We start from the raw sequence: 72089 nt of genomic DNA, 5'->3' as shown, positions 1-72089 counted from the left end.
AAACTCAAAAAACCGGCTTCTGAAAGTAACAATTTTACCCAAACCATATTTCTGAACAATCAGACTACTTTAACCGAATATCAATTATATCAAGCCTCGGATGAAAAAGAAATCCAAAGGTATTAAATTAGCAACCTACTGTATATGAACCGGCTCTTGGCTGCGGACGTGACGACATGGAGTGTGATCAGCTTAGCATATGATATGGCCCCAAGAAAGACGTGGATCACTCCTCTACATGTCTCGTCATCACCTCGGTTCCTCTTCAGATATTCATGATACTGCTAATACCGGCAATTCGCCGGACACAAATAACACTCAGACAAATTTTTTAAAAATTGAGAAACCCACGAACTCTGTCGCCTGCTTACCACTTCCCCTTGCTTATCCTGAACGTTGTGAAGGATTGTCGAGAAAAAACGGATCTAGTTTTTTTTTTTCACTACACTCATTAACGTATAATTATTATTAAAGATAAGAAACATTAAAAATAAAACTCTCAAGTGTTACGAACTAAAATCAAATCAAATGAGCCTCTGATGTCGGAGCAGTGAAATCCAAACAACAGAAATCAATATTTCACCCTAACTTTATTCAAAACAAATCAGCAATGACACCTTGCGCAAGGGACTGTTCACAAATATTTTACAAATACTACACGCAGCCAACTGTCTTGCCAGATTAGCCTACCCTGTATAATTCACACTTCAAGTTTACACACAGTGTCAACAAATGTACTTCAATTAGCACTATAATTAGATGAAATTCTACTATTAAGAACATCCATTGAGGGCATTCCGCATTTAAAGCATTTTACTAACTTTATCCAAAAACCAATAATGATAAACAACCGACTCAAAATACATGCTTCCAGCAGCCTTATTTAGCCTCTGGTTACCTGGGTCTTTTTGAAGCTCTTTGTACAAGTTTTTTTAAACAAATCAAACAAGGCCAAACGTCATTTACTCTGTACGTACAGCGGCTTCTAATTCACATCCGTAGAGAGAGAGAGAGAGAGAGAGAGAGAGAGAGAGAGAGAGAGAGAGAGAGAGAGAGAGAGAGAGAGAGAGAGAGATTATTACGAAGTTGAACATCCATTCTGCAAAGAATGCCAATTTCATGAACAGCAGTAATTTGTCATGAATAACGTTACGTGCATAAAATTACCATGAAGGTGGTAATTAACTATATGCCTAAAGCTATATAAAGAACATTAAACTGAAAAGAATATGAATTGTAAGTGTTCAGAATACTGGGAAAATCAATAAATTCTCAAGAACCAAAGAGACATTACATTGCCTAGAACTGTGTTATAATAATCATATGAAAACTATGAATAACTTTTTTTTTCACTCGCTCACTAGAAATATAAACTTTTTTTTGTTGGCAATTCTGGTATTGGTATTTACTGACTTTTTTTCAATACACATTAATACGGTATCTTCAAAAAGTTATATGGTTAATTACGAACACTTGGCAATTGCAGACTAGGTTAATTATGAAAACTATTAGCAATTACAGGAGGGTGACACTATTATCTGTTTTTCACAGTCGACTGTATATATCCACTGCTGATATCATGATAACCATAAAAATGGTACAGAGCACGAGTTTCTGCAACCCACAATTTGATTCAATATCAGTTCAAGATATTTACCGACAAATGGCGGGAACCAGGACACGGTAGTAACTTCAGTTCTACCCAACATAGGCTACAAACTAAAGACAACATTTTTTAAATAACAAAAATACATTGTTCTGGTGTATTATGTTTCAAATATGATAATCCTCCTATTTAAAAATATTTTCGTGTGACGAAACACGATAACTGCTAAACAGAGAGCGACAGACAGGCTACGATGTTCAAATTCACCTCTCATTCCTAAGTCCACCTCCCCGTGAACTAACCTAATCCAGCTTTACCTACGGTTCGTAACTAGGCTATCCAGGTATTTCATTCCAGAATAACACTTCAAATGCATACACACACAAATGAAAACCAAAAAAAACTCCCTTACCTTTCAAAATTAATGACGTAACTCCCTCGGGCCCGGAGCATAATTGGAAAGCCATTCACTTGCCTTGTGGCTCTGCTGCTTCGCCCCATACAAAATATAACCGGAACATACCCTATGAACCTTAGTAAACTTGACAGTATATTATCCAGAATATTAATATTTGTTATGGTCACATGGGAATCTTTAATTTATTTGGCAGCCTAATATCTGATGCACGATTGACTGACCATGAGAGAGACATGAAGTTACTGTGAATTACACAGAGGCCTAGTCCAGAACTTCCTGTTGGTACATTAATTATTTCCAAAATGACGAATTTGTTTCCTGAGCGTTGCCATATTATTGGTAATTCATTAGTTATATCCATATCCCTTAAGGAATTTCAAGTCATACGCACAAAAAAAAAATCTTTCAAACACGCCTAGGCCTATGTGGCTAAATGCTGAACATCTTTTGTTACTGTACATCAATATATTTTCCATAATTCAGTAACAGCAGTACCACTCAACCTCCAAGGAGACCATAGGCCTATGGATGTACAGAGTCCCCTAAAAGCCTGACCTATGGTACTTGGAGCATCCTAAGTGAGTCAAAAGTTCACTCGGGTATGGGGGTCAATGAACATGAGAACCCATGACTATGGGCTAAGGCTTAGGGTAAGTCGCTTGTCTTCATGGTCTTGACTAACAATCTGCTGCGTAGGCTACTAATATCACACACAACACAACACTCAAATCCCATATTTCAATTTTTCTAAGAATAAATTCCACAACTTTGGACTTATAACTCTGTCCACACAACGAAAGTATCAATATGCGCACTGAGTAAAGCGTCAAGCTGTTGACACATCGAAGAACGAGCAAAATCTAATAAACATTGTCGGTGGGATTTCTTTGTGCGTTCGGGAAACATTTACAGTCTACCTCATGTAGATATCTTTCAAATTCTTTCTCAACAAATATTTCCAAAGATAGACCCAGCGAAATATCAGCCGCAAAGCTTATGCATTAATATGGTGTCTGGGATAAGCTTTCGCGTAAAAAAAATAAAAATAAAAATTTTAAAAATGCAATTTATCAGTGATGAGAACACTCCAATACAGTCCTTGGAATATTTCATAGCCTACCGGTAAGAAATAAACGTGAAACTTCAAAATCATTAAGTCTGCTTTCAGCTATATCAGACGGAAAGGAAGTTTCTATGAGATAGTAGGCACAGCTGATGAGGTAATTCATCTCTCAATGGAAAAGGAAATTGAATCATTCTGACTAGAGGTGGAGAGTCTTCCAAAATTCCCACAAGCAAAGATGACAGCATTTGAGCTTCTTACTTACAGTGGCGTCATTTCGGATTTTTTTCCGTAGGGGTGGGGGCCGAAGGTTTAGAACTTATTGTATGGGCGGGGGGAGGGTGTCGAGCAAAGCAAGCCCTATCAGCTGGGGGTAGGTGGGGTGCTGTATGGGCCGCCCCCATGATATTTTTGGAAATTTGTGCACATTTTGGAGCATTTTGAAGCCATATAAGAGCTGTATTGAGTAAATAAAACAGCAATGAGATGTGCCAGACCCACTCACATAATATATACTGTATATATATATATATATATATATATATATATATATATATATATATATATATATATATATATGATTATTATTATTTCAAAGGCTAGGGGGTCAAACCAAGTCTTGGGGGTGCCATCAGTGTCTTGAGGGGGCAAGTGCCCCCAGCCCTCCCACAAGTGACACCCCTGCTTACTTACCTCTCGCAAAATGACATTTGTGAGTTGTACCCAAATCTTTGGAAAGCTCTTAAGATCGCCTGCACGCTCCCTGTAACAGTTGCCTCAGCCCAAAGAAGCTTTTCTAAGCTCAAATTGATTAAAACCTACTGGATATCTACCATGGCACAGGAAAGACTGAGGGGACTTGCAATTACCAGTGTCAACGACAAAACTGGCAGCGAGATCACATACAATGATGTCATAAATGGCTTAGTCTCCAGAAAAGGCGAGAAACAAAGACGGTTACTAGTTTATTTATGCAGACTCACCCTTGAACCTTAAAAACAGCCATTTACTCGCCTTGCGCTCTGTCACAAAAACACCTGGAAATATTTTTATACAAATAAGAACTGCATATATATATATATATATATATATATATATATATATATATATATATATATATATATATATATATATATATATATATTATATATATATATATATATATATATTGTTACGTGTGAAGGGTCTTGGTTGATCATGTATTATTCAATTTACGTAATTTTTACGGCCCTGCAAACCAAGATTACACGTAACCTGTCACTTGAAGCCAAAAGTTAACCTCAAAGACAGACGTTAATTAGCCAAAGGTCGCCAGTTAAGGGTTATTAACCTTAACAAAGAATATTTGAGATGAATTTGATTTTAAACGCAACGGTTCTTCCAAACATTCGGACGCCGAGGCAATCAAAGCATCGAGATTTAACCTGATTTTGCTTACCCTAAATCCTAGGTATTTTACTGGAATAATGGGGTTGAAGCTAACAATAAAATAATTAGGCTTAATCTAGACTTTGTAAACACATATACCCTAAGTGGTGGCTGAAGGAAGAAAACAAAGAAAAATGTGAAATACAGAAAAGTACTAGTCAATCGACGAAGCTTCAACAAGAATCGGACTTACCGTGAACGCCGATTAAGCTGCGCAAACGAGGACCTCAGGAGTCGTATTCTGGCAGTCTTCCCAATTCACTAATTAAGATAGACGTAGGAGAGAAAGTAATAAAGAATAACGTTCGGGCACGCACGCAGGCGTCACCCTGGTTCCGTGACCGCTGGGATCTCTCTCACTGACCCGACCTCGCCGTTCTTCCAGAGGAGGACTTATACCGCCCGGCAATCCGACCTTGACAAAGGCATCGTCGAATGCATAGAATAAAGCTTAAGGGCCACCATAACTAGGGGTCATTGAGCGTAAACCCTCTCTGAGGCTTAGGTCCCTAATGCCCTAACATATTTTGTTTACAAACTTTCCAGCCTATGGGGTTAAATGCCTAAATGCTACCTATCGTGGGACAAAGCAATTTCCCTGTCTCAGTCAGGCTGATATTTCTATCCCTAAATGTTCGAGGGCTTAACAGCGTAAATATTTATAAAAGCTCCCCCTTTAAGAGGGCCTTCACTCCCTTTTCGGGCGTGAAGGTCTATACTAAGCAAGCTGTTCGCCTCTCGTAGGTTACTCTCCTTCCCTGAGCAGATTAGTCCTGGTTAGCCTACCTAGCTACAGAACTACCTAACCCTAGATAGGATATGAGCTATAATCACTACTTAACCTAATTCTAATAGTACTAGAAGGTGCTCACGGTTTTTATAGGCTACCTCCTACAATCAAGATGTGTTTTAGACCTAGCCTAGTGGTACATTCTATGATATTCCCTAGCCTAACCTATCCTAACCCGACCGTAGCACCAACATAAGAGTTAATATTCTAACTAAATTACAACATGGTTTATGTTTAATACAATTAAAATTTACTAGTTAATTCATGAGGGTTGCCTCATATGATAAATGGGTGCCTCACTGAGGTCTTAGGCCATGCGTGTCACGAGCATCGTGGCTCGTTTCACAATAGTTAAGATTACTGAAATTAGTTAGGCTACTTACATGATTACTGCGGCTCGGTGGTAAGTGGAAAGAACAAGGTTACTAAATTGATGTACCGTACTTTAAGGTGGCCTAGGCTATGCACAATGAAAGGAAGAGATCACACTGGCTACCTCCTCTGGGCAAGGGCCAGGATCACTCTTAGATGTTAGGGCACTGTGCCAAGAGGGCACTAGTGCCAGGAGGAGCTTATAGCTCGGCAACTACTGGGCTCTCTTCCGCCCCTTCTTCTTCTTCTTCGGTTTCCTCCAAGGCCTATCAGTAGCTGGCCTAGCAGGTGATGAGAGCACCAACTCCGGGACAGGCCAGAAGGGCTAGCGGGCGCGAAGTCAGGGGCAACTGCAAAGCTGCGGGAGGACTCCCTACTCCGGCTGCTGCGACAACCGGAGCGAGAGCGATCTCGACTTCTGCGTCCGAGGATGCCAGTTCCTGGTCTTCCAAGGGAGGGGTACCATTTCGATCCTCCAGGGTTCATCCTGGATTCAAATTCTTGCCCAGAAGAAGTTTCGGTGCTGGAGGCTCTCCAGTCGCGATGATCAACTGCATGGGGAATCCTAAATCTCCCGGAGGAGGATTCGCCTCATGATTTAGACCCGGCAGAGGGGCCTTTTCCATTGGTAGCTCAACGTCCGTGGCGGACGGAGTCTGGCACTGCTCAGTGCTCGCAAGTGGCACTGGCAGCAGTTGAGGTCAGGCATGCCTGATGAGGGGTCCGGAGGTGCACTACCTCGCGGGACGACTTGTGGTTGGCTGCGGCAGAGATTCCTGCCCCAGCAGGAGATCGTAGCCTCTCCTAGAGTTTTGTTCGGGGGCGTCCGCTGGGCGTTGCTTGGTTGGGCAGCCCTCCCAATTTGTGGAGTGGTCTGCCCGCTTGCACGTCCTGCAGCGGTACTGCTCCTCCTGAATCTCTCTTCGCGGAGGGGGAGGACCTCTTGGTGGGCCAGCCCTTCGCGATTGGAGAGGGCTAGGCCTGGAATAGGTTGGGTGGCGCCCCTTCCGCGGACCACTTTGGTGGGCGGAAGGTGGAGGTTTGTCATTTTTGGGAGTTACAACTGGGGCCTCCGTGGAGGAGGTAACGTGGCTGCGGAGTGGCGTTGGTGACGGGCTTCCGCAGAGAAGATCCCGACCCAACAAGAAGACCACTCCGGGCCGAATTCCACCTACCACGCCAAGGCGGTGGGGTATCGTGCCCCAAGGCGTCATAACCTGGAGTTGGACCGTGGGAACGGTGATGGTGTGGCCCTCTATCCACTTCATTTCCCACCGCGTTTCTTCGTCAACCACAGCACCGACTGGCACTTGGGCCCTAGTGATCAGGCTAATGTCTGCCGCAGTGTCTACTGTGACCGGAAGGGTCACGGGCAGGCTAGTGCTCTGAAGAGGGGCCACCGAGATGAACTGGGTTTCCAGTCTCTCGGGGTAAAGGATCCGGTGCGGACCAGCAGCAGAAAATGAAGTGCTGATTAGGTTGACAAATTTGGTGGTGGGGACATGATGTGGACAGGCCGGAGATCCAGCATTGTAGTGGCTAGCAGCCCCACAGGATCTGCACGGGCCTTTTGGATGGGCTCGGTGGCCTGCAGTAACTGTTGGAGGCGAGGGCTGAGCGGGTGAATCGGGAGCGGAGTTCTGGCTGGTAGGGTTAGGCTGCTTATTAGTGCCGAGTTTGTATCGGCACTCAGCTTCAGCATGGCCCCCCTTCTTGCAATAGTTGCATATGGTCTTGCTAGGCAGTCCATTCTTCGGGCGAGTGGAGTTCGAGAGGTAGGCCGGAGGGATGATTCGCTTCTGAGAGGTGCTATGCGACTGATTGAAGGTTTCCCACGAATCAGCCATGCGACAAGCTTCCATAAGTGTGGAGGGCTGCTTATCGTTAAGATATACCGCAAGGGGCCCTGGCACACATTGGAAAAGGTCTTCTAGCATGGTCCGATTGAAGAGATCCTCAAACGTCGTGCAGGCCAAGGAGTCGAACCAGCGCGTACCGGACTGGGTTTTGTGACATGCCCATTCCGTCCAAGACCAGCCGACTTCCTTGGCAAGACCTCGGAACCGTTGTCTCCATTTTTCTGGGGTTATCTCGTAGGCCTTTGTAATGACTCTACGAACTTCCGCCATGTTGCCTCTCTGGATCTTTTCCAGTGAGCGGCGCTGCCTTGGCTTTTCCCTCCATATGCTTGGCTAGTATTAAGGCTCTCTCCGTCTCCGTGGTGCTGTAGTTATCGAAAAGAGCCTCGATCTCCTCCAGCCATGCTTCTGGCTCGTCCTCAGTCCACTTGGGGACTAGGGAATTGATGCTCGAAATTGGAGCGTTTGATGCAGCAGGTGTAGGACTGGAGGCTTGATGGCTAGCCATAGCTTCTGCATTCTCCATTTTCGCTCTCTCAAGCTCGAGCTCCTTCTCTTTTAGGGCTAACTCAGTTTCCTTGCAGGCTAACTCATGCTGTCTCCTTCTTTCTTCTCTTTCCTCTTCATATTGCCTTTGCTCGGCTTCATACTTCCTCTGCTCGGCTTCATACTTCCTCTGCTCGGCTTCATACTTCCTCTGCTCGAGTCTTTCTTCCTTCTCCCGCTTGGCCAAGTCGTCCACTTGCTCCTTAACCCAGGTGGTAAGTTCCGAGCCGGTGAGACCTGCCGCCCCCCCAGCCCCAGGAAGGTTTTATAATGCTCTGCTGCCATGGTTCTGGTGGGGAAGGGCGTCTAACCGGGTCGACTGGGCGTTTTGGGCAGCGAGGAAGTGTCTCTTCAATGACGTGGCACCCTTTCAAAAGGTGGCACTGTAGTTTGGGTGTGCCGTGTACAGGTCACACTGGTGGCACTCAGTATCCCTAGGCACTGGTGCAGGTTAGGTTCCAGAAGAACTTTCTCTTCTGTGTTCCCTTTGTTTTGTTTTATTTATTTTTCTGGATTCTTGCTTGGTGGCACTTATGGTGCCAATGTGTTCCTAGGGACCCTCCACTGGAGTCCAACTAGGCTATATGGGAGGAAAGGCACTCTACACCCCTGCAGAGTGCAACAATCGAATGAGAGAGAAAAAGGGAAGGTAAAAGAGAGAGAGAGAGATAGAGAAGTAAGCTATTCCAGTGATGAGTGCTGCAAATTATTGGCACTGTGGAATAAAGTGAATTTGGGTTTTTTTTTTTTTTTTTTTCTTAAAGATCCTCGTGAGTGGCTGGTCCCAGTACCAGCCCCAGTGCTGGCCCCTTCTTCTTTCAGAGGGTGAAAACTACTGTTTGCTTCGGTCTGGATAGCAGGCCTCACTCGTGACCGACAGTTTATCACTGTATTGTAATTACTCTTAACTTGTCCTCATCTATTGTGGGACAGAGGTGTTTTTTTTTAATTGGTTTAAGTATTCGAATTAATTAGCCTAGTGTCGGCCGTTCTTTCTTTGAAGAGGGTCACGTACACTTAGGTTAGGAATGCTTACTTGAATGACGAGAGAGAGAGAGAGAGAGAGAGAGAGAGAGAGAGAGAGAGAGAGAGAGAGAGAGAGAGAGAGATTTTCAATCAGCGAATTTCTTGCTGCTTGAGAACATGTAAACAAAGATTTTATACATGCACAATGGCATGGATCTTAATAAAACGATATAGATGCGTCGTCTTGGCTTCCTTAGGGATTACTTTATTATCTTAATTTTCCCGGGAGCCGACGTCACAAAGTTTATCGTAAAAATTTTAAATTTTCTTTATATGATTTTTATAGTAGGTATTCGTATAGGAACTTGTGGTATTACTCCTAACTAAGGCCTATCTTTCCCTGCCTAAATTATCTTTTGTTTTTTGTTTTTTTTTCTACCGAAGTCTGTCTAACTTCTACTACGCCGAGAGAGTAGTTCCAAAAGGGCTGGGAGCAGAGTGGTCACAACAGAGAATGACAATAACAAGGTCTTAAGATGGCGGAAAATCCCGTTAGGCCTAAGTTTCAAAGACAACCTCGCGGCGCGAAGGAAACCCCAAAATGGCCGTTCTCTCACAAACAGTTCGACCAATTTCAAAACAACGCAAAGGGGTATTTTCTTTAGCACAAATTCAAACAACGAAACAAATGCAGGTATCCAGATTTTACTTTAAATATACCAATCATGCATAGCGTTTTACGTTACGGATGGAAAACTAAATTACCAAACAACTTTGTGTCTTTTTGTTATCGTTCTCTCGGTGAAACATCCTCGCAAACAATGGAATAGATTTGCGTGATTTGGAACGGACCAAATTTACTTTACTGAAAATGTATTTTATGATACAATTACTACTTCCGTTCGTTCGCCACTTCACTGACACGGTTTTTGAATGATTCCCGCTATATGCAAACAATAACGATCGGAATTGCCGACGCGATTTCTAAATTACTTTGTGTACATGAAACAGGCTCCGCTTTTTCCGGCCTTAAGATACGTTACTTGAACGACTTCTCTCACGGTCCGAACACGGTAAAATGCCCTTGTCTTAACCGTTACAAATTATGACTCTCTGCTCTCGACGCACCCTTTCCTACGCTAATTCTCGCTACACTTGTTATTATAACTATTCTCTTTACTGCTTATTATTATGCCTGGTTCCTTGTTTGGAAGAATGAAATGGAATTCAATATCTGACTATTTTTTTTTTTTTTTTTTTTTTTTTTTGGAATTAATGTAATTTAATTTCCTTTTCTCCAGATTCTTTCTCTAAAATGTACTTTAGATTCTACGCAAGGTCGCCAATGTTACGTGTGAAGGGTCTTGGTTGATCATGTATTATTCAATTTACGTAATTTTTACGGCCCTGCAAACCAAGATTACACGTAACCTGTCACTTGAAGCCAAAAGTTAACCTCAAAGACAGACGTTAATTAGCCAAAGGTCGCCAGTTAAGGGTTATTAACCTTAACAAAGAATATTTGAGATGAATTTGATTTTAAACGCAACGGTTCTTCCAAACATTCGGACGCGAGGCAATCAAAGCATCGAGATTTAACCTGATTTTGCTTACCCTAAATCCTAGGTATTTTACTGGAATAATGGGGTTGAAGCTAACAATAAAATAATTAGGCTTAATCTAGACTTTGTAAACACATATACCCTAAGTGGTGGCTGAAGGAAGAAAACAAAGAAAAATGTGAAATACAGAAAAGTACTAGTCAATCGACGAAGCTTCAACAAGAATCGGACTTACCGTGAACGCCGATTAAAGCTGCGCAAACAAGGGACCTCAGGAGTCGTATTCTGGCAGTCTTCCCAATTCACTAATTAAGATAGACGTAGGAGAGAAAGTAATAAAGAATAACGTTCGGCACGCACGCAGCGTCACCCTGGTTCCGTGACCGCTGGGATCTCTCTCACTGACCCGACCTGCCGTTCTTTCCAGAGGAGGACTTATACCGCCCGGCAATCCGACCTTGACAAAGGCATCGCCGAATGCATAGAATAAAGCTTAGGGCCACCATAACTAGGGGTCATTGAGCGTAAACCCTCTCTGAGGCTTAGGTCCCTAATGCCCTAACATATTTTGTTTACAAACTTTCCAGCCTATGGGGTTAAATGCCTAAATGCTACCTATCGTGGGACAAAGCAATTTCCCTGTCTCAGTCAGGCTGATATTTCTATCCCTAAATGTTCGAGGCTTAACAGCGTAAATATTTATAAAAGCTCCCCTTTAAGAGGGCCTTCACTCCCTTTTCGGGCGTGAAGGTCTATACTAAGCAAGCTGTTCGCCTCTCGTAGGTTTACTCTCCTTCCCCTGAGCAGATTAGTCCTGGTTAGCCTACCTAGCTACAGAACTACCTAACCCTAGATAGGATATGAGCTATAATCACTACTTAACCTAATTCTAATAGTACTAGAAGGTGCTCACGGTTTTTATAGGCTACCTCCTACAATCAAGATGTGTTTTAGACCTAGCCTAGTGGTACATTCTATGATATTCCCTAGCCTAACCTATCCTAACCCGAATCGTAGCACCAACATAAGAGTTAATATTCTAACTAAATTACAACATGGTTTATGTTTAATACAATTAAAATTTACTAGTTAATTCATGAGGGTTGCCTCATATGATAAATGGGTGCCTCACTGAGGTCTTAGGCCATGCGTGTCACGAGCATCGTGGCTCGTTTCACAATAGTTAAGATTACTGAAATTAGTTAGGCTACTTACATGATTACTGCGGCTCGGTGGTAAGTGGAAAGAACAAGGTTACTAAATTGATGTACCGTACTTTAAGGTGGCCTAGGCTATGCACAATGAAAGGAAGAGATCACACTGGCTACCTCCTCTGGGCAAGGGGCCAGGATCACTCTTAGATGTTAGGGCACTGTGCCAAGAGGGCACTAGTGCCAGGAGGAGCTTATAGCTCGGCAACTACTGGGCTCTCTTCCGCCCCTTCTTCTTCTTCTTCGGTTTCCTCCAAGGCCTATCAGTAGCTGGCCTAGCAGGTGATGAGAGCACCAACTCCGGGGACAGGCCAGAAGGGCTAGCGGGCGCGAAGTCAGGGGCAACTGCAAAAGCTGCGGGAGGACTCCCTACTCCGGCTGCTGCGACAACCGGAGCGAGAGCGATCTCGACTTCTGCGTCCGAGGATGCCAGTTCCTGGTCTTCCAAGGGAGGGGTACCATTTCGATCCTCCAGGGGTTCATCCCCTGGATTCAAATTTTGCCCAGAAGAAGTTTCGGGTGCTGGAGGCTCTCCAGTCGCGATGATCAACTGCATGGGGAATCCTAAATCTCCCGGAGGAGGATTCGCCTCATGATTTAGACCCGGCAGAGGGGCCTTTTCCATTGGTAGCTCAACGTCCGTGGCGGACGGAGTCTGGCACTGCTCAGTGCTCGCAAGTGGCACTGGCAGCAGTTGAGGGTCAGGCATGCCTGATGAGGGGTCCGGAGGTGCACTACCTCGCGGACGACTTGTGGTTGGCTGCGGCAGAGATTCCTGCCCCAGCAGGAGATCGTAGCCTCTCCTAGAGTTTTGTTCGGGGGCGTCCGCTGGGCGTTGCTTGGTTGGGCAGCCCTCCCAATTTGTGGAGTGGTCTGCCCGCTTGCACGTCCTGCAGCGGTACTGCTCCTCCTGAATCTCTCTTCGCGGAGGGGGAGGACCTCTTGGTGGGCCAGCCCTTCGCGATTGGAGAGGCTAGGCCTGGAATAGGTTGGTGGCGCCCCTTCCGCGGACCACTTTGGTGGGCGGAAGGTGGAGGTTTGTCATTTTTGGGAGTTACAACTGGGGCCTCCGTGGAGGAGGTAACGTGGCTGCGGAGTGGCGTTGGTGACGGGCTTCCGCAGAGAAGATCCCGACCCAACAAGAAGACCACTCCGGGCCGAATTCTCGGTGGCCATGGTTAAATGCCTAAATGCTACCTATCGTGGGACAAAGCAATTTCCCTGTCTCAGTCAGGCTGATATTTCTATCCCTAAATGTTCGAGGGCGAACAGCGTAAATATTTATAAAAATATATATATATATATATATATATATATATATATATATATATATATATATATATATATATATATATATATATATATATATATATATATATATATTATATATATCCAGGGCCGGCCCAAGCCTTTATGGGGCCCTAACCGTATTGGGTGGGTGGGTTGGGGGGGGTCCTGATAGCCATCACCACCGATGCTTAACTATTTCTTGTGCGTGAATACTTGATCATTTCATGCACTATAAGTATATCTTAGTTTAACCAGACCACTGAGCTGATTAACAGCTCTCCGAGGGCTGGCCCGAAGGATTAGACTTATTTTACGTGGCTAAGAACCAATTGGTTTAATTGCTTATATTTAAAAAAAATGGAGCAGTTGTGCAAAAATGCAATTTCCCACTATAAATAAAACCAAATAACATATTTGTATCTTCTTACATAAAAAATAGCAATTGTGAAAATAAACATAAATTGCTTAAAAAAAAAAACTTGAATATGTGCACAAAATTAACAGATAAATTCAGAACACAATAACTGTAATGGTTCAGGAATTAAGATGAACAATTATATTTGAAAACCAGGTACGAAAGTGGTAGGTGCGAAGATGAACCTTAACCTAAAATATACTAGTGTAGGCCTACTGAAGGGATTTACTTTTCATCTCTTCTTATTTTGTAATAAGTACAAGACACTGACTGGCACTGCTTTATTAATCAAAGTTACCAAACTATTTCAGTATTTAAATTATTTTTAGAGTCTGTTTCCTGGCTTTTCTGGAGGCAAAGTCATTTACGACATCACTGTATGTGATCTCGCGGCCAGTTTTGTTGTTGAAACTAATAATTGCAAGTCCACTCAGTCTTTCTTGTGCCATGGTAGACCTCAAGTCGGTTTTAATCAATTTGAGCTCAGAAAAGCTTCTGCCTGCTGAGGCAACTGTTACAGGGAAAGTGCAGGCTATCCTGAGAGCTATCCAAAGATTTGGGTACAACTCACAAATGTCACTTTGAGAGAGGTAAGTGAGAAGCTCAAATGCAGCCATCTTTGCTTATGGGAATTTTGGAAGACTCTCCATCTCTGTAGTCAATGCACTGCCATCAACATCTGGCTCTTCTCCATAGGTGAGTATGTCCGTTGTCGAATTAATCTTGACTTCACACGTTCACCAGATTTGCAGCTGCACCACGGAGTACATAAACAGAAGCGAGACTACGTTGGTGGATCGTGACTAAATGTATTGAAATCCAATACAGTTATCCATTAATTGGATAATTGGATAGTTTTTTCTTTATTTTTTACTTATTTTGTATTTTATTTTTGCTTTTCTAATTTTAATTAATTCAATATTTTCCAAGCGCTCTTGGGGGACCCCTAATGGCGTGGGGACCCCAAGCTGATGCTTAGTTCACTTATGCCTTGGGCCGGGTCTGTATGTACCCACGGTTCAGTTGAAAGGTGAGTCAGGGTGCTTTCAGCCAGGTGTTCCCAAACTAGGGTCCGCGTGTGACGGAAAAAATTATGCTCATCGGTACATAGTTATATACAAATTCTTTAGAAAAATATATATATTTATAGTAGGCTTTCGCAGGCCACAGCTATCACGCCTCACCAGTTGGTTCTAATTTTAGTTTTGTCATCAGAACTTACCTTCACACTACACACTATTTTCAGAGACATCATAAGGCCTCTGGTGTATTTTTTTTTTTTTCTTAGTTTGATCAAGCTAGCAGTGGCTAGCAAAAGCTTGCTGTCTAAATATATATTTTTTCTTGGCATTTCAAATTACTGCGGAATTTCCTTTTACATACCTGAGGGCGACACTGCATTGATATCTTAGTTAGAGAATTCCATTAATTAATAAATTATTAAGGGTGAAATTTTTCAATGGAATCAGGTGGTGGCTGTTAGCACTGCGTGATGGAAATTGTTCCGTTGGGAGGGGAAGGGGGCGAATTTGCGAAATGAACAGGGAATCAGGTTTAAAGCCTTGATGGGAGATAAGAAAATTATTATCCCATTTACTGAAAAAACAAAAATTACAGTTTTAAATTATTAGTGACAAATTATTAATTTTTTGTTAGAGAACGCCCTGTTATACCCTTTCTTCCCTGTTGACTTAAGCAGTGAGTTATGTGTTGATTATATTAGTCTTCTGTATCGGGTCTCAACCTACCTGAAGAAGGGTATGTTGACAACACTCTCATCCCAAGAGCTTGTTGAAAATCAGAAGGTTCGAGCCATCCTGTGTAGGGTACGGTGAAATTAATATATATGTATATATATATATATATATATATATATATATATATATATATATATATATATATATATATATATATACATACTGTATATATATTCCTGTTTTACCAGCCATAAAAAAAGTTCCCAAGCGAGGTAGACATGAAATCAATCGCGATGTTGAAATGCGAAGTAACCTTAAGAATAAACTAAGCAAAAGACATAAATTTAACCTATTTCAGAGACATATTCAAAGGGGCCTGGTACATAGTAGCAGAAATTTATAATAAATATACATATATAATATATAAACACACACACACACACTCACACACAAGGGAGAAACATTACAAACTAACATCAACACGGTTACAACTGCGAGAGCAAGAGATATAGTCAGCTGACACAAGTGTGGGATAAGAAAATGAGTCGTGAACTGAGTGTGGGATGATTGACGTTTACTGGAAGATGCAGCTTTGACTGGGGACAGGAAGACAAATTGCAGAAACTTGTAAGTTTGAAAATGTTTACAAGAGGATGAGTTTGAGAGCAAGTGTGAGAAAGATGAAGTCATGAGAGTATATGGAAACTAGGAGATGGAACATTGAATATTAATATGTATAGGGATAGGATGAATAAAGAAATGAGCAAGAGTGTAAGTGAAGCGAGGAGTTGGCAGGGAAAGGGAAACATTGAAAAGAAACTTGGAGTGTCTATTGAAGCTGTGATGAAACTGGATAACACACCAATTATTATTATTAATATTATTATTATAATTATATTATTATTCAGAACATGAACCCTGTTCATATGGGACAAACCCGCAGGGACCATTTGCTTCAGATTCAAGCTTCCAAAGAACATGGTATTCATTTGAAAATAGTAACATTAGGTAATAGGAAATATACAAAGAGGAGATAAGTTATTAGAAAAGAAAAAAATGAATCAACAATTTAACAAGTAAAAAGATAAAAGTTTAAATTAATAAAATACATATACTGTTTTAGGGCAGTAATGGGTTGCATCTTTGCTTGAACTTGTAAAGGTGTCAAAGAAACGAGCAGGTAAAGGTTACTGCTGGTTTATTACAGATCCAGGCGGCTTATATTGCGGCCGACTGACGCCGGGCCGTGAGAGACAATGGAATTGACTGTGACCTGAGGTCGAAACAATAAACAATAATATACAGTGAACGAGTACGAATTACAATACGAAACATACAGAGACACAATATAGATACAGTCTTGATGCCTGTGAATGAAGAAACATGTGATACACAATGTGTGACATTCGTATAAATACCATAAAGTAAAATGATAAAAATGCGTGACCTGGCACGTTTTAGGCGTGACTAATTTAGCTTGAAGAAAACGGGAAGTCACCAAAGAAAACAAGCTCAGCGGAGACTTAATTAATGGCGCCGCCGAAACACTATCCTGGCGCCGAATGGTGACTTTACAAATACTCCCCAAGACGAGGGACGCGTCTGATTAATCCCTGTACCTGGTGGGACGCTGAAGGGTGCCGCGGCTCCTTGAGGATAACTGAGGGGCCTCCTGCCTGTGAGGCTGCTGTTTGGGCGGTCCCTTCCTGGGCGGCCGCGCCTGCGGTGGTGAGGGCGTGCTGGAGTGCGTTTGGGCGGAAGGGGTGCTGCGACGCTGCCGGGACTCTCCGACAGGAAGGCGGGCTTTAGCCGGTCTATGGAAACCCAGTCGTTCCTGCCTGGAAGTGCCAGCCGGAACGCCTTGCTGTTCCGCTCCAGCACGCGAAGGGTCCCCTGTAGGGCTTAGTTAGTGGTGGACGGACGGCGTCGACTCTGACGAAGACGTGGGTGGCGGATGACAGCTGTGGCGGCACGAAGGTGGTTGCTCTGTCGATGTATGAGCGCCTGCAAGGGGCGAACTTGCTGGCCACGTCGCGGAGCCTCTGCAGAGATGGGGAGTGGCGATCATCCGTCACGAGCTCTCCCGGCACCACGAGGGGTTCCCCATAGGTTTGTTCAGCTGCGGATGGGGTGCCGTCGGCTCTGGGGGCGGTCCTCAACCCGAGGAGGACCCACGGCAGCTGATGTTTCCAGTCCTCGGCGGTGCAGCGGGCCATGAGGGATGATTTTAAGGACCTGTGGAATCGTTCGACCAGGCCGTTGGCCGCTGGGTTGTATGCTGTGGTGGTGTGGTGCGTGGTTCCCAGCAGTTGAGCCAGGGCAGACCACAGCTCGGAGAGCTGTGATGTGGTCCGGGACGCCGAAGCGGCTAACCCAGCTGGAGAGCAGGGCCTCGGCGCACGCGCTGGCGGTGGCTTCTTGCATGGGCGTGGCTTCGGGCCACCTCGTTGAACGGTCTACCACCGTGAGGAGGTATCTGGATCCGCCTGATGGGGGAAGGGGCCCGACGACGTCGATGTGGATGTGGCCGAAGTGGCGCCCTGGTTGTGGGAACTCGCCTACCCCGACTGCGTGTGACGACCCACTTTACTGGTCTGGCACTGCAGGCACTGTTTTGCCCAGGCTGTGGCGTCCTTTTGCACCCGTGCCAGACGAACTTTTTTGAAAGCAGTTTGGCCGTGGTCCTGCCGGAGGGGTGTGAGAGGCCGTGGATGATGTCAAATACCTGGCGGCGGCGTGAGGCTGGAACCAAAGGGCGGGGCTGGCCTGTGCTGATGTCACAGAGCAGGCTGGGACCTCCGGGGGCGAGGGTCACGTCCCGCCACTTGAGGGATGTGATGGCGGTGCGGTATGCTGGGGTTTCTGGGTCGGCGGCCTGTTCTCTGGCAAGGTCCTGGTAGTCTACACCAAGCTGCACTGCGTTCAACTCGACTCTGGAGAGGGCGTCTGCTACGGGATTTTTCTTGCCGGGAGGTACCTGACGGAACAGGTAAATTCGGCTATGGCTGAGAGGTGGCACTGCTGTCTGGAAGACCATGCGTCCCCTTGCTTCGTGAAAGCGTGAACCAGTGGCTGGTGGTCTGTGAAGATTGTGAAGGGCGTCCCCTCCAGGAGGAACTTGAAGTGCCGAACTGCGCTGGTACATCGCGCAGAGTTCCCTGTCGAAGGTGCTGTATCGGGACTCTGCGGGATTGAACTTCTTGCTGAAGAAGGCGATGGGCTGGGGCGCCGTTGATAATTTGCTCCAGAACAGCACCGCAGGCAACGTTACTGGCGTCTGTCGTCAGCTGGAGGAGCCTTGGGATCCTGGTGTGCCAAGGCGGTTGCCTTGGTGGGCGGCCTTCGTCCGGGAAAAGGCCTGCTGCTGGCTGGGTCCCCAAGACAGGGACTTCGGTTGACCTCTTAGGACTTCCGTCAGGGGGCCGTGGTGTGCGCGATCCCGGGATGAAGCGCCTGTAGAAGTTGACCATCCCAAGGAACTCCTGGACGGCCTTGATGGAGGTGGGTGTCGGGAACTTTGCTACGGCTGCCACCTTCGATGTAAGAGGGCGGACGCCTGTCGGAGATACCTCGTGACCCAGGAACTCTGCTTTCTGGACGCCGAATGTACACTTGTCAAAACGGACGACGAGGCCGTTTTCTTGGAGGCGCTGGAGGACTGCTTTGATGTGCCTCTGGTGTTCGCTGTGAGACCTGGAAAATATGAGAATGTCGTCGACGTAGCAGACGCAGAATTTTAGGTCCCCCAGGATGCTGTCCATGAGCCGCTGGAAGGTGGCCCCGGCGTTCCTCAGCCCGAAGGTGGAGAAGGCGAACACATAGGACCCGAAGGGCGTGATGATGGCTGTCTTTGGTATGTCCTCTGGCGCAACAGGTACCTGAAAATAAGATTTAAGAAGGTCCAATTTAGTGAATATTTTGGCCCCGTGAAAGGAGGCCGTAAGGTCTTGCATATTGGGCAGAGGGTAGTGGTCGGGCTCCGTTGCAATGTTGAGCCGTCTGTAGTCGCCGCAGGGTCTCCAGGAGCCGTCCGGTTTCTGCACCATGTGGAGGGGGAGGCCCATGGACTGGAGGCTTTCCTGCAGATGCCCATCCGTTCCATCTCCGCTGAATGCTTTTTTTCGCCTCCTGCAGGCGCTGAGGGGGAAGCCTGCGGAACTTCGCATGTGTCGGGGGCCCTTTAGTCACTATATGGTGGTATATGCCGTGCTTGGCTGGGGCCCCGGGGACTTGGCGAAGCTCGGGCTTAAACACCTCGGGGAACTCCGACAGAAGGTGTGCGTACTGGTGGGGGGCGACGGCGCTGATGGTGGGTCTGGGTCCCGCCGTTAACGGGAGAGATCGGCAGGAGTCGGGATCGAGGAGGCGCTTGCGCCCCACGTCGACTAGCAGGCCGAAGTGCGCCAGAAAATCGGCCCCCAGGAGTGGGGTTCCTACGTCCGCGACGATGAAGTCCCAGGAGTAATTCTGGCCAAGGATGGAGATCGACAGGAGCCTGGTGCCGTAGGAGAGGATGGGGGTTCCGTTGGCGGCCGTCAGGAAGGCGGCCGGGTCTGGTGTCTGGTTGCGGTCCTCTCTGGATGCTGGGAAGACCGACTTGAAGGCTCCTGTGTCGACCAGCATCATCCTGCCGGAGACGGTGTCGCGGACGTAGAAACCTACTGTTTTTGAGGCCCTGGGTTCTTCGGCTGCCATGGCGGCCTGTCCTGCTGGCCGCCGCCACCCCGTTTTTTGAACGGTTGAACGAGCAGGGCGGCAGGCAGTTTCGGGCGTCCTTTCCGAACCACTTGTGATAGCGACAGAAGCCGGGGACCACCGTCTACTGTGGTTCGGTGGACGTTTGTTGGCGATGGCGTTGACGGGCTGCTCTCACGCCCTCTTCAGGCTGGACGGAGCTGACCGGCTGAGTGGCCGGTTTTAGCCGCTGTGAAGCCTTGACGGAGTCTGTGAGGTGTTGTGCCGCCTCTATGAGGTCCTCGACAGGCATGGTGTAGTGAGCGATCTGGTTGCGTACTTCGGGAGGAGTTGGCGAAGGAAAATTTCCCGACGAAGCTTATCTCCTGCCGCTTGTTCGTGTCACCCGAGACTGGTGTTGACAGGAGATCTACGACCATGCCCTGCGTCTCTTGGATTGAGGTCGTGGCGTGGGTTATTGGCAAGGTCGATAGCACGGGCGGCCCGCCGGCGATGGGCAGGGAGCAAGCTTCGAGGAGGAACTTTTTGTAGTGCTGTATGTGAGGGTGAGTGTTTCGGTACCAGCGAGATGAATTTGTTGTACACGTCCTCGGAAGGGCGTTGAGCACTGTGTCGGCCTGTAGGATTTCGTCCGTGAGGTCCGCGATTCTGAAGTGGCTCTCCACCCCGCGCAGCCATCTCGATGGGTTGCCCTGCGAAACGGGCGCAGCTTTAGGGTGAGGGCGTCCCCGCGATTGTGTGCCCCGCCGTCGTGTGTTCGGGCGCTGGTGTGGAGTTGCGGGAGGGCCTCGATGCGGGGGCGGCGCGGCTGCGATGGGAGGTAGGTAAACCTCGAGTCCGCGGGGTCCGCGTTTAACTGCATGAAGGAGGGGATATCCGTCCATGCTCGCTCCTTGACCCCTTACTGGAGTAGGATACTGCGTCAGTACGCACTTTCGTGGCGCCGTGTGGTTCCGCTTAGTGACGCTGATGGGGTACGCCGACGAGTCAGCACGCCAAACGCTGGTTACAGCGCCGTGTTTAGGCCGCTAAGAGCGTTTTTGGAGAAACCCTGGAGCCAAGACTGAGTCGCCGTGTGAGTCCGCTAATGGCTCCGGGATACTCCGGGGGTCACCACTATAAAGGTGTCAAAGAAACGAGCAGGTAAAGGTTACTGCTGGTTTATTACAGATCCAGGCGGCTTATATTGCGGCCGACTGACGCCGGGCCGTGAGAGACAATGGAATTGACTGTGACCTGAGGTCGAAACAATAAACAATAATATACAGTGAACGAGTAATGAATTACAATACGAAACATACAGAGACACAATATAGATACAGTCTTGATGCCTGTGAATGAAGAAACATGTGATACACAATGTGTGACATTCGTATAAATACCATAAAGTAAAAATGATAAAAATGCGTGACCTGGCACGTTTTAGGCGTGACTAATTTAGCTTGAAGAAAACGGGAAGTCACCAAAGAAAACAAGCTCAGCGGAGACTTAATTAATGGCGCCGCCGAAACACTATCCTGGCGCCGAATTGGTGACTTTACAAACTCTTGAAGTTCCAATTGCCCACCTTTCTCACCAAGATAGAATATAACCTATAGAATTTAGGCCAAAGGCCAAGCGCTGGGACCTATGAGGCCATTCAGCACTGATAGTCCAAGCGATAGGTGAAAAAATTGCTCAGATGGTGATACAAGCATGAAACTTGGCATAAATGTCCACCACACCACACTTAACATTTTCAGGGGTGGAGCCCTCGTGAACTGTATTTTGCCTAGCAACGGTTGCTAGGCAACATTTTATGCTTGACAGCCAGCAACCCCGGACGATAATATCCACTAATAGCACATGCAATATCATTTTATTAAAAACAATATAAAATATTTGAATGTCTACAACATAGGAGATTGTGTTTTTATTAATATGGAACCTCTCTGTACTCTGCAGGACATAGCATTGGTTGCTAGGGAACATTTTCTTAGCAACCGGTATTGACAAAGATAATATCAAGCGGTATGAGCCACTGACAAGCCTATACAAACCAATGTTGCTACATATATTTATATATACATGCCATATATTATCTTTTCTTTCTTTGCTTGTAATAGGTGACTTACAACCAGTAGCAGCTGCCCGAGTTTGCTGCACTTTTTTACATTGTGAAAGCTTATATTTCCTACCGTCTGCCAATGCCATGTTGCCTCTGTTTGCTGAGGAAGCCAGCTCCCCATCGATGCTGCGTCACTGCTTTGAAATTATTCAGGCAGCAGTGAAACATGTCAACCCTGGCCAGACCCCAGTGATATGTGTTGATCAGCCTCTGTTTGCAAAAATGAAACAGCTTCAATGGTCCATGGACAGACTGTATGGTGAAGACAAGTTTGTCATACTTCTCGGTGGCCTTCATACAGAGATGACAAGCTACAAAGTCTTGGGTCACTGGTTGGAAGGTAGCGGTTGGGTAGAGGCTCTTCAGGAAGCAGAACTTGCTACTCCAGGCATTGTTGAATCTTTCCTGAGGGCATCTCATGTGACCCGTACCAGACATGCCCATCAAGTCACTGCATGTGCATTGTATATCCTGCTGAAGAAGGCATATGATGTGTATGTCACAGACAGTGAGGATCCTGAGACCTTCAACAGTTGGTGCACCAAACGGAAATCAGAAAGCCCACAGTTTCAGTATTGGTACACAACACTCGAACTGGAGCTGCTTGTGTTGGCATTCGTACGTTCACTACGTGTGGGTGACTTTAGCTTGTACATAGATACACTGACCAAGTTGGTCCCTTGGTTCTTCAGTCTCAACCACACCCATTATGCCCGTTGGGTGCCAGTACATGAGAGATATGTGTAGTTTGGAAAACACTCATCCTGATGTTGCTCGAGAATTCCGACAGGGCAAGTTTGCGATGGCTAAATCCAGGCGAAAATTCTCTCTCATGAGCATTGACCAGGGCCATGAACAAAACAATGGCTTGATGAAGGAAGAAGGAGGGATCATTGGCTTGACACAGGATCCAGATGCCCTTTTACGCTGGGCAGTAGCAGGGCCAGAACTCATCCGCATCATTTCTGAATTTGAGTCTTCCATGGTTGGGAAAACAGAATGTGCTGGCCAGAGAAACCACCATGAGCAAACAGATGCCACACAAAAAGCACTTCGCTAGAGAGGTGAACGCACTAGCAAGTGCAATTGATGGCATGGGCAGCCCTTTGAGGAAGAAAGCCAGGATCTTCTGCGACTGCATTCAAAGGACATCATGGACCAGCAGTCAGTTGAGTGCCTCTATAGTATACAGCTGAAAGGCCAAGAGCAGTATAAAATGTTTGTAGACGAGCGCCTTAGGACAAACACCAAGCCAATAACAGCCACCATCACCAGGAACAAGGTAGAATTGTTTAATGAACAAACACAAAGGTTTAAGAAAGGTGATGCAAAGTCCAGTCTGTTGAGAAATGAATCCTCTCTGTTCAAGGCTGTATGTTGCATGCCAGACAAGAGATGGTGATTTAGACAATTTCTTCAGCCATGAAAACCATCCGTTTCCACCATCTCTCTTCCTATGGGCAATTACGACTGGGGAAAAATCGGATCTCATGGGTTGCCTAGAACAGCATGCAGCATCTACATGTGGTACAAGACCAGACACAGAAGTGACGATCATGGATGGTGCTGTTCTTGTCAACATTCTTAGACCTGGTGGATGCAGAACATTTGGTGACTATGCTGCAAACGTGTTTGTTCCGCATATCAAGAGGGAGCAAAACCAGACTCAACGTGTAGATATTGTCTGGGATCAGTATGTGGATAACAGTCTGAAGGCACAGACCAGAGAAACACGTGTAAGGGGCCCTAGTCAACGGAGACGTGTGCAGGTATCCAGCCCCATACCAAAGAACTGGCAGCAATTCCTTCGTGTTAACAACAACAAAATCGAGCTGTTCAAACTACTAAATGAAGAACTGTTGACACGTACTTCGGCAGAGCAGCCTCTTATTCTTACTGATGGTGCTGATGTACTTTGTGTACCGATTCGAGACATCACTAACATTGCTCCATGTAATCATGAGGAAGCGGATTCCAGAATGATGGTCCATGTGGCTGATGCTTGTAAGCAGGGCTTCCGCAAGATTCTTGTTCGAACTGTTGATACTGATGTTGTTGTGTTAGCAGTAGCAACTGTGCAGCATGTAGGTGCTATTGAACTCTGGATTGCCTTCGGCTGTGGCAAGGAATTCCGCTACATTCCAGTTCATGAGATATCTGCTTCACTTGGGCCCCAAAAGTCATTAGCACTCCCTGTGTTCCATGCCTTCACTGGCTGTGATACAGTGTCACAGTTTGCCCAAGTCGGAAAGAAGACCGCCTGGAAGGTATGGGAAACACATGATGAATTCACTGGTGCCTTCTATGAGGTGCATGATGCACCAGAACAAATAACTGAAGAGACATACACTTCACTAGAGTACTTCACCATTCTTCTATATGACAGAACAGCGACATGTACTTCGGTCAATGAAGCCAGAAAGCTTCTGTTCACACGTAAAGGGCGTGAGATGTCAGTCCTTCCTCCTTCTAAAGCTGCTCTACAACAACATATCAGGAGGGCAGTATTGCAGGGTGGACACCATTGGGGGCATGCTACAATTCCCCATCGCCAGTTGCCTTCCCTGCTGAATGGGGTGGACCTGTCCAGAGCATTGGAGACCGCTGTGGACAAATCTACCTGAAGCAAGTGCATCGTGTCCAGAGCTAATCCAATGTAGATGTAGGAGCAGATGCACAGACTGCAAGTGTGTAAGGGCACACCTTAAGTGTACAGTTTACTGCACATGCCACACAGATTGTGACAATGTATGAAATGTGTGAGTAGCTAGTTGATACTGTGTTTGTGTTGCCTAGTAACATACGTGTTTGAATATATATCTCCATTCTATTCTTCGTTTAATTCTGATCACTGTACGAATCACAGTAATTTCAAGCACATACTTATTGTTTAGCTATTATAGTGTAATAAATACTTCTAATAGTCTACATAGATTATCAAGCCAATAGACTGCTAGATAGATTAATCATATTCCCTTCCTGTATAATTTTAACCTGCTGCAAGTAGGAATGTCTTTTTGAATGTTGGATAAAGATGTAAGCGGACTGCTACTATGGTCGGTGAGTTGCCTAGCAACAAAATAAATGTTGTTGTTACTTACTGCTGATGCCTGTAACATTTTACTACTGATATAAATATTATAAATATGTCTAACAAAAGGTGTTGGTGGTTTATATAAAAATTTTCTTCCTGAATCGGCTTATGCTGCCCATTGGTAGGGTGGTTCGTGTTCCCTAGCAACCGTTGCTAAGAAACATGTGATATACAAGGGCTCCACCCCTGTAAATATTGAGTATGGACTGAAGTATCATTATGCCAAATTTCATGCTTGTATCACTAACTGAGCAATTCTAGCTCTATTTTGCACCAGTCGCCTGGACTATGAAGCTGAAATTGACAGTGAAAAGGTTTGAAAGGTGTAACAGGAGGAAAACCTCGCAGTTGCGCCACGAAACAACATTGTTAGGAGAGGGTGGAAAGTAAGATGGGGTTGCAGCTAGGGGTCGAAGGGACACTGCAAAGAATCTTAAGTAGCCTAATGTGGTGCACCGACGGCACTAACCTCCTACGGGGAACATCCTTACCAAATCCTCGAAATTTTAAGGAGGACAGCCAGGCCTATGCACCTCCTCCCTTCTACGGCCCAGTGAACGGCTTCAGTTACCTTCAAGAGTCTTGCGACTACGAACGTCCTTGGCATTCATCCCACTCCTGAGGCTTTATCTTCCATGATGTCTTGCATAGGCCTACTAATAGTAGAAATTTTTTAGAATTACTGCCAACTGTAATTCATAATTATTTTAGAACGTCAGACTTAATAAATTTCGTCAGTCACTGAAGGGCAAATCCAGCTATGTCAGTATCATGGAAATTTACAACATAAAATAGGGGACTGGAGAGGCACAAGCTAAACAAGAGTCAACGAGAATTCCTCGAGACTGGACCAGATCACTGAATAACTTTGAAGGACTTATTGCCAAACCAATCATCGGTTACCAAGTACAATACTGGACTGTGTTCAACTACTGTATATTTCCAAAGAAACAAAGTGGCAACATATAAAAAATCGAATAGATAATTCAAGGAATACTAATAATTTTTAAGAGAAAGGTTGTAATGAACTATATGAGAATTAGATTTACACCCTGTTTGAGGCTACACTTAATCTTTTAAGTAGTTTTCAGCGGGGTATTATTACAAAACTCTAGAAACTTGCTGATAATTTTTATTCTCAAGGAATCAGGAATAAATACAGTATATTAAAATATCACCAAAACCACTTATGGGTCGAGTTCAAAATCTTGGGTAACGACAGGCGACACTTGCAATGCACACAGGTGCTTGGCCCCAGAATAGTACTAATAGCCAGCAGCACACACAGGACTGCAAAATTTATAGTTGGATCTTGCATGCAAGGCAATTCAAAGCGAGCCTGTCAAGAGGACAATATATGACGACAGCCGTGGAGATAAGTCCTTTGTTGTTGGTCTGCTGGGTCCACTAATCATGCTACCCTTAATATAGGAAAAAGAAGGGATTAACTTTGGGAAGAACCATGGGGCATTCGTAAGCAGCCAATGAAGAGCCACAGCACTGATCATGTCCAGCTGTTCCTCTTGATAACTGTTAAAGAATTTATACTAGAATACATTAACAGAAATACTGTATAAGTTTAAAGGCTTTAATGCATACTGGAAGCTTGGAAGTTGAGTTGTAAATGAGAGTTACAAAGAGAAATATTAGAATATGAGTGTTAGCTATATAGTGTTAGGTTGTCTCGAAGTAATAAAAGTAGAAAGAGGGCACAAGGGCTTGTCATAAGAAACCAGGTGGATGGATGGATGGATGTATAATATTTAGGGCAAAAGCCCAGGCACTGGGACCAAGAAGGTCATTCAGTGTCTTAATGATTAGAAAATAAATTTAAGGTAAATGAATTTATGAATTAATGAAGGAAATGATTAATAAATGAAATGGTGCCAATGCATGAAGAGACTGTCGACCTAACTCCATCATGGAAGTGAAGCATGAATACCGCAAGCAAATGACTGACATTTGAAGTTGCCGATATAAAATTGAATTACAGTATATGAGTAAATAGAATTGGAGTGAGAAATGTAAACACATTAAGTGGAAAAATGGTTACTGTTAGGAGGCAGAAGGAGAGAAAGACGTAGGGAACATGAAAGTGCATGCATGGTGAATGGAGCAGTGTGCATAGGGAATTTGGCACACTTTTCTTGTCTTCAAGAGTTTCCCGATAACAACATCAGTGCGGAAGAGGGGAAATTAAAAGTCAGAAACAGAATATCCATTGCAGTCTCCTTTGATGAAATTTGCTTTAACAGACTCCTTTCATGTTGAAAATTGTCGTTTTCATACTTTTGTAAAGTCCCCGCTCAATGCGTTCTCTGTAATGATCATCCCATTTTCTGCGGTGCCTTCACATTCGACCTAGGGTCAGACGAACACAAATTATTATCATTATTGTGAATCGTATATCTTATTGTCTGATCGAGTGACCATGCATTATATATATGTAACAGAGTATTTCTATAACAGGCCAGACATTGTTAATCATTATGTTTTCTGTATGTACCTGTCCTGTTTTTGTTGAGAAATAGTTTCTCAGGTCACCTGTAAATCTTTGTACCCGCAGTCTCTGCGTTATACGCAGACGTCCGCACACCAAGAGTTAAAAGCCACTCTCGTTGAGACCTGCTCCCTGCCTGTCTCCAAGAGAGCTGCCCACGCCCTTGACCTTGCCCTCAACCCCCGGCAGGAGAGAAACCTCTTGGAAACGTGGCATGCCCTCCAGGACCTCCTCCTCCTCCCCGAGACTGACAGCAGCGGCAGGCGCAAAGAGATCAGCCTGTCGAGGGAGATCTTCCTGCGGCAGCTACTACCAGAGATCCGTGGGCAGATCACAGAGGCATACACCCTGCCGGTCGAGGACCTGATCAGGGTGGCACAGCAGCTGGTGAACTCCACGAAGGCGGCAAAGTGGGTGTCCACGCCCGCACAGCCCATCAACTGCCTCCAGCCGGAGGACCCCACCATGGAGCAGAAGAGGGAGAGGCCCGGGCTTTGCTATTACCACCAGAGGTTTGGGAAAGCTGCCCGGAATTGCGAAGCCCCCTGCCTTTTCTGCCGTCCAAAAAATGGGGGAGGCGGCAGCCACCCACACAGGCCGCCATGGCAGCAGCAACTGAAACACTCGGGGGCCCCGCACCAGTAGGGTTTTACGTCCGTGACACCATCTCCGGCAGGATGATGTTGATCGACACTGGAGCCATGCGGTCAGTGTTCCCGCCTTCCAGAGAGGACCGCAGATGTCCGCCAGACCCGGCTGCCTCCCTGACAGCCGCCAACGGGTCCCCCATCCTCTCCTACGGCACCAAGCTCCTGTCGATCTCCATCCTTGGCCGGAGGTACAGGTGGAAATTCATTGTCGTGGACGTTAGGACCCTGCTCCTGGGTGCGGACTCCCTTGCCCACTTCGGACTGGCAGTTGACGTTGGCTGCAAACGCCTGCTGGACACTAAGTCCTGCCAGTCCCTGCCCTTGTCGCCAAGCCCCTGGGAGCCTGCCATCTGTTCCGTTGCGCCACACCAGTATGGTTCCCTCCTGAAGGAATTCCCGGAAGTCTTCAAACCTGAGCTTCGCCAGGTGCCCGGGCCCCCCGCCAAACATGGGATATATCATCACATCAAAACAAAGTGGCCCCTGACGCACGCGAAGTTCCGATGGGCATATGCGCAAGAAGGTTCCCAGCCCATGGGCCTCCCCCCTTCACATGGTGCAGAAAGCAGATGGCACCTGGAGGCCTTGCAGCGACTACAGGCGGCTCAACCTAGCTACAGAACCCTACCACTACCCTCTACCAAACATGCAGGACCTAATGGCCTTCTTCCACGGGGCCAAAATATTCTCAAAGATCTCTTAAAATCATCAGGTACCAGTAGCGCCAGAAGACATCCCCTAAGCTGCCATCGTCATGCCTTTCGGGTCCTACGTCTTCGCCTTCTCCACCTTCAGCCTGAGGAACGCAGGCGCGACCTTCCAGAGGCTGATGGACAGCATCCTGGGTGACCTGGACTTCTGCGTCTGCTACGTCAATGATATCGTAATTTTTTCCAGATCCCAGAAGGAACACCTACGGCACATCCAGAAGGTCCTGCAGCGCCTGCAAGAGAGTGGCCTTGTCGTCAGGTTCGACAAGTGCACCTTCGGCGTCAAGAAGGTGTAATTCCTGGGCCACAAGATATCCCAGGGGGCGTCCGCCCAATGTCGTTGAAGGTCGAGGCTGGCGAGAGGTTCCCCAGGGCTGTACAAGAATTCCTCGGAATGGTCAACTACTACAGGAGATTCATCCCGGGGATCGCACACACCATGGCCCCCCTGATGGAGGTCCTCAGTGTTGTCCAAAGACCTTAGTGTGGGGCCCCGACCAGCAAAGGCCTTCTCCCTGTCGAAGGCTGCCCTCGCCAAGGCAACATCTTTGGCCCACCAAGACCCCAGCGCTCCCCTCCAGCTGACGACAGACGCCAACAACGTCGCCTGTGGAGCCATCCTGGAACAAGTCATCAGTGGGACCCCTCAGCCCATCGCCTTCTTCAGCAGGAAACTCAGCCCCACCGAGTCCCGCTACAGTACCTTCGACAGGGAACTCTCCGCAGTATACCACGCGGTACAGCATTTCAAGTTCCTCCTGGAGGGTACGCCCTTCACGATTTGGACTGACCACCAGCCACTGGTCCACGCCTTCACGAAGCCAGGGGACGCATGGTCCTCTAGGCAGCAGCGGCACCTCGCGGAGTTCACCTGCACCATCAAATACCTCCCCAGCAGGAAGAACCCAGTAGCCGACGCCCTCTCGAGGATTGAGATCGACGCAGTGCAGCTCGGGATCGACTACGAGGACCTCGCCTGCGAACAGGCCGCCGACTCAGAGACCCCAGCCTACCGCAGAGCCGTCATGTCACTGAAGTGGGAGGACGTGCCCCTTGGCCCTGAAGGGTCAACACTGCTGAGCAACGTGAGCACTGGCCGCCCCCACCCCCTGGTGCCTGCCTCCTGACGTCGGCTGGTCTTCGACGTCATCCACAGACTATCCCACCCCTCCAGAAGGACGACGGCCAGGCTACTGACAGAGAAGTTCGTCTGGCACGGCATACGGAAGGACGCGATGGCCTGGGCAAGGCAGTGCATGCAGTGTCAGGCCAGCAAAGTAAGATGGCACACTGAGTCTAGGGTGGGCGAGTTTCCCCAGCCGAGGAGACGTTTCGGGCACATCCACGTCAACGTGGTGGGGCCTCTTCCCCCATCAGGAGGAGTAAGATACCTTCTAACAGTCGTCGACCGCTCCACCAGGTGGCCTGAAGCTACGCCCATGGAAGAAGCCACCTCCAGTGCGTGCGCAGAAGCCCTCCTCTCCAGCTGAATCAGCCGGTTCGGTGTCCTGGACCATATAACGACAAGACAGAGGTCCCGCTTTCCTATCCGAGCTGTGGACCGCCCTGGCACGCCTGCTGGGAACCACTCATCACAGCACCACCGCCTACAACCCCGCAGCCAACGGAATGGTGGAAAGGTTCCACAAGTCCCTGAAGGCGTTCCTAGGGTCGGACGAACACAAAATATTATCATTAATGTGAATTGCATATTTTATTGTCTGTTCAAGTGACCATGCATTATGTATATGTAACAGAGTATTTTTAAAACAGACCAGACATTGTTAATCATTATGTTTTCTTTATGTACACTCGGAAACCACAATCTCCGACCCACCTAGGCCGTGCTGCGAGTTTATGAGCGGGGCCTTTCTGGACAGATTCTACCCTTCCCTCCTCACCCCTCTTCCTAACTACAGCCCGGCAGTTTCGGCAATTTTTCTTCGTTTCGATATTATACAGGTTGTGGGATTCAACACAGTGTTGTCTATATAATCATACCATGACTGCTTTGCGTTATATGCAGCAAAATCATTAAAAAAAAAACCCAAAGCAAAATCCGGAAGAGTTCAAAAGGTGTTCGAGTGTGTTTCAATCCGTGATAGTTGGCGTTGCTCGCCGTCCAGAAAGGCCCCCCTCGTAAACTCGGAGCACGACCTAGGTGGGTCAGAGATTGTGGTTTCCGAGCGTACCTGTCCTGTTTTTGTAGAGAAATAGTTTGAACTCAGGTCACCTGTAAATCTTTGTACCCGTGGTCTCTGCGTTATACGTAGACATCCGCATGCCGCTTCATCAATAAACCAGCAGTACTTGTCCTCCTGCTCATTATTTCGCACCTCTCTCACACTTTTAAAATTCAGACTTTTAAGGTAGAGGCAAATTTAAAAGGCATTTATAATCCTGACAGGCATTTTAAATCCAAGTGAGTATCAATTAGGCAACACCACATTACATCTGGAAGAACATCCCTGCTGTCCAGTTCCTGGAACTTTTCCCTAACCAAAACCAACTTACTTCAGTGGGCATAGCAAAAATAAGTATCCTGAAACAAATTGGAGCGTATCAAAGTCAAGACCCTTTCCTCAGTCAATGAATGGAATGGAATGGAATACAAAATTTAGGCCAAAGGCCAAGTGCTGGGACTGAGGTCATTCATTCAGCACTGAATGGGAAATTTAAAGTAGATAGGTTTTAAAGGTGTTACAAGAGGAGAACCTTTTTACAGTTGCACTATGAAACAACCATTAAGAGTGTGTGAAAAGTAAGGTGTTAGAGAATACGAAGTAAGGTACAGTAAGAGGAATAAAAGAAGTTGCAGCTAGGGGCCAAGGGATGTTGCAAAGGGACTTAAGTAATGCCACCAGGTGCACTTACGGTACAGCTCCCTACGTGATTGGTCAATGAATGACAGCAATATATTTTTCTAAGCTGAATGAAACTGCAAAACGTTAGTATGATCAGTTGGAAATGTTTTATTGAACAAAATCTCCTAAACCATCTCGCTGGTAAAGGTTTAGGCACTCTAAACAGTTAAGTGCTGTCAGTCAACTGTATCACTGAAAAGTGTTTGCAGCAACCTGGCAGCCCGTAGTTGCATCCACTTCTTAAATGTAACTTAAAATCCATCTAGCTGTCCAATCTCTGTAAATATTATATATGTGTGCAACTGTGGGATTTCCTCAGTTTTACCTTTAGATCCTTTTATTTCATTAAAATCTTGCTGCCTAAGCACTCCAACTCCCTCTTTTCCATTACAAGCCCTAAATGGTTGACTGCCTCAATGCTTGGTTTTGTAACCTAATCTTGTGATTCATTCATTCTTTCCAAAGATTTTAGGAGCTACTGCCAAATAAAGTATTGTGCTGCATCTTTTTCACTATTTGCAGAAGACTGTGTAAATAATGTCTTGGATGAGTTATCACACGTCAACTGACAAATTCTTCAGATGAATCCTTCAACTCCAAGAATATTGGTTAGTCTAGTTAAGCTGTAATAATAATAATACCACTTAAAGAACCAGCCACTCATTAATCTATCAAGCAATAATAATGTGGAAATACAATAGGGGCCAATCCAAGTAGGATGCTTTGCAAGGCTACCTTTACTTCCAACCTTATCCTCAATTGGAACTCAATTTCCCAAAAATTTTATTTTGGCTAATGCACAAAATATTTCCCGTTCCCAAACCATGGGTTATCTACACAATCATGAAACTGGAATAAACCTTGATTCTCTATATCATGTTCACACTATCATCGCTTATAATTGAGAAAATTCCTGAAAGAACATTTTCTTGCTGCTAGTCATGAGAGTGCACGGGTTGTAGTAAGGTATTGCAAACATACAACTTATAGAATCATATGATACACCATTAAAAATAACATTACTGATTTCTAAAGTTTTCATGCTAGTATTATTTGTACTGTACCTTATTTAAGGGATTTCTGGCTCTCATTTTCAAAGATTTAAACAGTAATACCACTCCAGCAGACACACCATCATAACCATAAATATTAAATCATGTTTGCCATCTGCCCTCTTTATGTGCTAACTGAATTCCCTTCTGGTTTACCACCTGCTACTTGAATACCTTTCCTTCACAGCACCTTTGATAAATGTAATGAAAAAAGTCAAGGGGGACTGATACTGGGATTCGATTACAAAAGCTAAAAGAAGTGTCATAACCACCCAAGTTCCCCTGTGGTGTTTATTTGTTCTTACTGAAGAATTTGCTAAAGGAAGACCTGTTAGCATTATCGCAATCGTTTTTGACATGTCATATTTGATGCTCAAACACCTAGGCAGCCACAATAGTTGTTTCTCATTTTCTGAAATTTTTCTTTACTGTTGTCGACAGAGTATATTACGCTCCACTTTTTATTCAAGGATATTCTCTCATACAATCCATATGTTAAATGGCTTTTGGCAACAATTGTAGATACCTTAGGAAATTCCTTTATAATTTATCTCGTATGCCATGAATCTGAAAAAAGAAAGCCCGTGGGAAGCAAGAGATAACAGACATACATTAGAAAGACCTAATACTTATTTTTCATTAAAAACAAGAAACACTGATGTTTACTCTCTCAGCACATTTCTTTCACACAGCTTTTCATAGTTATGAATATTAAAAATATAGTCTTGAACACAATACTACTGCATGGAAGAAAAGTAATAAGATGTAACCAGCACTACATCAGACTAAACATGACAAAATTAAACAATTCACACAAAAACTTTACTAATTACACATTTGTGTGTAATCAATGACCTTGATAGGACAAGAAAAAATACGAGGAAAAAAAGGGAGTTTTATTCTTATGAAGTATACATCAAATGGCTTTATAAAAACAAAAGAAATATTTGGATCTCTTCTAGCTCTGTCTTTGTTGCAAATACTTGTGCTACCAAAGCCCCAGCAATCACGTTCCTAGCTCAAACAGAAATATCGCAAGAAAAAATATCTTCAATTTATTTAACGTAGAGGAAAAACTATTAGGATTCCTTAAGTCTCATGTTCTCTTATAAATATAAAAATGAAAATTTACTAGATGTAATACTTGAAAATTGACTAGACTACAGTACATAGTTAGTCTTGCACATGCATAAAAATTTTAAGCAAATAGTCAAATATATACATAAAATATTCCTTCAACAGCATGACTTTATAACAAGCAATATCCTAATTAACTAGTCTACAGCTAAATAGTCCCCTACTCTGTGTTTCCTTTTGGTCTTCTGAAAAGAAAAGTATAGAATTAGAATATTGTCCTTTTAAAAATGTATGCTATTGTCATTAGTCACTTGTAATAAAGTTACCAAGACATACCACTAGCCTTCTGTCCGGCATTTGTGTAACTACAGTATTATCACTAAACCAATGTTTTATTAAAGTAGAATAGTTTGACAAACATATGTGAATTAAAATTATCATAGACAAAATTCAAAAGTTCTATGAAAAAGTGACCCTTCTGAGATGGAAACTAGACACTAAAACTAAGAACTCTGAAGTAATAATGCAGGTCCTGAGGTTTCTGTACATTTGAGGGTGACATTACTCATTGATATGAACACCGGATTGGGTTCTCAAGGGTGAACAACTGTTCCTCTTTAGACATTAAGTCATACAAGGCAAGTTTCAATCCCTCATTACAGAAGTATTTGGGATGATTTTTTATTAAAACCCTAAACTACAGAACTAACATTTCTCAACTTGTCATAGCAGCTGTAGCTTTGACTGCATTTCCTTCAATGCCTACAAGGGGAGGAATCCAGCATTATTTCTAGTCTTTTGCCATATATATATTCATAATATAATTTATGAAGTAAAAATTTTAATTTGTTGTCCAGGGGGGTATAGTATTTTTGGATTATAATTTTGATGGGTTTTATGGCATTTCTAGAACCACAGAAAATAAATTTCTGTAGTACATCAAATTATTTTATTGGGTGGTCCCATCTGTGATGCTGTAGGTAAAAATTTTAAAGGGTGATCCTATTACACACAATAATGCTCCTATGAAAACAGCAGCACTATTAAGTAAGGAATATTGTTATGTTGGGTAATATGGCTGCATATGACACCTAATGAAGATCTGGACCCATCAGTGTACCTTTTTTGTGTACACTTTTGTCATTCATGTTCTACTGCATGTTGTTTATGATGTATACAGTAAAACCTCGCTTTAACGGACCTGGAACCAACGGACATTGTATTTAACATACAAAATCCAGCCAAGACTAGTGACTGCTGTTGTTTATGTTTACTCGCGCTCTAACCTCAGCATTGGTGTGAAATTGGAACATACCATCTATTTCTGTGTACAAGACAACCTTTAGATAAGACGAAGTCAAACTTATACACTGCAAATTTTCATGAGTTTATCTCATATCTGCAGTATAAGACGACTGTTAAATTACAAAACCATCTGTGTACAGGCTAGGTTTTGCAACAACAGGTATCTTTTGAAATACTGGTTATGTAATGATGATGTTATTACAAATGCTGTTTTCCTTACTATATCCAGAGAAATTCAAAATAACGAATAACAAAGACAATTCTATATCATGTTTTTTCTACGCACATCTCTGAAAAGGGAAACCACTGTTTTGTTTAAGTTTCATCGCCAATCACAAATCCCTAACAATACGATAATGTACGATAATTACCGTACACAACTATCGTTCGTATGACTGAATTGTTCTACACAGTTATTTACCACCAAAATGATAATGAATTTTTAATGAAAAATTAACATTGTTATCCTAAATGATATTACTACCGTAATTACACTGCCATTAAAATTTCTGAAAGGTTACTGAAAGATAAAGATTGCTGTGAGCGCAACCAAAACTCAATGTTTACATTTTGTCAGTTGGCCTAGCATAGATAAAAGTTGATTTCACTGATATGGAATTATTCCTCGAATAGGCTACTTATTAGGAAGATATGCCAATACAGTAATATATAGTGTAAAAATGGTTTTATTACGTTTACATTTCATCGCCAACCACAAACAACAGTAAGACAATGTATGATCATTTTTGTTCGTATGACTGAATTGTTCTAAAATCTAAACAGTTATTTACCATCAAAATGATAATGAACTTTTAATTATACATGAATATTATGTTACCCTAAATGTTATTACTAACGAAATTACACTGTCATTAAAATTTCTGAAAGGTTACCGAAATATAAAGGTTGCTGTGGGAGCAACCATAACTCGATACTTAGGCTACATTTTGTCCGCTGGCCTCGCACAGATAAAAGTTGATTTCATTGATATGGAATTATTCCTCGAATAGGCTATTTATTACAAAGATATGCCAATAATATATAGGGTAAAAAGGGTTTTATTACCTTTATTAACAGTTTATTTCATAATATGAATCTTTTCATGTATGTTGGTGGTTATCACACCTAGGCTGAGGCTAGCCTACTGATAAAAAAAAAAAATAAAAAACTTTAATGGACAATAGGCTTTAACAGATGACCTCCTCCCCCCAGTCTGTTAAAGCAAGGTTTCACATAAATACTGTACTTGTATTTCAAGTATGTATAAGTTTGGCTCTTATGATTACATTATTTTAACATGTATGATTTAGAAAATGGTGCTGGATGTTTGACGATTTCAATGTAACTGTTCTCTTTCCCTAGAGAAGATATGTTATAATTTGCAATGGCATAATCCAATTCTTCCAGAATGAATTCCCTATTGTCAAAGATGTAACATCCCAATAACAATCAAACACCTTGATTGACTGTCCCAGATGGCAGCATGAAAGAAATACTTTACAAAATAAATCAATAAAAGATATTCTAGCTGAAGGTAATAACTTTTCAATTAAAAATATAATTCTCTTCTCAAAAAAAATTAAATTAGTAAAAAAAAAAAAAATAAATAAAACTCCCCTTTTTTTATATTTAATCCTCCCTTTTTCCAGCCTGAGAAGAACCTAAAAGGATTTGGAGGTCTGGTTAAACAAATCACTTATGACTAACTTACTGTACTCTGCTGAAAATTTACTGGTTTGATTCAGTTATTTCTTATTTTATGAACATTTTCATCTACGGTCTTATTGCAGCTTACATTTGCAATATTTTCTCCTTATATATCTAGTTGCTTATTTGTTGGGGGTCACGGAGAAATGTTGGTGATATCCAATACAAACTGTCTTGACTATATTCTACCTTGATAACTTTTCTCAACTGAGCATTGGTTTTAGAGTATTAATTTCTATTCATCAAGTAATCATTTCTATGAAGTTTCCTTATAAAAGCTGTGACTTACTGTTGACCCTTTTGTTTAGATTATCAAATCTTCTAACTGAATGCTTTTGTTATATTAATTCTGAATGAGTATCAGCCCAAGGTATATATGTTTGTTAGGGTATGGTATAAAATGGGGTATGGGTTTATTTTCAGCAATTTTGATACAACATAATTTCTTGTTCTTACCATTGCTATTGGTATTTTACTGCAGCTTAAAATAAACAAAAACCATTGACAGGAAATAACACTGCCCCAATTCTTTATGCTTTAAATGTGAAGTATTCCTTGTCATTATTATTTCTTTCACATACCCATTGTACTAACTATTAAACTTTACCAATGCAGTACACTTTCATGTGACCTGATTCCATCATTTCTTTCAGGGAACATTAGGACATTGGAAGATATTGAAGCCTGAATACAGCATATGCAGTTTTCAAGGACTTGTCTTGAATATGGTTAGAATCCTTGTTGCTTTCTATGTAAGGCCCAACAATCCCTCTACTGGCTCCTAGGCCTTGCAACAAAACCTTTAATTTCTTATGCTAAGTAATAGTTGATTTTTCTTGGTAATTTTGTGATAAAAAATTTATCCAATGAACCTGTCAAATATTTGAGAATTTCTTGCATTCTTTAGTTCACCCTGTGTGAATTACAACCAGGTTACTGGTGCGTAATGAAATTGCATAAACTTTACTAAAAGCAAATTTAATAAATTTAAATTATACTTTTAGCGAATGAAGGATAATCCTTTTAATTTTCAACATACCCGAAACAGGACAAATAATTAAATATATACCTTTAATCACTCTTGACAGCATCTGCAGCAACTTTAGTGGCAGTATCAGCTAGCTCATTAACTTTGTCAGCTACCTTGCCCATGACAGTGTCAATCTCTTTTTGATGTTTAATGAAGGCTGGACGGATGATGCGGTTGTAGATCACGTCAGAACCATTCCATGACATGGGAAGGAAGCACCAGACGAGGAACATGCACTGTTAACAAGATGAGATTTTTTAGTATCTGATGACTTGAGTGTCAGCAGAGCCTACAGCCAAATTTAATTTAAGGTTGCTAAAAATTTGACTATATACTGTATATATATGCAGCTCAATCCAATGAATAACATATCCACAGAACTTTCAAGTTGATCATTCCCTTTCTTTCAAAAGCGTGTTCTGGAGTTTACCTTGGCCAACCAATAGAAGGGGAACCATGAGAGCAGGAGATCAGAGAAGAACTCACAGACAGAGAAGAGGGCAAATACTACCCAGTAAGTGAGCCATTTGGTGTCATCTTCTTTTCTTGGGGATTCAAGGGCCTGTTTAAAAGGAGATAAAATCTATGAATTACAAGGCAAAAAGTCCAGTAAGTAGTAAAGAATTACTACAAAATTGCAAAAGACAAGAACATCAATGACCAATTTTCTAGAGTAACTGTAAAGATGAAAACAATATTACCCATATGCTTTTTCATTCAAGAACATGACAGAAAATAAGTTTATATACCTAACACATTCTTCAGGCAAGGCAACTGTAATATGGAGAAGCAAATGTGCAATTGCCATGAATGGTTGTAAGAGATCCAGAAAAAATGACAAAAGACAAAAATTTCAAATTTGATAAACCTGTAGTTTCAATGTAAACATAACTCATTACTGTCGTAGTATGAATATTGACAATAGTCCTACAGATTTTTAATAAATATTAAGCCCACTGCAATTTGTACACATGGGGACACCACCAACAGTGTGCTTTGTGTGACACTGCTTTAGTAAAGCCTCCCCTTGCATTTCTTTCCATCTTACATCATACCAATTTCATCTCACTTCAGCCTATTTGCAGTCCAACTTCAGGTTACAATTTTCACCTTTCATTAAACCTCTAATATCTGGGCATGTGGATAAGAATAATCAGAAATTTCCAATAGCTGCAAGAATTTTAAACAGCGAAGTGGTCAGCCACAGAAATTGCACACCATTCGCTAAACCCACTTACATATCCAGAACTGGCACTTCATCACAATTTTGCAACTAACTTAGCCACCACTTATCAGATGCTTTGGGGGTCTGGCCTTTTGACGAGTAATAAGACCTTATTGTATACCTATACTTGAATATTTTCAAGATATCCCAACACCTGCAAGAAAATCCACATACTCTCTTGCCTACAGTGAACTACAGTCTATATTTAGGAAAATCAATTTATAACAATGACCCATGATAGCATCACATAAAAAGTCAGCATACCGAAAAAATCATAAATGTTCAGTATAAAGTACATGTTCAACTTGAGCATCACTCCATACAGTACATATCACCCACATGGATTTTTTTTACTTCATTTACCCTTTCCAAGCATACACTGCACCTGGCTGAAGAAGAATGTTTCCTCAGCTGTGGGTATAATTGATATGGTACAAGATGTAGTCAATCTGAGCTGTCAAAGCCAGAACCAATGCAAAAGACTGCTTGGAAAAATCAAACATAACTTTTTTTTATTAATTGAGGGGTGGGGGTATCCTATCGTTTATGCGGATTGCTGCTAAGTGCTAAGAAAGATCAAACTAACATTACAGGATATGATGCTTTCTGACATCTACTTACCATGTGTTAACCTAAGACCTTTCCACTTAGGTTAGACAAAGATAATAGTTTAACTCCAACATGTGATTTTTTTAAATCATTCTTGTACAGGTTGACCATCACTAATCCGGCCATCAGTAGTCCGGAACAATCAGTAATCCGGCACAAATTTTGGCTAGAGTAATTTCTCATGTTTCTGCACTAATTTTCAAATTTCCCGGGTCGCTGTGCTAACTCGCTTTCCGGCCGCTTCGATTTGGTGGCGCAGTGTGCTGCATCAACAAACTGGTAGCCTAGCCTACATTATACTGAACTCTATTCACATATTAACAGTATTATACAAACATCAACATAACGAATGTGCATCTTTTTCATGGATCTTTTAAAAAGTTATGCTTTACTACATTGTTTCCAACTGCGTATATTCTCATATTGCTTTTGTATTATAAATTGCAATCATTGTTTTGTTTTGGGAATAGATATCGCCACATTTAACCAAGTTCAAAGCGCTTTTCTTGCTTCTAGTTAGCGTAAATGAATATGGATAGTTTATTTATTTGGGACAAGGATATTTTTCGTTATACGAAGTGTTTTTAAGTCGAAATATAACAAATAGGTCTCGTTGTGAAATTAATTTAGCTATTTTTTCGTTAATTTATGACGTTTGCGGGAATCACGGCTGGCCGTTTTGGGGCGTGTGTGTGTGTGTGTTTTTTTTTTTAGTAAAAAAAAATCAAGATTTCGTTCACTATTTTCTCTTGATTTCATCATAATACGAGCTATACGTATTTATCTTTTATCGGCGTGAAAACAGTAGTAATTTGTATTCTTTCATGCCGAGTAGTTTTGATTAAAATACTTTCTCTCCAGTTTTATTTACGGTCGAGTTTCATCCATGTTGCCGATGCACGATAATTTATAGTCATTAGCAGCTTGAATATTGTTTTCTCAGCTTCACCTACAACTTGCAGCTTAAAATTACTGTAGCAGTATATTTCCCTGCTGATCTTTTCTCCAAAGCGAACAAGGGTATAGTGTAAAAAATATTTCAGTCCTATTGTACAGTACTTAACGTCATTTGTAACATAACTACAGTAATTGTGTATTACCGTACGATGGTTGAAATACAAGCACAGCAGTTGTTATCCGATACGAAATCATACGATTATTAGCAAAACAACAGTTTCCCGTTCGGTTGTTTATGACTGTACACATTTACGCAATACTTTTATCATTCTCTTTTACTTTTTTAACTAGCAGATGGAATAAAGAGATGGAGGAAAAGAAGTTGGTCTCTCTCGCTGCCTGCGCCTGCGCGAAATCTAAAAATATTTCCTAAATATTTTCGTATCGTTATTAATTGCTAACCCCACCGTAAACTCGAAATATCGTAAGTCGAATTATCGTAACTCGAGCACTACCTGTATTTGATAACTGTCTTTTCTTTAGTAACCAACTTGTACTGATTTATGGGATATTTTAATTCTAGGATGAGGTGCTTAGCTCCTGGGTTTTGTGTAGGTTATTCTAGCCTAATAAATGGCTAATCCAGCAAAAGGGCTAATCCGGAACCCTCTAGGTCCCAATGATGCCGGATTAGTGATGGTCAACCTGTATTACACACATATATTATATATATGACTAATACTGTATTGAATTTCATACAGACATTCATTAGGAGCCAAATTAACTAAAATCATTTGATGACAATGAGTAACAAATGGAATAAAAAATAAAAGTAAAAGATGATCTGATAATAGTGTAGGCCAACAAACTACCATTCTAATTCTCTTGGTAAAATGATCTGAGTACTATTTTCAAGCTTTAGCTTCGCAATGCTGTTTATGAATCAATAAAACAAAACCAACTTAAATATACTAATTTCTATCTCTCAGCATAAAAAAAGTTCAAAGTGAACTAACCTTGATGCTGCAGTAGGCTGGGTAGATAAATCCAATGCAGTTGCAGATCAGCTGAGCACCATACCCAAAAACAAGATACAAGCTAAGCAGAACAACACCACCTGAAATATCCATGAAATGAATTAAAATAAAGATTATTTAATTAAATACACATACCACAAAGATAATTACTTACAAGAACTGAGTGTACTTTGGCGGAAAACTGAGATACAAAACACTCAAATCATAGTGCTGGTCCCAATACAGCAGGTTTCCAGGTATTGTATATATTGTGCCTTTAAACAATATACCTCATACCAGAATATGTAATACTGTATAGACTATTTAAACATCACCCACACCTCATCTTGGCCCTCTCATTTTGATGATATAATTCTGAAAGAGCACTGGCGAGTTCAATAACATTCTGAAGTTTTCTATCTCTCTCTCTCCTGAAGTACTATTCATAAAAAATAAACAAAAAACAAATTTACTGCATCACATACAAGTCACCCACTTCAAGCAGCAGGCAAGGACTTGAAAAAACAACTACTCTACAATACTGCAAACAGATTTGTCACTGGAGTATACCAAGATCACATTATAAATGAAGATAATGAGAGATTTGGTGTCCAGAGGCTAACGAAAGGTAACACAAAACCTGAGATTGTCGAGCCATCTGTTAAAAGGAATATAGTAGTTATGGCGGACACTTTAGTTGTACTGTAGTATGAAGATCAACTTGAAATTCAAGGTGGTTATGAAGAAGACACAAGTGAAGACCAGAGGGGAAGGAGGCAAGATGTAACAGTAGAGAGAGAACTCAAGTTTAAATCGACAAAAAACTGACATAGGTTTATGTTAGTACGAGACCTAGCCCACAATAGGTCTGCTGGCTGCCTACATTTTGCACAAGCCGTTATTTCTTGAAAAAATCAATTCCATGTCAAACCTGGATTACCTAGATCCCAGATTAATGAGGTTTGATCAAAAAGGTACACAGTACTGTGATTCTAACTTTGCAAATGACATTTTCCTAATTCAATGGATGCTCCTTATAATTATCTAATGAATGAATTCTAATGTGGTCTATGACTTCCTGGCCACCCGAAGTTCATATTCTAAACTTCAAGTTCAAATTGGGTGTGCACACATTTTGCAACCATCTCGAAAAATCAGTCCTACTATCTCAAAATTACTGTACAACCTGTAGTGATGTAAGGTACAATCTAGTGAAAATTACATTATTCTTGTTCCAACACCAACCATCTCCTCACCATATTTCCAAAAAGGTAGATATTCCTCTTGAAACACTTTAGAAAGCCTTGTATCCTCTGAAATGTCCTTCACAAACCAACGCAAATAATCCTCAAACTCCATACTTTCTCCTGATTTCTTATCTTTCCGTTTCTGAGACATTTTAGATGCAATCGGCAGATTTCTCACACGGCCACCGGCATGAACACCCTGGACAACTGGCTGACTAACGCTGAATAACAATGCTGGCTTTCATCACAGATAAGATAAATTACACCATCATATTAAGTGATAACTAAATATTGACCAAGGACTAAAATGTTAGCCTACACAATATATATGTACTGTACAGCAGATATATCAATTTTTCAGTGTTTAATACATTGTTAACATTACATAACCTATTAGGGTTAGCACAATATTCAAACACTCATTAAATGCCAATGCCATTATTAGCAACCTTTTAATCATCCTTGAAAATAATCTGCCTTCTGATAACCAGATAAAAATGTGAAAAACTTTAACCTCGAGATCAAAGTACAATTATAAGAGATAATCATATCTTTTAATCTCCAGAAAGTAGAAGGGAATATTTTTGTAACCTTTCACTGCCTCTAAGACTAAACTTAAGTTAAACTATTTGTTGACCCTTGCTGGCACATAAAACAATCTTCCTAAGTACTGTACTGCCCAATGACAGAAGGAGCTATTCATTATCAGAACTTTGACCATTTGTTTACAACACCTAAAGACTCCTTCGTTCAATTTCAGTGTTACGGCGCTTGGCCAACGATGCTGTCAATCAGATTTTCGGCGTCAGTCTCCGGTTAATGGCACCGTTAAGTGGAGATTTCGATGCCAATCTCCAGTTAACAGCGCCGTTAAGTGGGGATTTCAGCACTGGTCTGCAGTTAACGGTGTTGATATCCAGTTAACAGTGAGCAGTGCTCGGCCAGGAACAGAACTCCTGCAGTTAACTGGGGACAACTGCCTGTATTACTACATTCTAAAACTAGACTTTCACTTTAAACATCAAAAGTTTACAATTCCACTATTGCCCCAACCCCCAAAAAGGAAAGGATAGACACTACCGTACACTAAACTCTAACATTTTCATTCTGAAAAGAAACAGTATTAAGTCTAAAATAAAAATTTTTGAACCTATGTTTCTTTAGGCTACTAAACCCTGCCTGTGGGTTATTAATAATGATATAAACACAATTAAATACTCCACTTTGAAGGCATAAACAACTTTTCTTATGGCACTATGTGATTTAATTTTTGAAGCTAAATGCCTTTTAGGTATTTATTTTCACTCCAGTGTTTGAGACTCAATTCTTTTGTTTTACCATTTTAACTTTTAACTTTAACTGAAAAATTACACAGTTTATACTAACCCGTTTATTAAAGTTTGGCTTCATTAACAAATTTTCCTTATCTTTATATCTCGGTTATCTTTGGTAAACTTTTTACATTGCCATTTTCAAAATCTAAAACACCTTTTGATATAAATGTATTTTTTGAGGTAAGCAAATATTACCCAAAATTGGTCCCACTCACCCAGGATACAGAATGCCATTATCCAGTCTACTCATTAACCCTTAGGGGATGGAATAATTAAGGGATTTTGACAAAGGAAAAATCTATTTCTGGAGAGGGGACCGTGTCACCTGGTGAAAAAGTCCATTCAGCACTTATTTCTAGGTAATTCCGTTGCTAGATACCAGAGAAAGCTAAATGAAATGCTGGAGTTACTACCCCAAGAGCGAGCTCCATTAGATGGAGTCGTGTATGGAAATGGGTGAACTACAAAAACACGGAACCTTATCCTATAGAGATCCCAAAGTCAAAAGTCCCACAGAGAGGTGCCGTTACAAACCCATGCACCACTCACGGACAGTACACAAATCACCGCTAGCCGCATTCCATGAAAGCAACACCCCACCAGAATGATGTTTACTATGGGGGGGAGACAACACATGACAGAGGTGGGTCACCAGGTGACACGGTCCCCTCTCCAGAAATAGATTTTTCCTTTGTCAAAATCCCTTTTCTGGATCGGGTCCCGTGTCAGCCGGTGAAAAATTAGCAGAGAAATAAATATCATTCTTAAACTGTAAGAGATAACAAAATGTAAGGGGAACAGAAGACCAAAGGTCCACCGAAAATTTTAATTGCTAGCAATAATAACATGTACAAATGTAACTGATGGGAGCTTAAAATTAACATGACAATATAAAAAATATACTTAAACAAAATAACTATACAAAATTGAAAACATTATAACATAAATGTGTCATTAAAAATAAATATACAGATAACACGGTCAGGTGATAAAGTCAAGGCACGCCTGACTGAAATGACTGTAAGGGGATAACTGAGGCAGTGGAGAAAGAATTGACTAGGAATCAGAAAGGGTACTAGAGGGAGGGACAACGTTCCCTGCCGCGACTGCTGAGAATTTAAGAGCTTCTAAGGATTTCAAACAGTGACGTTTGAAAACCAAGGGTGACTTCCAACCAGTGTACTTGGTAAGATCCGCGAAATTCATGTAATGGAAGTAGTTAATGGAGGTGGCCACAGCTCTAATATCATGAACTCTTGGGACTGAGTCAGGATTAGCCTGCTTGATGAAGTAAAGGATTTGCTGTCTAATAGCAGACATAGAGATATTAACCCCCCCTTCCCTGATAAAGAGAGGCCCAGATGAGATGTGAGAGGACCTGTCTAAATAAGACCTCAATGTATGAACTGGACATAGGGGAAGGGAAAACATAAGATGAAAAGACCCCAGCCAAAACTTAAGGAGAGCGCCATATTGGAAAAAACTTACACAAAACACAATGATGGTCATGCGAACGAATACGAATGATCGACCCCCCCCCTTTTTTCAAAGAAAAAAGGGGGGGGGGGGCAATAGCCTAACGCCCCAGAAAAGGTAGGATGGAAAAACTAAAGCTAACAACCAACCCATGATAAATGGATAAATAACTAAAAAACCAATATAAGAGGAGGACCATACCCAACCCGATGTGGACGTGAAGGGAAATGGCCATTTCTAACAAAAGAAATATCCATAATAATCAACATATATATCAAATGCATCCGAACACAAGGGCAAAAGATTAAACAAATAATCTTAACAGTACCAATGAAAATAAAATTCCCAGAAGCTAAGAGAAGTACCAATGAAAATAAAATTCCCAGAAGCTAAGAGAAGTGAAGGGCAAAAATAAACGACAGCCTTCACTCTCGAAGCAAAGGGACACAAAAAGTTAATCAATCAAAATCACTAATTAGGCGTCACGAATAGGAAATATATCCTAAACATGAAGAGGAACAGTGAAAAAGATCGAAAAACAAGGCGACCCAAGACCACGAACCTCGCATGGAGGTCACGTGAGGCCACGAGAGGAGATCGAGACGGGCGTTATAAATCCCCTTAATTACTAGACTAAAGGGAAATAAGGAGCCTCAATCGCCTCAAATAAAAACTTAACACTGGTACTCAACTTTGATGAAGAAAGACCTTGCGAGGATGCCATAATGATGAAAATAAGCACAAAATAAAAGGCACAACGAAAACACGTGTGACCGTAGGTGCTTGCTGAAATGGAATGTGGCTAGCGGTGATTTGTGTACTGTCCGCGAGTGGTGCATGGGTTTGTAACGGCACCTCTCTGTGGGACTTTTGACTTTGGGATCTCTATAGGATAAGGTTCGTGTTTTTGTAGTTCACCCTTTTCCATACACGACTCCATCTAATGGAGCTCGCTCTGGGGGTAGTAACTCCAGCATTTCATTTAGCTTTCTGGTATCTAGCAACGGAATTACCTAGAAATAAGTGCTGAATGGACTTTTTCACCGGCTGACACGGGACCCGATCCAGAAATATATCATGCACACCCCCAGACTCGGCAAACTTTAAAGTTGGCTAATTTAAGAAACAAAAAAACATCAATGGAATGCGGAAGATATGCAAATGCACATGGTGTACGAAAAAAAATGTAAAAATTTTCCCTACCTTCCACAAGAAATTGAAAGTGACTATTTACAACCCATGTGGGGCCTCTTTTACAAAACACTCGTAAATTTTACCAAGTTATACAGTACTGTACATGGTTTTTCTAATAATTTATTTAATTTTGTAAAATTATAATTACAGCTCACACAATACCATAACACGTAAAAACTAAAATCAGTAACAAATTCTGAGTGTATTTGTTGCAAAATATTTATGTAAATTTACTGAGTCGGCAGATGTAGTAACTTTTTTGGAGGTACAGTTTTTTTTTTTTTTTAAATATTTCTTTGCAAGATTACAATTCTAACTGACTTCATATCATAATACATAAGAACTAAAACCAACAGCAATCTCTGGGTATATTTATGAGCAAATAAATAAAAGGTATATTTATGAACAAATAAATAAAAAGATGCCATGGGAGAGAGAGCAGCAAGACATCCCCCATCAAGTCAACAGCAATACTGATCTTCCTGAGATGCCCACTGACTGAGCTGAGCCGAGTCTAAAATTGTCACCAGTCATTTATGGGCCACTGAAGCGATGGAAACTCTTTCCCACTCAATACAGCCAAATCGTACGGCAGGTAATATTAATACTCGTATAGAGGAATCCCGTCCATTACCCAAAACCTGTTACAGGCACTCAAATGAGGATTCCCATCCATTAAGGGTTAAGGCCCATCATTTGAATACTACAGCAGGGCATTTTTATGAAACATTGAGAGCTCAACAACTTTAGCATCACTTTACAAATATTAAACTAAAGTATGAAACAAACAACCTCAACGCTGACTTCATTCCAACATTTCGACAATATTTCATTATGCACTTAAAACACTCCCCCTGGATTTGCACCACAAGGACACACTATATAGACAGGAACAATGTACACTGAGAAATTACAATTAACTAACACAAGAACGGAAACCTCTTGACACTAATAACTGTTTACTTCAACATCTTAATGCCAACCTTATCCAAGAACCTTTTCCTCTATGTTTGCACCCTAGAGACATACTGTGTAAACACAGGAGTATACTACAAAATTACCATACAAATAATTGTTTCACAAAATTACTGCTACTAACAATGGGCTAATGTCCAATCAGGAGTGAGAAATCACTAGCTGTGGAAAGTTGACTGTAAGTTACAGATATGCTAAATAGGTTAGTTTCTCCTGCATGTGACCACTCTAGTAGTATCCACTACAGGCAGTCCCCGGTTATCGGCGATCCAGTTTTACAGTGCTTGTCTAGCGACAACGATACCTGGATTTTTGGCACCCATATGAGCTGATCCCCGGTTATCAGCACCAATATCTGGGGATCGGCACTATTATTGCCAATTTTCAGTTATCGTCACACTCCCAGGAAAGGAACCCCTGCCGATAACTGGGGACTGCCTCTATTGTATATCTGAATCTCACAAAGGTTCAAAAGGTTCTGCATAATCACTGCTTCTCCCTGCCCAACTGAACAGATTTTTAAGGGTATTCCCATGCAGTTTCTGTGAATACTTTGGAGCAGACATAATCGGGTCTGCAAGTCCTTTTACTTTCAAGACAGATCAATATTCTTACTAGTCAGTGAAAGGCATTTTATCTCCATGACATACTACTACATCTGAGGTACAAGATAATTCAAAATGACTGCCCAATAGCTGGTCATCCTAATAATTTCTGCCAACAACTCGCACAAGGCACTAACATGCCTGGAGGAAGTGAATGCTCAGAGGCTATCTTTAGTGTAAAATATAGTACAAATGACAAAGTAATCCTTGAAGTCTTAATGCAAGAGACAGCTCCCAGAAGATCAAGAATCAAGGGCATAGAACACTAGCTGGACCAGATGAGAAATCTGGCAAAAAAGTGCAATACAAAAAGGAGCAAAGATAATTTATTTATGTCTATCCTGGTTAAAATACAAATCTGATGCAAAAGTTTTAGGGCTGATGATAGTAACTAGGCATACAAACAACCTGCATTTCTCAATGGTACCATAGGCTGCTCATGCTAGGACAGGCTGCCAATTGACTACGGGAACTTTCTGCATACAAATGTACTAAGACAAAACCCTAAAATCTTTCCACTGTCTACCTGGGATGGTCATACCTCAGCTGCATGTCACTTTTATCTTCAAAATAAACTAATTGTACAATGGAATGAAAAATATATCTCGGATGTGTTGAATTTAAGAGATAAAAGCTTTTACAGTGTTTTGGTAAGGCATTATAATGAAAATAATGTTACATTAGCTTGTCAAACAATGCAACCACAATTCCCTCCCCACCCCCACACAAAATAAAAAGTTGCAATGACTAAAGCAAATGCTATGATTTTCCTCAAGAATTTGAAAGGAAGATATCCTTTACATCTTTTTTTCCCACATAGGTGTCCTCTCAGACTATCTACCTTTCAAGCATCCTTCAGATCTAAGGGCAATACATACTATTCCCTTTTCTACAAGGATCTCCCCTCAGACTCCATCTTTGCCTTGAAAGGAACCTTAATACCTCAGGACACTATGAAATCCTTTACCCACATGGGTCTCTTTAGTCCATCCTTACCATGAAAGCATCCTCCCAAAAATTTGAGATGGGTGGGGGTGGGGTGTTGTTTTTGATCAATTACTAGTCTTTTTGCTCTGTCACCCTGTGCACTAAAACTTTACACAAACTTGTCCTGGGCAAGTGAATTTTACAAACTATGCTCATGCTGTAATAAGGAGAAACTAAATAAAGAATGACTAAACAAAATCTACATTTGACTCAACAGTATAAATACCAAAGAGGATGTTAAAAGTATTGTACATTTCACACTATGGGAAGCAATTACTTGAAAGCTTAAGAGCAAACTGCTTTTACATAATTACATCACTTATGCACTAAGAGTTACACATCCATTCTTAACTGTCAATACACAATACACAAGACACAAGAGAGAGAGAGAGAGAGAGAGAGAGAGAGAGAGAGAGAGAGAGAGAGAGAGAGAGAGAGAGAGAGAGAGAGAGAGAGAGAGAGAGAGAGAGAGAGATTTAAATTTTCTTGCCAAATGCTACAAAGCTAAGCTATGGAGTAAAATCTTGCAGTTCTGTGTGTCGGTTGTTAAAATCGATAAAATTTTGCTACACTATCACCCTACTTAATCCAAAACTAAAATTCAAGAATTAAACCATGTTTCACATACGCAAAAATACTAAATCTTTGTTGTACACCATATCCCCTAAAAATAAACAGGAAACATCTCTCAAATCTTGGCACCGTTTCCCATGCCAAGACTTCTAAAATTACTTGCCACTAGCAGGCAATACCTTCAACAGCCTTCAACTACCAGATAAACGTATCATTTTAAGAATGACAGCTCTACTGGCATAACTCACCAGATATGAGAGAGAGAGAGAGAGAGAGAGAGAGAGAGAGAGAGAGAGAGAGAGAGAGAGAGAGAGAGAGAGAGAGAGAGAGAGAAAACTGCAGAAAAATATTTTTCTTGTCAATTTCTTTCCTATATTTATGGCTACTGTTTAAATTTCTTTTGTACAATTATTTTTTTTTTATCTATTATGTCCGTATTTGCAAGTGCTGTATACCTTACCCCTATATGCTGTCAGCTTATCCTTCTACCAAAGTTTTTTCTATAAGTTTTCAACTTACTGTTAAAGGTAGGGTTAAGTGCAACAATATTATCTATTAGTAATAATGTTTCAATAATAAAAACACAGTACAATGTACTGAGATATATACATGAGAACTGATTTTATGAGCTTGGTAATTTTATGAATATCAAGTCACACTACCTTATCTGCTGGCTTTGATAAGAATACCAAAACCAAAAGATAAAAGTTAGTCACAAGATACTATGAAATTTAAATCAACTGTAAGGAATGAGGTCTTACTGTGAGCACAGTTCTGTTAATCCAACCAGATTCAAGTGCATTGATGAAATGAAGTCTGGCAACCTAATACCACCCACCCCCCCTTAATTAAAAATAAAATGGAGGGGGAGGAAGAATGGTAAGTCTTAAACATGAAGAAATGACAGACATGCATCTCAAAGGAAGGGTGGTTTTTGGTTATGGAACACAAGCAGCAGGAAAAAAATTCCAAGTTTGAAGGCATAAAGAAAGTCAGGAGGTAGTTTTGGGATGAGGTTGCAGAAAAAAAAAAAAAAAAACTCAATGACTCTAGGATATTACATCCAATTTTCCTATAGAGCATTGCAGTACACCATAATTCACCATGGCTATCTTGTGCAATTTCATGAATTCAAAGCCACTACATAATACTTCATATTCCTGTCTTGAAATTAACTGTTCCATATACCCAAAAAGATGAATACAAGGAAATAGTGAATAAATTTTTTTCAGCCCTTTGGACATCATTTAATAAAATAAGAATACTATTCATATGCTATTAGTCAAAAAGTCAATCTGGTTCTGATGCAATACAAAAGTCTACAATCTATTTAAAAAGTGGACTCAGTGTCAGTGTTCCGACAACTGAACTGTAAAAACATTAGAAATGAAGCATAAAGATATAATGAACCTAGCTAGTTTGTTAAAGAGAAAGAGAGTACTACAGTAAAATCAGGAAAAAGAAAAAATGCTTTTAGGCAACTTTCTTCTCAGAGTCAGGATGACTTGCACACTACTTACAAAAGCTGTCTATCCATGACTAGACAGGCTTAGTATGTATCAGGCACAATTAACCAAACCCTGTTACATATAGGCTCACAACGAGAGAGAGAGAGAGAGAGAGAGAGAGAGAGAGAGAGAGAGAGAGAGAGAGAGAGAGAGAGAAAAACCTCCTTTATAAGTTTTTTAGTGGTGATACTCTAACTTATATTTCAATCATTATTACTGTACATAAAATGAGCCTGCAACTGAATGTTCAGCCTATATCAATAGCATGCCAGAGAGAGAGAGAGAGAGAGAGAGAGAGAGAGAGAGAGAGAGAGAGAGAGAGAGAGAGAGAGAGAGAGAGAGAGAGAGAGAGAGAGAGAGAGAGAGAGAGTGTGTGTGTCTTCCATGATATGAGGAAGGCTTAGTGGACATCATTAAGGAAAGTTCACCGTCATATAGATAAGGCTCTACATGTTTTAGAGAAAAACTGCTAGTATTTACCGATGCTCAAACCTTTCCTTGACAGTAATATACAGTACTAAGCCCAAGAAGATTAAAATGAAGGCTCTTGCATACTCATCTTACAATATTAACACCAAAGGACTTCACTACAAAAAGTTACAATAAAAATAAAGAAATATTACAAAAAGTTACTAAAACCTAAAGAATTATTACTCAAGACTTCTATCATTAAAAAATATTGTTCATTAAAATGGTTTCTACTTCAGTTATAATGAATGAAAGTGACTGTTATTCAACAAATCTAATTAGTAAACTAATCCCTATAATACTAAAAAATATAGCTAAGAAATGCACCTAGTTCATGTAGTCTACACATGAGGTATCAGTATGTTTTTATAAATTCCTTATCACGAGACCCTCGATGACAGATGAAAAGTTTTCAAAAAAACGAACAGATAAGATCGCATAGATACCAGTTAATCAAAAGGTCGCTCTACTTTGAAAGTGATGCCAAGCCATTCATGAAGTTCACAGTGAACCTGGCATGTATCATCAATTGAATGATATCATTTGCCAAGCTCAGTAGCTGGGACACTAAAACCAGCACTGTCAGCTATTGTGCCCTACCGAATTAGTGTCAAAATCAGTCAAATAATAAGTACAGTACATAAAATCCTATTATCAAGGTCTAAGAGAAGAGATTCTGCATTAATAATTCTAATATACTAAGGACAGTCCTAGGTTCAAGAAGAAATACATGCACAGTATCCTTATCTTATCAATTCAGTCACTAAAACTGCCTAATTCATACCTAATATACATGGTGAATACAGTACTTTACATTTACAGATGCTTTTCATTAAAGGAGTAACCATAAAATGACATTTCTATAATAAAATAGTTTTATATAAACTAACCCAGTACTTACTTAACTAAGAGAAGCTCTTGACTAAGTATTTACTGGGTAAGTTACTTATATAACACGACATTTCATGTACGATGGGGGAACAAATTTCCAGGTTTCAAAAGGCTCAGTATTAGGGACAACAGATAAGCTTACCATTGACGCCAGAAAGCTCTAAATTTAGAGCTAGCGACTCTAACCACCGCCACAAGGGAAGGATAAGGTGCTTGATGACTCCCATTTCTTTGGAAGGTTTAAAGCAAATTATAATAGCGTCTTGATGAAAGTAGTTTCTGATGTGATTAAACTACTGACCACACAAAACGCTACTCTACACTAATGGTCAAACAACTAGGCAGTTGACAAGAGTACAAAACACCTCCAAGACCATTAACATTAACAGGACCGAATACCAAGGTCTTGTATTTTTACATTAATATGTTCCAAAACTGCTTCTTAGTTACTTTTTTTTTTCCACAACGTATGTTCAAGTTACAGTACAGCCATTCTATCACTACTAGAAAATGCTTCATATGCCTTCATACCAATTTGGGGCAGGTGCTTAGAAAGTACTGAACTGTGTAAATAGGACCCAAAGGGGACGACATTTGTACAACTATGATAGCTACCATGTAAAACCAATATAGGTTCATATCTTTTGAAAGGCTCATTTACCAGAATTATACTGTCCAAGAATAAACAAATACTATAATGTAAAGTATGGGTACTGTCTTCATGTTTAAGGAATCGCACAAAATATTTAAGACACTGCAACCAACTATAACAGCAGAAACTTAATGCAAACATCTAATTTAGAATCAGTGCTATAATTAATGTGGACTTGACAAAAAGAACTTGTACGACAACACAGCAAATTACCGTGATAGATTGCCAAAGACAAAACAAGTCAGCTGGCCACACAAATCTGAGGAAAACCAGCTGCACGTCCTGGTGAGGTTTCCAATGTAATATCACTGATTCATTTAACTATTAATCCCCTAACAAAACAGCCTAACCACATAATTATTATGAATGTGTACTACATACAGAAGCTCACAAATGCATTGAGAATATTCAAAGAAAATGACTTAACTGAAACTGAACAAAAAAAATTTTTTTTTTTTTTCTATCAAATATTAAAACATTCTTACAATCTTTTTTTTTTTAATCAGATCAGGAGGACAATGCCAAACAAGAATTCAGACTACACTTTAGAGGTATTAAAGACAATGCTGACATATACTAGCAAGAAAAAAAAAAAAAAAATCTGATAATTCAAAGTACTACTTTACAATATTAAGAACAAAACAGTATCCTACCAAAACAATGGGTGTAAATTTCTGTTATTATATATGTTTGCAGTGGTACAAAATTACAGAATGGCTCATCTTGTCAGACATTTCCAAGGTCAGTATCAGTTGGCATATGCAGTATTCTACTTGGCTTGTAGAAAAAAAAAAATTACAGTCCTTATCAAATAGGCAATTGTAAAAACTTCACCACCAACCACAATGTTCAATTATAAGACACTGTTGCAACTGATAGAATTTCCTCAATACCCACAAGTAAACTAAACAGAGTAATGTCGAAACCAATGGCCCTAGTACACTCGGCCTTGACAGAAATACTCTCAAGAAAGTTCGCAACGCCAGAGGACATTCCTTTGAAATTCCAAACTGCCCAGGTAAAATTCACTATCTATTAGATGCCCAAACCTATCTGGGATACTTGCCAGGTATTCTCATCTACGAGAACCAACAAAATGACCCAATGTACCTAAGGTACCAAAACGAAGATGACTAACTCTTAAATCCTACATCTCAAACCTCTAGCATCAAAGCATCTGTAGTTAATTTTTCAAGCTCCACACTTTTGTTGAAATACTGCCAAATCTCTCAAATAATCAAAAGAAGATAAGAATTCTAACCTGCACAAAAAGTTACGATAAAAAGAGCAAAGATGCTTAAAAAACTAGATACAGTACACTGGGTTCAGTTTGGCAGCCACTAAGCAAGCACAAAACCATTGTACAGTACAGAGTAATGGAACTTTTTTCCTAATAGTATCAGGAGCCAGCAAAATTTAGTAGCAACCCACTCAATAAATTGTGTAACTGTTTACCATAAAAGATATTTGAGCCTTAAATCATAAGTTATCCAAATATCTGATGCTCCAATTTGCTATATGATGTGTGCACACGTACAGGAGAAATATTGAATAAAATTTCAAATGAACACCAATATATAAAATGAAAATTTAAAATCTCTACTAACTTCCAGATTTGTAGATCCATGATTGTTGATAACCCTCAAACTAAATTAATCAATCACTATGGTAAAGGATGGAAAAAAAAAAAAAAAAAAAATTCAGGTTTGCTAATAAAAATAGAATTGCAGGTGATGCTTCATGCAAAAGAAGGCAACTCCTTAAGGCAGATGCTGTAAGATCTGCATAAGATTGCTTGGCTGGATGTAAGACATCCATGTAAAAACCAATACTGTAACTGTCAACCTGAGTTTATTAATGATGAAAGCTCAATATTTCAATGCATAGCACTGATGAAATATACTCAAAACTACGTTCATGTGAAGTTCTTCAAATTTAATGTCATTGTATGGTTTTGGGCATATTTTATTATGCTGTCAGTGCTATCCATTTTTCCTCATCATTCATACCTACGTTTTCCCTGTGGTCTCGTGGTCCCTCTGAACCAAAGATCTGAGGGGTTTCTAGCTCCCAACACTGAAGATTTGTGGGAGGTTTCCTACATAACGTCATACTGTAACCAGACTATGCAAACCTAAATTTACCAATTCCAAGACAGTAATACAGTGCTTTGCTAAATCAATTTCTTACTGATACCAGACTAAATAATACCAATGGACACGATGAGGTTGCTGTTGAAAGTTTTATGGGGTGGGGTGTGTGTGAATTCGTGCATTTACCAACAAACGTATGGAGACTCACTTTCTCATGTACACATGGCATTTTGAACAGGTCAACTTCTTGAACAGTCCTTCCCAATTCTTAGACAGATACATCAAAAGAGTGCAAGCAGCAAAGGGCTGTGTGTTCCTAGGACCTCAGAACAAAGGTTTCTAATAAATGATAAGACACCATACTCCTCCTGATGAACCAAAGCCTTCAATTACCCAACGGTATGTACTGTAAGGGATACTGTATGCTATGGGTATGCAAAACTAAGGGGGTCAGGGAGAGCCCCCGCAGGGATATGATCCAGTCACCTATATTATGTTAGACTAGCATGCAACTCTGTAATTACATTACTGCATTCCCTGGCTAGGGTTTTGAACCTCAGCAAGGAAATGGGGGGGAATGTCCTTTCAAGAGTCACGTCCATATCATACTACGTTAGACTAGGATATATCACCCTATATGTATATAAAGCTACAATTTTTGGCTGTAGGTAAAAGGACCCAGGGGGAGGGGCAAAGAACGCTACCAGGTAGAAACCTACATCTTACGTTCAATTAGGATTTACCATTGTAATTAACAAGGTCTCTATCTCATCTTTCATTTCATATTTCTCCTTGCATATACATGTACACTAAAAGTACTTTTAGATGTCTCTCTCCACTTTCCTCAAATTTCATCCACATCTGTTCTATTGGAACGGATTTTGGTTTTAGCCTGTCATGTCAATCATAGGCTTGAACATTCACAACTTGGCAACGGCAGGCATATGAATTTTCATTTTAATTCATGTTGTACTCTGGAGTTGCAAATGATGCCAACATTTATCTGGTAGCAAATCAGTAGTGTAAGAGATATTGGACCCTCAAGTAATACAATATTGTTTTAGGAAATTATTTTTTCTGGATAGGGATAAAACAAAATGAGTGAAATACAAATACTGTACAAGGCTGCATTCTACCCTAACTAACCTAACCTAGGATGCCGGACACTTATTTGGATAGTTATGTCATCTGTCAAGTTAATTTTGACACTCAATGTGACTTGTGGCATGTAAGTAAAGTGAGTTCATTATGTTTGTTACATAAAATGTACTGCAATGACAAACATCCTCTGCATTCTTCTTTACTTGACCTGGCTGTTCTTGCTCACAACAGTGGGCAGGTTGGTGCTGCAGTGTGTTGTTTTATATCATCAGGTTTAGTACTACTCAGTTTGCAAGGCATTTTAACTTGGCTACAACCAAAATGTGGAATAGTTTGCCTTATGTCTTCTGATCCCCAAATATTTAACTGAAGAGAAAATTCATTCTAGCTCTCTTGATGTCTCCTGAATTTCAGATATAATATCTCTTTTCCTTTTCCCTCATTTTTATCTACTTATCCCTTAATCCTTTAACATGTCTCTTTCTCTGGATGAAAATATGCCAGACATCCTTACCCACAATGCTCTGGGACAAAAATCTGTTTATGTACACCACTCACTGAACAGTGAAACAAGAACTTTGTACAAGTCTGCACTGGTAAGAAATATTCACAAATACTGGATAATAGTAAATTAACAACATTTTTTGTATGCTTTTGTATTAAGCCTATTTGCCTTTGAACACTCAAGAACAATGTATATATATATATATATATATATATATATATATATATATATATATATATATATACATACATATATATATATATATATATATATATATATATATATATATATATATATATATATATATATATATATATATAAAAACACACACACACACACAGTAGGCCCAACTAGCTTGGAAGTCACACTTTTGAACATTGAATTTGTTCTGACTGCAAATCCATTCAAGTTTTAACACTGCTCATAGTTTTAAACCAGAAACCCAGATTAAAGTTTCCCACCTACAGCAGTGTAGTAGTTATATTAAAACAAGGCATGCTAGGGGGATGCCACTTAAGGACGATGGCAGTATTATGCATTTGCAACTTCAGTAATGGACCCAATATTTTCTTACTCATTTTTTAACTTATCACCTAATGTTATACATGGTTGTAATTGCCTTGTGTCACAGATTAATAATCAAAAATAAAATATAAAATACTTCTAAAAACTTATACTTAAAAAGAATATTTTTTGGAAAGAAAACATTTATTCAAAAGCCACTTTTTAGTTTTGGAATGCTTCATGCAGTATTTTCTGAGAAAATTTCAAATTTTTTCATGGCAATCTTACTCCCTAACTATTCAAGAAACATCTATAAAAAGTACAAAAAATATACAAGTTATTCACTGGTTGAAAGGGTGTACTATATATGTAAGTGTATGTTAACTATCCTAGGCACACTAACTTTGAAACCAATATTTCTGTCGTCACTGTCATTGTAATTATATCTCGATATCACTATTTGATGAAAATGAATAAGCATCATCATCAATAGCCATTATCTCCAAAATTCACAAAATAAACAAAGATTTATAAAAATCTTCGACTGTTGCTCAACGTCAGGATACAAAAGCCTCACTGGTCCTGCCCCCGGGCTGACGGAAGGTTTACAATTTTGCTATTTTTATACCTATGTTTAAGAGAAATCTGGCATTTTTTATGTTAGGAGTGAGCTGAATGGCTGGCGAGACTGTTGACGTCACTCAAGCAGAGCTATGGGGAGGAACTGAATTTACCGCGATATTTGAAAATAAAGCATAGATAATATTGACATCGTCCTTACGCAGCATATAAAGCGTCAATTTTAGCGACGCCCCGCACCTTGTGGGTTAAAAAAGGAGTGAAAAAAGTTACACCAGAAAAATCACAGGTGATTTGTACAGTAACAACAATTATTGGACTACACATTCCAGGTCTGAAGGCAAGTGGTTGGAAAAGCTCACTCAGTTTGGGAAGAGATTCATAAACACTGCCCAACAGTTGCACACACATTCACCTAAGTATAACGTCATTTAAGGGGAGGGTTCGGGATGATTACGCGCCACAGTATTATTTTCAGCTGTGCACCTGTTAGGCTATCACAACTTTAGGCCATAAGACAGAGCAGAAGCTCCCTGGGATGCCGTGTTTAGTACTGGCCCCTCAGAGATCAAAGTATTATATACACCCAATTCAGTCGTTTGCCAGTTTGGATGTTTATGGCCTAAATGACCAGGACTCTAAGGGGAGGGGTCCAGAGGGGTAGAGATTCCCCAGATATGATGAATCCCTGCTGAAATAGGCCTAACATGCTCAACTGCACTTTTTCCCCTTTCTAAAGCTGTGTTGGTCAGGTCTGGGTACAGTGCCCTGGGTTACGTTAAGATGTAGCCTAACACCCCCGGTAATGTCTCTTTCATCTGCAAAGATGTCGACAGTTCAGAGACTTAGCTTATGACCTAACCATACCTGCATACACACACAACCTAATTTCAGACGGTTTGCTGAGGGGCCTTTAATAGTGGGCACAAGTCTTCTGAGTAATCCTAAGGAAGAGCTCCGCATGAGGATACTGATCATTAATGAAATTTTTCGGCGATATACAGTAGACATAACAGGTGACGTAACTTGAGAAGTTTAGGCTACTGAACTACGGAGAGAAATTTACCATCTTTTGTATATGTCTTTACGAATAAAAGATCCACGTGACAGGCTGTATAGGCCCAGTTATTGTCGTAAAAACAAACAAAATATGGTAAATTCCTTTCATTTTGGTAAACTTATCTCGTTATCTCACTTGGATCGAATCTTATAGGCCTACCCCTTATCTGTGCGAAGCTCTTCCTTTGAGTCACCGTCACTTGCACTCCTACCCTAATGATAATAAATTAGACAAGCTATAAATGCATAACCCAGAAGATAGGCCGAGATACAGGAAACATCGGGTATATGGTTCAAAACTTTTTAAACTTTTGAAATGAATAAAATAGAATATATAATTTAGGCCAAAGGCAAGTGCCGGGTCCTATGAGGTCATTCAGTGCTGAAAGGGGAACTGACAGTCAATAAGGAGGTTTGAAAGGCGTTAACAGGAGGAGAGGAGAGCTTTGAAATGCTTATCTAAATTAGGTTCTCAGGCTACAAGTAGACCAAGGCTGATATAACCAATAAATGGCGTAATCGTCATGGAGCTCATGATAGGGCGGGGAGGGGGGGGGAAGGGGGAGGGGGGAGACCACAAATGCCACTGTCGCTAAGGGCAACTACGGTAGCCTTGGTTGAGGTTATAGGCTACATACTCTAGGAAGCGGGGTCGATGCCAACCGTAGCATGGGGCATAAAAACTTGGTTATTTAGAGGCCGTAAAAAGCCCCCATGGGCTAAAATACAATAGGCCTATTAGGCCCCAAGTCGTCTAAACTACGATACCAACATTACATAAGAGTATTAACAACGCAATACTTATCGCAGGACTAACTAATACCCTACCGGTAGCTATTCCCTTTGAAAATAACCATTGCCAAACGATCGGTCGAACTAAAACCGACCTAAATTCCGTCACATCACCCATACGCCCCTTTCAAAAAGGCTACAAGCGTAGTGGCAATCCAAAACTTATCGAAAGAAAATGAAAAAGAAAAGAAAAAAAAAGTCACCTAAACCGATGTATTCCCTCTTGACTTGTGTCTTCTCCTCGATCTGGGCCAAGATTTCCGTCAGCTTGTTCTTCTGGTAGAGGATTTTCACGGCCTGTTCTTTGTAGTATTCCAAGTTCGCAGCCATCGTGATCAATTCAGAAGTTCGACACCAGAAAAAGGTTCACATACACGGCTCCCCGACACGCGACAACCTCCTCCGTCAGCGACTTCTCTCAGAAAGACTCCGTTAACGAGGCTCCACCATCAGAGAAAACGGCCGATGCCGATAATAATGATTCAATGGACGTTTGTGCCCTTATTTGGCAGAGCTGGTTGATAAAGCGTGCCCGGTTCACGACAGGGATGGTGTCTTTATCGACGAATGCCGATTCATGCATGATTTGAATTATTGTTATTTATTTAATAGTTGTCTTAGTCATTGTCACATGGCTGGTCAAAGGGCGTAAGCGCGACCCGAAAGAAAACGGAACAAAGAGAAAGAAATAAAGACGAACCTCACGGCGCCATTATTTGAAAATGTTCACGAAGTAACAGTTTTATCAATAACCGTTTAAGTATTTTTTGCACAAAATAAAATTACTTTAAACCTACCAGTAAGCGACTTCTTTGTTCTCTTCCTCGACGACAGGATCCAAGCAAGGAAGTCTTGAACCATCCCGGTAATTCCTGCGAGAGAGAAAGCACTCTTCTGTTTCTTTGTTCTGGTCTTTTTCCTTAATTTTCCATCTGTAACCTCATTTGTTACAGTGCTTGTACCCGCAGCGTCCATAGCGGAGGACGACTTGTAGTTCAAAGTATGTCCGGAGATTCAAAATCCTTAAATACTTTTACCTGGCTCTGCGTCGTAGGACGGTAGGATTCTATTAACCTTACCGTCCGTCCGCTGTAAGGTTCTCGTCTAAACTGGTGGGCTGTCGTTATTAAAAAAAATTCATAATAGCTCCCAAATTTGATACAAAGTTGTCTTCTAGGTTAAATGCAAATAAATAGTAATTTTAATCATTGTATTTTTACGGAAATGCCTGATTTGCAAGCTTTAATGAAGCTATTATTAAATACGATGAGAGAAAAATCTAGTTCCAATGTCTGATGATATTGTTCACTGGCCCGCTGGTAGCTGATTACATTAACTTAAAAACTACTTAAAACCAGTTTTCCTGTGTTTATGAGTCAAAATATATTTTACTTTACAATTCAGTATATTGATGTAAAGTTACTAATATGAAAAGATACAAAAAATTCAGCAAATCATACGAAACTTTAGAGATCTAAAACATGGATACTGATTGTTTATTAGCAAGCAAGCGAGGGCATCTTGACAGGTAGAAGTTTGGAATCTACAGTAAATTTGCGATGGAATTATTTCAGATTACAGTAAATCGCTCCACTAAAGGAGAAAAAATTTCCCGCTGCTACATTCATACAGTGATCAATGAAACGTGCATTTATGTGTATTTACCAAATATTGGCTTGTTGACATCAGAGAAAATCCATTAAAAAAGAATTTTTACTCCATACCTTATATATACCAACTAAGCCACAGCACAATACTGATTCCCTTAAAAGCCTTTGATTACTTCCGTGTAGTTTATGCACCGCGTGACGGGTAAGTGGTGTTTGAACCTACGAATGACAGCTAAATCTTTAGATTTTGGTAGGGTCCTTTAGGATTACATACAGTTAAGTGATACCAGACAAAGCATAAGGATTAAAATGTAACACTGGTTTATAGGCTACAAATGAATACAGAAGTTTAAATTGTGTTCAGAAGCCGGAATGTCTCAGATTATATCGAAGTTGGACATGCAATAAAGAAGGAAGTGCAGTTAGACAAGTATTACATATAGAAGGAGCAGGACGAAGGTTGGTAATAAGGCCTTGAAAATCATGGTGATTCAGGCAGAAAGAGCACAAGACAGGGGTGAATGAACAGAAATCATTTAAAGTCACGTAAATAGAAAACTATGTGTAAGGATATTGACTGGCTTTGAAGTGAGGCATGATGTAAATTCCTCCTTTCGATATGTCTCAGTTAGCAGCTGAGTTTAAGACCCACTCGTTGTTATGTTTCTATCACAACATGAAATAAGGTGAACGATATAGCCTACTAAACGGTTACAAGGTCACTGGTTTACCAGTGCCATATAAAAGATATTTGATATCTAAAACCCTGGAAAGGAAATTTAAGACATTAGAAAAGTTCTGCAAAGTCTGGGATGCTTAAAAGCTTTAGGTTTACGAATGACGTTTAATTCTTGAGACATGGGAACGAATATCGTCTAATAGGTTGAACTCAATATATATATATATATATATATATATATATATATATATATATATATATATATATATATATATATATATATATATATATGGGAAAATAAGAAAAACCGAGGAAAGATGGAGAGTGTAGCTTTGTGAAAACATATGAAGAATGGAGAGAGTGAGAGCTCTGGTAAGAAAACTCAAACGTAAAAGCTAACTTTTGATCTATGAGTGTTCATTACAGCTAATTGTTAAGGAAGACCAAGCCAAAAGTTCAGGATATGAAAATAGAGGAATTTCGGATGCAATTAAACCACAGATATCAAGACAATTAATAGTAAATTTCGCTTAAGATCGCCAGTCCCTGCGATAGTTAGGTATTTAGCTCCAGTCCTTGCGTCACTTCCATCAAGTCAGCCCCAGCCCGGGTCCTGCCCCAGCCTAAAGGACAGTCAACTTTGTCGGGGTTTAACCGGCCCCAGCATGGGTGTTCCTGCGTTCTCCCAGGCTCCGGGGGTAGCGAAATAGTCCACGTTTTTTTCTTTTTTGTGGGGATGCTCTGATAGGTGACATTGGACGGTTGCCGGTTAAAATGAGGCGATGTGCAGTGGAGGGTAGCCAGGTACATATTATCTTTCATACATTTACATGCATACACACGTACAACAGTGCTGCAATGTATGTAAAAATTCATACAAAACGCACACATTATATATTATATATATGTGTGTATATATAATATATATATATATATATATATATATATATATATATATATATATATATATATATATATATATATATATATATATATCAACCCAGAAATAGTAATCTTTTAGCTCCGAGCCTATGTGAAGTGAAATTCCTCGCTTGTGCATTTTAGTCTACAAATTTAAGTTTTTTGGCCCGCTTTCGTTTGCAGATTCCCTCTGGTTTAAACCTGAATCAGCGTGGATAGTAAAAACGTCATATGAAATTTCGAGGCTGCCGTAAAATGTTTGAAACAGGGGAGAATATTCATGGAGGGGTAGGCCTACGGTTAGTGCGGTCAATGCGTACCGCGACCAGTCTCCGTATATTCTAGAGTTCTGCTATAAAAGGAAACGGATCGATTACAAAATTAATACACAAGTATCCCGGGAATTTATCCAGTCCATACTTTTATGTGTGCATTCATGTTCTGGCATTTTAAGCTTACACAAGGCCATCCAAATTGTTGTCGAAGTAAGAATCAGTCACGAAAAGAAGTAGGATAGGCAATAACATTCATTTCGATTTTCGAAGGACAGGATATCCTGACGCTAATCCTCTAGGAAACATCATTTTATCATATTCTTCTCAGAGGTCTATGTCAGCGGAATAAGCAGAAGACAAGTGTTGTAAAGAACATTGCTATGTCACGAGATATGTCGCATAAGGTATCCTAAAGGATGATCCTAGACTCATGTCAATCACTCAGAATCAGGAAGATCAGTCGAGTAGAGTAAGTCGAGCAAAGCGAGTCGGAAGGGTAACTTTGAGTGACTCAAGGCTTTCTGCTGACTAATGCAACCATGACCAGATGGGAAAAAACCGTGAGCAAGAAGAGCAGAATTTCTCAACTCTCTGCGGATATTTGTTTTGATGCGATGAGAGAAACACATCATATGTATATATGTATATATATATATATATATATATATATATATATATATATATATATATATATATATATATATATATATATATATATATATATATGTGTGTGTGTGTGTGCGTGTGCGCGCGTGTGTGTGTGTGGCGTTTTTACATATCTACGTACGTAAGCTTTCTGAGGGGTTATGTATAGGAGCGCACCTACAATGTAGGCTATAGTGTCTATATATGTATATATTCTATGTATGCATACATGATGCCTGCATACAGGGAACACAAAAGCGAAAGAGAAGTACCAGTCACACAACCTAGAACGAAAAATTGCAAGAGTAAAGTCATTAAGGGGAAAAAAAAAAACGATAACAACGTTTATCGTTGAAAGGCACGGGGAGCGGGGAAGCCCCACCTGTTCTGCACGGTGACTGAACAAGTTTCCTTTAATATCTGTTCATATGAACGTCAATTACGCGTCCAATTATCCATTTGCATACACATGCAGATTGCTCATAAATCCCAGTGGATGCGAGCGTAGCTGAGGTTGCACGTAAGTACGAACGTTTTTAAGGGCGTGTACGTAGTTTCATTAGAATGCACGTACGCACTTGCGTGCATGTTTGAGCACAAGGTCTAGAGACTCTAGACTGTAGAGCGAGGTCTAAGGCCTTGGTCTAGAGACCTTGTTTGAGCGTATGTGTGGGTAGTACAGTGCATTGCGGAGTCGTAAAGCAATGAAAAGAAAAATTACGGGTAATAATTTTTATCAACATTTTATCATTCGAGATTAAACTGTCCTGAACTTCCTTTGGACTTTTTCATGTGGGGAAATGCCAGCTCTTGAATACCAGCGGCGCTATGATGATTAGCATTATCCGTCAGCGCCATAATTGAGAAAAAGTTCAGTGGCTTCCAAAGACATGTTTGTAAGCATTTCCAGGTTGTTAATGCTGTCGGTGAATTTCATTTTTGTAGTGAATCATTTGCTTTGTAAGGTCATTTATTTTAGCAGATAATGTAATGTTATAGCATTAAGTATAAGTTTAATTTTTTTTTTTTTGTTACCAGATATTTTGCTCAACGAATCACACCCAATGACTCCAATATTGTTTGCAAGAAGTATAACGTAAAAAGTAATTCGTGATTACAAGCATCTCTCTCTCTCTCTCTCTCTCTCTCTCTCTCTCTCTCTCTCTCTCAATAAAAAAAGGAAATTTTAGTGAATCCATCAGCGTTTAAAAGAAACTGTGGTTTGTATTGCTTATTTTGTGACTCCTCTCCTCTCTCAGTTCACCCTCCATCGAGAAAACACTGAAAGACAATTATAAAATATAAGAAGCACCTTAATTTGAAAGCGGACATGGGCCCTCCAGAGAGGGAATTATCCCTGTGGAGGGCTGTACTTAAAACCAAACAAAGTGAAACAAAGTGATGAGTTCCTCGTTGGACCAGTCGGTAGAGTTCTCGGCTAGCCCTGCTAGGCTCGAGGAGAGCTGTTAATCAGCTCAGTGGTCTGGTAAAACTAAGGTATACTTACTTACGAGCCTCCGGCCGGCCAATGAAGAATTAGAGGAATTTATTTCTGGTGATAGAAATTCATTTCTCGGTATAATGTGGTTCGGATTCCACAATAAGCTGTAGGTCCCGTTGCTAGGTAACTAGTTGGTTCTTAGCCACGTAAAATAAGTCTAATCCTTCGGGCCAGCCCTAGGAGAGCTGGTAATCAGCTCAGTGGTCTGGTTAAACTAACGTATACTTTTTAACTCAGAATTACCCAGAAGATTTGTGCCCACTATTAAAGGCCCCTCGGCAAAGCATCTGAAATTAGGTTTTTTTAAAACAAAGTGAAGTACAATTACTTCCAAATGCCAAAACGAATTAGAAATTTCCATTCTTTCACCATTCATGTTGACATTCATTGACACTATAATAATTCTACTTTTGCTCCTATTTACTCTTCACTCTCAACTTGCGAACATCTTAATCTCTTTCATTAGTTTCCGTAGTTTCTCTTCACCATCCGTTACCAGTACTGCCAACGACCAGACCACGTTGAAAGCACCGCTTCTCGTCCTTACCGGTACTGTTCCATCTGCAAACATCAAGCATTCAACATTCCAGTCACGACTTTTATCTTATACCTACATCTAATTTGTTTTCTTTGATGTCTTGCTTTCCTCTATTCATAACGATATTAAATAGCCATCGGGACATAACAAACCCTTTTCCCCGACCCACTTCTGAACAAGTCTCTCTCCATCAGCATATTCAAGTAGGCGGTTTTCTTATCGTCTATGTTATACATGCTCAGCCCCCTCCACATTGCCTCCTTATCGGTTCTCTCATAAGCTTTCTCTAGGTCTTCTCATGTTACTTTTATATATATAACACCAGATTCCCCTTCCCCTTTATCAGTCTCTCTGTCATCTGCTGTACTTATGAAGAGTTAGAGGAATTTATTTCTGGTGATAGAAATTCATTTCTCGCTGTAATGTGGTTCGGATTCCACAATAAGCTGTAGGTCCCGTTGCTAAGTAACCAGTTGGTTCTTAGCCACGTTAAATAAGTCTAATCCTTCAGGCCAGCCCTAGGAGAGCTGTTAATCAGCTCAGTGGTCTGGTAAAACTAAGGTATACTTAACTTTTGTACTTTTTCATCAGTTTTCTACCATACATTTTCCCTGTTATGTTAAGTAATATTATTGCCTTATTGTTCTTGCTTTCATTTAGAATCTTTTCCTCATTCAGACATACCTTACAAACCATGGCTAGCCACTTATTCACACTGTCACCAGTGTGCTACATCATCTCACTTGCAATCCAGCAATTCTAAGTATATTTTCATTCCTCGGTCTCCTATCTATTGCCCTCATTATATGTGTAATAGCCACTTCCACAAGCTTTCTGAAGCTTACACTAACCCCACCCATTCTTGTTTCATTCAGCTGTACCAATCATTTATCTTCTGCATTCAACAAATTTTCATAATACTAAATTCACTTCAGACAGCAAATCATTTCCATCTTGTATTTTGAGTTCCATTTGTCCATTAACTTTCCCGTAGAACAGCTTCCTCACTTAACTTTTCCTCTCACTTTCTATCTGTTCACGCATCCATTCTCATGCATAACTTCTGGCATGCATTGCTGCACCTCATATAATTTATCTTTTTATCCTTCATTCACCCTTTCATTTCTTCCTCCATCCATTCACCACTTTCATTCATTCTTCCTTTACCCACAAACCCAACCTGCTGGCCATGTGAGCCCATCATGAAATTTAACATAATGCACATCAACTCTTTCCACTTGTCTTTAACCCTAGTCTGTATACCATTTTTCTCACTGTTTGCTCTTTTCGAGTCCTTCTTGTATTAACAGCCATATTTCTATAACTTCCTCTCAAACACTAATATTATATATATAATATATATATATGTGTGTGTGTGCATGTATCTGTGTATATATATATACATATATACAGTATCTGTATGAATGTAGGTATGTGTGCACGTGAGCGTGTGTGTGTGAGTGTGTGATTTGGCATTCATTCAATCAGCAGCCATGTACTCGTAACATAAAATTAGCCAAACCTACGTGCCTCATATAACCAAGACGAAGAATAAAGTACCTTCCTAACAAAAACATCAACATGAGTCTCGCACACAGCTGTTGCTTTGTCGGCAGGAATGCTCGCTCTGCCAAAATGCTGTCACTGTTGCACATTTTTGTCGTGTGTCTCCTTTGTCTCACGTGGGTCTCTTTGCCAGTACGAACGGTGAAAACGGTCTTTTCGAGTCGATTTCTATTTTATTTTCGTAGGAGCATCCATTCACGAAGAGCGTCATCTATTGGGTCCGCAGAATTCATGCGCACTCACATCTGTATTTGTCTGCACGTACACACATATGAACTGTATTTCATTGACATCATTGCTGAGTGGTTATGACACTCGTCTCTCTAAGGAAAGTACTGGGTTCAATTCCCAGGGCGAGGAAGCGCGCCCCTAGGCACGCTCTGTTACATCCTATGGAGGCACTCTTGACCTGAAGCAGTGAAATATGTACTGTACCTCGATTGTCGTATTTCGCATCTAAGGTGGAGAAGGGCATAGAGCTAGCAGCCTAATCTCAAAATACTTTATATACGTACAAACACACACACACACGCACACACACACACACACACACATACATATATATATATATATATATATATATATATATATATATATATATATATATATCCTAGACTATGCAGTCCTGAAGCTATAAAGGTGAGTTCCTACGTTGTAGTTTGGTTGATTAGACCGATGTCGACTGTTTACTGCATACAGCTGGTTGAATAATTACAAACAACATGACTGAAGAAGAACAGGAAGAACAACGAATGAAAAAGGATAGACATCTCTGCAAAGCTAAGAAATTCAGTCAGATGAAGCAAATTATCCTTCACCTCGAATTTTTCCACGTGTGGTTGAAACGTAATCTCCCTCTAGACTTGGAGACACTTGTGCTCCCCTGACAATCTGTGGTATTGAGTCTTTGCAGAGAGAGAGAGAGAGAGAGAGAGAGAGAGAGAGAGAGAGAGAGAGAGAGAGAGAGAGAAAGAGAGAGAGAGAGATGGCGAAGGGGGAGCGCGCTTTCTTAGGTGGTTTGTTTTTCAACTTATGGGGCAATAATGCATAGAATATGGAATGCAGTTCTTTTTCAATTTGAATAAATGATGAAGATTCACGCATGTATCATTTGAAAACACACACAAACGCGAGTACTCAGACACACACATAAGCTGTGACCTTGACTCTCTTTAAGAGAACAAACGCACTTGGAGAGAGAGAGAGAGAGAGAGAGAGAGAGAAATTAACCGCTAACTGTGTGAATAGATAAATTAGCTCCACTTCAATAGCATGCACACACACACAAGTAGTCATGACCAGAACACAAGCTCACAAACCTAAAATCCGAAGCATACGATCAACCTCTTCATAAACTGTGGCTGAACAGAAAAAGGAATTCCAGAAAGCCTCCAAGCGTGAGAGAGAGAGAGAGAGAGAGAGAGAGAGAGAGAGAGAGAGAGAGAGAGCCGTTCAGGAAGGTCATGCACTTGACGGGCAGTAGAGCGACTGTCAAGGTTGTTTGCCTTTGGCAGTCCAACCCGTGTAATTTAGACCCAACGCTTCTTCTCGCGCACTTCACGGAGACACTGCTTTTCGACGAGGTTGCTTTGATTCAGCAAAAAGTAGCTTGGTAAGCTGCTATTCTAAAGGCTGAGATATAACAGAGAGCATTTAGGAGAACATCTCTTTGGAAGTTTTTGGGTGCAATTGGTGTTTTGAGTACAAGAATCGGTCTGGTGACAAAGGTACGTTTGATACAATGGGTGTAGTATACAGTACAAGAGTTAATTTTTTTTTCTTTTCATTATGCGATTTTTACTTAGCTTTCATGATTTCATTTATCGCCAGTCTTTCAACGATCCTAGTAATACATGTATAATGCATTTTATGTTCATAATGAGGTTCATTTATGAAACAATAAAAAAAAGTTCTAACGTTGCAAGCCTAGACACTAGTACTATAAAGCGTCTTCTGCAGAAGTCAGTAAGGCGTATAACCCAAGGTCCTTATCAATCCCAGGTCAGACAAAAAAAAAAAAAAGATAGGCCTAGGGTCAAGGAAAACTAGTAGTGTTGAACCCCAAGTGTGGCGATGGATAAGCCTATGACAAAGGCCATAAGTCTGAGGAAATATCAGTACATGGTTAAGAAATTCAGGAATTTCTGATTTTTGTTTTTTTTTTTTGTTTTTTTGCAGAGGGAATCGGTCAGACGGGTGCACTAAAGCCGCCCGAAAGAGAAAGAAAAAAGTTAAAAACGATGTCATTTACCAGACAAAGTGCAATTAATTTCATCTTGTTAAATAGGTAGTTACAATCTAAGGAACTTCAGATATGAAAGCATATGTGGATAAACAGGACAGTTCTAAGTCTAATTTACCAGGATGAAGAAAGAACACCAGGACATAAAACATTTTATTTCCTTAACAAGATCGTCGCGTTTCAGCTAAGTCATCCTCTTAAGAAAAGCCAATGATAAGACTGAGTCATATTTAGTAATCGGAACTGAAGAACTGGATGGGAGATGAGACAGAAATCTGTGTCTTATAGATAGACCTGCAGGAACTTGACCAAGTTACTAGACCCCCATTTACAAATGTCTGTATGATCAGAGTTGATAAAATGAAGAAAACACTGCAAAACTGAGAGAGAATGATAGAAAATAGTTGGAAACTGGAGGAAGAGTGTTGAACTGTTAGCAAAAGCATGAGATGGGCTGGAAAAGTTTATTGATATACAGGTGGAGGAAGTAGGTAAAAGAACAAAACCCTATGAACATTATGCATAGAGGAAGTTGCAAGGTCAACAACAATTACGTGTATGTAAAACATTTGATAAAAAGAGAATAGATTCACTGGGAAGAGGAGTAGCGTTCATTAACAGGATGTCGGGCTGATAATTCCCTTATCAGACGTCATAGGGGTAGCAAAAGTATCTACAGAATATGACCTGAAGTCCCATAATAAAGATGACCAAATATCAGTAGAATAATAATGGAGGTCTCGAGTGGATCTTGCCTTGAAAATTCCGAACTGGTTACCCAGCCCAAAAAAGTCTGATTCATGATTCTTGCAAAAGTGAAAATTGACACAATTTTCAATTACTTTAAAGACAGTGGAAGTTAAAGCAGTAGGGCAACTGTTTGAACGGTTAAATAAGTCACCTCCCCATAGAACTAGCTCTGCCAGTGACTGGCAAAATGTATTACAAAGAACGGGAACTAGTTCGTTTGAAAAATTATTAGTTAATCATGTGGGAATAAGGTCCAGGCCTTAGGCCTCGTAGGCCTTCGAAAATGCAAGACCCCAACAGACCTAAGAATCAGGAAATATAGGGACGGCCTAGACATGCAAAACTTTCTTTTAAAGCAGGAATCTTAAAGCAAGAAAATATAGATTCTAAGCAGATTAAAATTAGGCACAAGCAGCGGAAGAAGATGAAGAAGAAGCCTAAGTGTCCTAGGTTTAGAGTTAGACTTGGCGACCATGGGCTTCCAGTTATGTAAATTTACATAATCGACACGGATTCACGAGCAAGATTCATTGATTTATGGTTACTGAAACTGGCGTAACAACATCTAGGTTACTGACGCAGATTCGTTGGCAACTATTCAGATTAATATGAATGTATGTCACAGTGGCTGAATTTTCGTATCTTCAGTAAATATGATTCTTTCAATGTGTATAAGAACCTTTTGTCCTGAATGCGTAATCAGCTCTCATATATATATATATATATATATATATATATATATATATATATATATATATATATATATATATATATATATATATATATATATATACATACATACATACATACATATGTGTGTATGCGCGCGAGACCCCGATATTGATTGTATGATATTGACGTGTTCAGCAACATCATACGCATGGACTTAATGATACTTCTTATCGTGCAGTGGCATCCGGGCAGCGATAATTTCATGTTTTGAAATATTAAACACTGCAGTGTTTGTCTTAGCGATACACTTTTGTTTTCAATTTGCAAGGGCAGCCGCGACGAAGTTTCATCGGTTCGCGTTTGCAAACTTGCTGTGACGTTTCTCA

General features: G+C 40.9%; 2 protein-coding genes across 10 annotated transcripts in view; both read right to left on the bottom strand.

Annotated features, from left to right (window-relative positions):
• Window positions 1-5829, bottom strand: part of LOC136831258 (organic cation transporter protein-like) — a 214002-nt gene extending 208173 nt beyond the window's left edge. For 2 of the 5 annotated variants that reach the window (XR_010850816.1, XM_067091342.1), the window contains exon 1: window positions 5689-5829. The gene's annotated coding sequence lies outside the window, so the exon portion shown is untranslated. Of the gene's footprint in view, window positions 1-2018; window positions 2951-5688 lie in introns of those variants that run through there. The other 3 variants (XR_010850820.1, XR_010850815.1, XM_067091341.1) reach the window with 2 other exon arrangements.
• A 27947-nt stretch (window positions 5830-33776) lies between these two features.
• LOC136831255 (receptor expression-enhancing protein 5-like) lies at window positions 33777-61410 on the bottom strand. Of its 5 annotated transcripts, none has more exons than XM_067091329.1 (6): window positions 54513-54577; window positions 53162-53690; window positions 41762-41862; window positions 38445-38576; window positions 38054-38250; window positions 33777-34217 (listed from the first exon to the last, which is right to left on the bottom strand). In XM_067091329.1, the coding sequence occupies exons 2-5, from the start codon at window positions 53244-53246 to the stop codon at window positions 38056-38058; spliced, it is 513 nt and encodes a 170-aa protein (XP_066947430.1). In that variant the 5' UTR covers window positions 53247-53690; window positions 54513-54577; the 3' UTR covers window positions 33777-34217; window positions 38054-38055. The 5 variants fall into 5 exon arrangements, with proteins under 5 accessions (XP_066947430.1, XP_066947431.1, XP_066947427.1 ...); XM_067091330.1 differs by having other exon boundaries at window positions 53162-53582; XM_067091326.1 differs by lacking the exons at window positions 53162-53690; window positions 54513-54577 and adding an exon at window positions 61102-61410.
• Window positions 61411-72089: the final 10679 nt, after the last annotated feature.

This window comes from Macrobrachium rosenbergii, chromosome 48 (assembly GCF_040412425.1).
Source record: "Macrobrachium rosenbergii isolate ZJJX-2024 chromosome 48, ASM4041242v1, whole genome shotgun sequence".
Lineage (NCBI taxonomy): Eukaryota > Metazoa > Arthropoda > Malacostraca > Decapoda > Palaemonidae > Macrobrachium > Macrobrachium rosenbergii.
The sequence above is the reverse complement of the archived record's forward strand: the minus strand, read 5'-3'. Positions and strand labels throughout refer to the sequence as shown.

What these genes read in the sequence shown, in the direction of transcription:
- LOC136831255 (XM_067091326.1), bottom strand. Translation starts at nt 61,279, where the DNA reads ATGGACGCTGCGGGTACAAGCACTGTAACAAATGAGGTTACAGATGGA. An exon ending in AACAAAGAAGTCGCTTACTG is followed by an intron (nt 41,863 to 61,101) that starts GTAGGTTTAAAG and finishes TGGATATTTCAG; the next exon opens with GTGGTGTTGTTCTGCTTAGC. An exon ending in CAGCCTACTGCAGCATCAAG is followed by an intron (nt 38,577 to 41,761) that starts GTTAGTTCACTT and finishes CCTTTTAAACAG; the next exon opens with GCCCTTGAATCCCCAAGAAA.